At 37.0% G+C, this 72,089-nt stretch overlaps 2 protein-coding genes across 2 annotated transcripts; one reads left to right on the forward strand and one right to left on the reverse strand.

Moving 5' to 3' along the window:
• The first annotated feature begins 9,297 nt into the window (after positions 1-9,297).
• Positions 9,298-45,332, forward strand: LOC127790487 (uncharacterized). Its single transcript, XM_052320026.1, has 5 exons — positions 9,298-9,412; positions 43,706-43,803; positions 43,947-44,146; positions 44,933-44,983; positions 45,109-45,332. Exons 1-4 carry the CDS (start codon positions 9,299-9,301, stop codon positions 44,971-44,973), a joined length of 453 nt encoding a protein of 150 aa, XP_052175986.1. The 5' UTR covers position 9,298; the 3' UTR covers positions 44,974-44,983; positions 45,109-45,332.
• A 6,616-nt stretch (positions 45,333-51,948) lies between these two features.
• Positions 51,949-52,707, reverse strand: LOC127790939 (uncharacterized). Its single transcript, XM_052320672.1, has one exon. The coding sequence runs from the start codon at positions 52,705-52,707 to the stop codon at positions 51,949-51,951; it is 759 nt and encodes a 252-aa protein (XP_052176632.1).
• Positions 52,708-72,089: the final 19,382 nt, after the last annotated feature.

Here is a 72,089-nt window from a genome sequence, read left to right on the forward strand (position 1 = left end):
GTTAATGAAATTGAGTGTTTAGACCAACTAATAGTCCACATTGTTTATTGAAGGCTACAAGTATAAATTGAGAAAAATTTTGAGGATAAAATTTCTTTAAGAAGGGTTGGCTGTAATACACCCTAATTTACTTTAGAATATTTGGAGACTTAAGAAAATAAATTCGAGTTCAATTTAGAGAAAAAAATTATTTAGCCATGTGAAAGGGTCAAATGACTTAAATATATATATATATATATACATAAGGCATATATATAATTAATTTATATATATAGTTAGACCCTACTAGGAAACTTCAGGACTAAGCACTTTCCACCATGGCAAAAGCTTAAACTATTAGCAGAAACGCAACTCTTTATCCCTATCCACACTATGGGTACAACCTTCTCTCCAGGCCTCACAAACTGGCAGTCCCAAGAAGCAATTGTTGGGGAATGGGCTATGGACTAATAATCCCCCCTTCCAGAAGGGCATTGGGTCATGGGTTATAGATCACCAAAACCCCTCATTCCCTCAGAGCTGCCCCGAATGAGACTCGAACCTATGACTTACTCTGATATCAGTTGGACCCCACCAGGAAACTTCAGGACTGAGCACTTACCACCGTTCCAAAAGCTTAAGCTGTTAGTAGAGGTGCAACTCTTTATCCTTATCCACACTATGGGTGCAATCTTCCCAGGCCTCACAAACAGGCAACCCTATGAAGCAGTTATTGGGGCATGGGCTATGAACCAACATATATAAGGTGCCCAATGGGTTGGCCTGTGCCAGCCCACCAGGCCACCTTGAGGGGGTCAAGTCCCCCATGGCCCCAAGCAACAAGCATTTGGCCCCTAGCAACCCCCTTTGCACCCTTAGGGATGGCTTGGAAGCTATCTCCCATGGATCCCATTGACCCTTTTCCTCTTTTTCCATTCTTACATCTGCATATAGGTGTATTTCACAATAAATGTAGCTTTAAAAAATAGAAATAAAAGATAAATATTTCACATTAATTGGCTCCTTTATGAGGAAAATTAGAGATCTTATAAATTGAGGGATGGTCTCCCATTTGAGGGAGCTAAAAAAAAATGTGAGAGAGGAGAAAACAATAGAAAAGAATACAAATGGAAGGAAGGAAGAGAGAAAACTAGTGAAGGAAAGAAGAAGTTTGTTATCAAGGTAACAATGAGAGGTTGGGAAACTAGGAAGAGTGAACTAGATCTTCCCCAAAGAAACACTGCAAGGTGAATTTTCCTGACCCACAAGCTCTTACTTCATGGCCTTTTCATGTTGTATGAGAAATTTGTTATGAAAACGTATTGTGTTTGGCTTTTCATTTGCATCCATGATCATATATGGCCAAGGAGAAGGAAGTCCTTGAAAGCTTTACTATATTTTTATGGCATGGCATGTCTTGTAGATGCTATACATGTTTTTATGTGACGCCCTAGAAGCATATATAGGCTTTATTTTGATGATATCAAGCGTATTAAACATGACAAGCTCGTTGTATAAACTTAGCTCTCATTTAAAGTATGTTATTTTATTTTAGTGAAATATAGACAAACTTTAACATTCATATCTTTAGTTGTAGTGACTTCGATATTTATTCTAAGGATTTTTAAGGATTTCGGGTTAGGACACCTGAAAAGTGTTTCTTTTTTTTTAAAAAAAACTCAGTATTACAAAATGATTTAAAAATTTGGACTCCTTAATGTGAGTTATGAATTAAACTCAATTCAATTAATGAAAATGAACGCACACATGAAAACCATGCCTTGATAAACTAAACTAAGCGCAATAATTTAAGTGGAAAGACAAAGCCATTAGAGATAAGAGAATAATCTCTAATGAATTTAGAGAAAACATATAATAAAAATGAAAGGTTAAGCGAATGAAGGTTTTGAAAGCAAGATGTAAATCATAAGGGTTAGTGAAAGGCCTTTATGAAAAATGTTTTCAAAAAAGATAATAAAAATCCAAATTATGACATGGAAATACACTCTAAAGAGGAGGATTTAGGGAAAATGCCATTTGTTTTCAAAAATCAACAATGTATTGATCTTGTATTGTGGCTTTCTCAATGCCACACTCAAGTCTTTTATCAAATCGCCAAAAGGGGCAATACTTGCCAATTACCATTAGCACTTGATTAAAGTCTGACATTCAACTTTATCTAGGTAACATGATTTCCTAGATATCATGCTCAACCATCATAATCATCAATCTCATCTGGCCCCAGAGCAAGGTGACATAATCATTATCGTTGCTTTTTAAGCACTTGATGATGTCTTATCACTCCTACAATGTAAAACATTAATAACTCATCTTTGCTCACTCCATCAATGCTAGAGGCAACCACTCATATGAGTGAGTTAATCAAAACCTAGTAGCATGTGTATATGCTTTAGTGTCATAGTGTTCATACATGCATTCATAATCACAAGATTTAAAAGAAATGACATATGCTTATCATTGAGAAAATGGTAAAACCCTACTACGTTATTTTAGAAGATAAAACAAATAATAAAAGATAATCATATACTAAAATGAAAACACATTAAGTAATCCTACACACGCCCAGTCTAGCAATATGGGTCCTGAAGGTGTCAAAAGGAATGGCTTTGGTTAACGAATCAACTATCATGTTTTCTATAAGAATATGAGTTAGAACAATTTCTTTATTTGTGACTACCTCTCATATGTAATTTTGCTTGATGTCTATATGTTTTCTCTTGTTACAATATTTGAGATCTTTTAACATATCCTAGGACGGCTTTGCTATCATAATAAACTATGATAGGTGCCTTAACAATAGTAGAGATATCCAAGCTCTTGAAGAATCTCTTCAACCAAATGACCTCTTGAGCAACTACAGGTCATGCTACAAACTCTACCTCCATGGTGGATAATGTAACACATGATTGCTTCTTGCTACTTCATGTAATGGCACCACCCCCTAGCAAGAAGACATATCATGAGGTAGACTTCTATTGGATTCAAGTCACCTTCCTAGTCTGTATCACTATAACCAGTTAACCACAAGTCTAAACCTTCAAAGGTGATCATGTAGTCTGTGGTCCCACAAAGATAGCTAAATTTTTTTTTTACTGCCTTCTAGTGTTCCAAACTAGGGATACTTTTAAACCTGTTGACTAACCCAATTGCAAAGCTAATGTCTAGTCGAGTACACAACATAATGTACATCAAACGCCCAATAACACTCGCATAAGGTACCCAATCCATGTCCTCTTGTTCATTTGGAGTCTTCAAGCTTAGATTGGTGCTCAAGATATGATCCTTTGTTATTGGAGTGTCCATGGGTTTACTATTGTGCATCCAAAATCATTCTAAAATCTTTTTAATCTATGTTTCTTCGAATAAACGAAGGAGATTGCTAGAACAATCTCTTAGGATGTTCACATCGAGCACAAAATTGGCTTCACCCATGTCTTTCATTTCAAACATTAAAGAAAGTCATTTCTAACAGCAACAAACATCTTCAAATTATTACTAGCTAATAATATGTTATCTACATTAATGACAATATTACAAAATTCCCACTACACCTCTTGGCTTATACACAATGATCTTCTTTAATCATCTTAAGCCTATTCGAGGGAATGGCTTGGTGAAATTGAAGATATCATTATCTAGATGATTGTTTCAAGTCATAAATAGACCTTTTGAGCTTACATACTTTACAATCTTGGCATTTGGCTATGAAACTTTAAATTTATCCATATAGATTTTTTCATCTAATTCTCCATTGAGAAACTCCATCTTAACATATCCATCTAATGGAGTTCCAAGTTTAGTTAAGCTACAATGGCTAATATTAAGCGATCTCCATTGAGAAACTCCATCTTAACATATCCACCTAATGGAGTTCCAAGTTTAGTTAAGCTACAATGGCTAATATTAAGCGAATTGAGGCAAACCTAACAACAAGTGAAAAAGTTTCCTTGTAATGTATACCCTTAACTTGAAGTCTTATATTTATCTATGGATTCATATGCTTTTCTTTTAATCTCGAGAACCCATTTGTTTCCAATGTTTTTTTCTATTTAGTAAGACGTCTACCAAATCCCAAACTTGGTTTCTCCTCATAGACTCCATTTCATCTTCTATGCCAATCACCCATTTGTTGGTAAAGATTGATAAAGTAGTAATTTGTTAGTTCTTATGCCCTTCATCATCCAATAGAGTGCATATTAGTGTTTCCCCCCTTAATCATAAAACAATAACGAGGTACTCGATATCTTGCACTTCTGTACAAAGTAGGACCATCTGAACCCTCTGTGTTTCCTCAGTCTGCTATGCTCCCATACTATAACACATTCTCACTTTGAGTGAGGTTGCTCCCATTATCCAATGTAGGTAGATCAAGATTAAGGAATTTTCCATCTTCTCTCCCAAGTGGATTTAGTGCGCTCATTAGAGGTTCATCTATCTCATAGCATTCAAATTAACCTTGATTTATTTCACCTTTTCCAGGGAAATCGTCCTCAATGAAATCCATATATTTGGATTTTATCTCAATCAGTTTACCATCAACGTATTCAACAATAAACACATAACCATTTGATGTTTAAAAATAGTGAACAAAGATACATTTATTCGCTCTAGGGCCTAATTTTCCATGTTAATAGGAAGAATTATGGACATAGTGTTGTCGAACACTTATTCCTAGTCCATAATTCAAAATGAGGGGCAGTGATCGATTTTGTAGACACTCAGTTAAGTATGTAGCTTGTAATTATTAGCCATCACCCCAATAACATATTTAGAGATTTTCTTACGCCACCATTAACCTACCCCTTTCAAGTAAAGTCCTATTCCTTCTCTCTTCTACACTATTTTGTTACGAAGTTCTCAACATAGCTAGTTTCCTTACTTATTCCTTTTCATCACAAAAATTTTTCAACTTATGTGATAAGTATTCTTGCTCATGATTAGTTTGGAGAGCCTTTACTCTCAAGTTCAACTGATTCTCAATCGAAGTTAAAAATCATCTAAAGCAATCTACTGCTTTGAACTTTTGGGAGATCAAGTAAACTATTCCATAGCATGTATAATCATCAATAAAAGTGATGAAATATGAACTACTATTATGTGCCTTAACATTCATGGGTCCAAAAATGTCATAATGGATTAGCCTTAAAGGTGTGGATGCTCTTTGTGCTCTTCCAATTAGCTTCCTAATTGACTTACCCATTAGGCAATGTTCATAAATGGACAATTCCACTTTAACGTGTAGGCCCAATAGAGCTTTTCTAGCTAACCTTTTCATGAGATCTAGCATGCCATTTGATATTTTAACTCACAATATCATCATGTGAAGTCAAACAAAAAAACATTGTAATTAGTATTAAAATGAGGATTCGCAACATCCAACATAATCAAACCATTAGAAATCAAACAACACCTATAAAAAGACGTCTTGTGAAAAATTTTAATGGAATCTCAAGATAAGATAAATCTATAGCCTAATTTAAGAAAAAATGACTATTGAGAACAAATTTCACCTAATTCTTGGAGAATAAAGAATGTCATGAAGAACTAATGTGCGACTATCTCGCAACTTTAGCTGGTCGGTACTAGTTCCTAGCACCTCTTTATTGGTGTTATTCCCCATGTATATTCTTTGTCCTCTCAAAAGCCAGTGATACACCACATACCTCAACGATCTGTCACTATGTGGCTTGTTGCTCCTATATCTACAATCTAACCATGGAGAGAATGGTTGACAAATACATTTGTACGAACAAAATTAGATGTATGAGAGATCGGGTCAAGGAGTACCTTTTCTTTCTTTAGCTCATGCAGTCACTAGTAAATTGCCCTAGCTTACCACAATTACAAGTGTTCCTTGCTTTCCTTTCACCTCAACCACACTTCCCCCCACAGTGCTTAGTTGTCTTATGCTTCTTGGACCAAGTCATTTTCCTTATCCTTTAGGGCCTTTCTTCCCAAATTGCTTTCTCTTTGGCCTAGATGTCTTATATGATTTTGAGTATGCAAGAAAAGCGTGATTGTCTTTTGCTTCTAGGCGCTTATCTTCAAGCTCAAGGTGTCGAGACACACCTTTAAAAGTTTTAATGTTCTTTTCATGCATTAACATGAGCTTTATTTGATCTCAAGAGTATAAAAGAGATCAAATGACAACTAAGACCTGTTGCTCATCAGTGAGATTATTTCTAGTAGTCTTTAGATCACAAATCATATTTGACATCGTTCTTAAATGCTCACGCATGGTCACATCTACAAGCAATTTTTATGTGACAAATTTAAGGGGAAACCTTGCTCGCAATCTCATGGTTTTTGTACCACCAAAGTTTGCTTTCAAAGTAATCCACATGTCTTTTGTTATTTTATATTCTTTGTACTCTCCAATTAGATCATTATGCATGCTGCTTAACATCGTAAAGTGCATGCAACTATCATTCTTATACCAAGCTTGATAAGTTAAGAGTTTTGTCTGATATATTAGAGATTTTTAGTCTGGCTTAGCCATATTGTTAGTCAAAGTTTCTAGAACACCTTATTCTTCTAACAAGTATGGGATTTCAATGTCATATATTATAATTGTTTTCATCTAATTTCTCTCTCTTGTCAATTCAATGTATAATTATGCTCAACAATTAAAATTTATTACACCCTAGTATGTTTCTTTAAATTCGACACTTTTATTTCAAATTTTTATAACATTTATAATAAATATCAAAATTATTCTGAATACATATACCTTATAACATACTAAGATAGCACTATAATTTTTAGAATTAATTATGTTATCTATTTATTTTATTTATTTTCTTCACCCCTAAAAATTATGTCCTTATCTTTTATTTTATTTTATTTAATGTGCTTTGTCCAATGAATTAATTAAAGCCCAAGCCAGCTAAAAAAATCCTTGGTCTAAATCCTTTAAACAAAAATTAGCCCAAAAGGCCTTGGCCCAAAAATAAAACCCAAAATGGATTTGGTTTTAACCTAACCTAGGAAACCTAGCCCAACAGAGAAGAAAGAAAGAAAAGAAAAGTGCCCAGCCAAGAAGAGAACCCGTTCATCTTCTTCTTCTTCCATCTATAACAGAAGTGGCTGCTCCTCCACCCACTGTTTTTGATTTCGACATTCGAGGGCGACCTTATCGTCGTCAATCCGTCGCTAGATCTGGCGGTCGACTCTGCTTCTGCCTATTCCTGTTGCCGTCGAGCGCTAGGAACGTAGAAGACAAAGTGTCTTTTGCCTCCATTGCCGCCTTATCCCATCACTGTCAAGCGCTAGGAACGGAGAAGACGACTAGTCTTCTGCCTTCATTATCGCCTCCACCTTCACCTTATCCCACCACTGTTAATTAAGCTCCAAGAACGAAGATTCACGGTAAAGATGGCGATTTGATGTTGTGCACCGGAGAATAGGAAGACAAAGGGTTGGGGTTGCAGCGGCTATCTGTCACGCAAGCCACTCGAGTTTAGCCGTCGTCGTCGTTGGATCTGCAAGTCACCGTGGCTAAAACACTGCCTGCCTCGAGAAAGATAAAGGATCACCAGATCTACAACTCACTACCACCGCAGTCGGTGTTTTTGGCGAACGACTCAAACTATTTGTAGAAGAAGATATTTGTATATTTATATATAGAAAAATGTTACTTTTCCCGAGGATAACCGAAGGTGTCAAATAACAAAAATATCCTCATCTAATTTGTAGATTTACCATCCCTGTCATTGGCCGCCTCTTCTCTCCTTTGCCATGGTCGCCTCATACAAGCTCTCCCTTGCCTCGTCACACCTCATCACACCCCATGTTGCCGCTGATTGTCAAGAGCCGAAGCATCCTTTACTCGCCCCGCTGTAGCGCCTCGCGTGATCGCCGCTACATCCTGACATCATCATGCGTTGACGACCGCTACACCATCTTATCACCTCGTTGTTGTTGCCTTTGGATGAAGCCCAAGCTTCTCCCATTCGTGACAACTTGATAATCGATGCTGAAGTGCGATCAGACTTCATCATTGATGAAGTTTGATTCGGTCTTCGGGCCTGTCATCATGTCGGTACAAGTAGCATTGTCCTTATATATATACACGTATTTTTCTATTTAACACCATAGATGAGGTTTTTATGAAGAATAAAAAATTAAAAAAAATCATAAAGACACTTCCGCTGACAAATTATGGTTGAAAAATAATAAAAAAATCAACTATAAAATTGCCTCCAACATCAAGACACAAGCAAGAGACTCTGATAGAAATGTAAATAATATTAGACATGTATAATAGAAAAATATATTATTTACATATCTTAGTAGTTTCAAGATCAGACTTGTAGTATGACCTTCTAAGCGTTTTATAATAGTAAATATTCAATGCTCACAGTACATGGCTATTATCATAACAATCACAAACAAACATAGTATAAATTGCATAGAACTCGATTCCCAAGTAACTATAAAGAGAGAGAAACTTGCATTTTCAATCGTGTCTAAACTTGTGGGAGGAAATACCTATTTAAAAGTAAATGGTGATAAAGAATAAGATAAATTATATCTCTAATATAATAAGATAACTCACATCTCTCAATTATCTTAGACAAGAGAGATGACTAGATGATTTATCTATTATTTATTTATCTTATATAAAAATAAGATAACCATCATCTATAAATAATTAAGTCTAAACGCAATTATATTTCTAACATTCATATAGGAGAGTAAACCATTAATTATATGCGAGTAAAGATGGTGGATGTTTCCTTTTTGTTAATTAGAAAGGCTTGCTCAAGGACCATCATCTTTTACCTAGTGCACAAGGCTCCTACTTAAATTAAGGTATGGTGGACGTTTCCCTTTTGTTAATTAGAAAGGCTTGCTCAAGGACCATCATCTTTTACCTAGTGCACAAGGCTCCTACTTAAATTAAGGTTCAGGACTCCATGAAAGGTACATCATACACACTTGTGTGTGTTCTTATATGTATTCCATGTAATTAATAGGAAACCTGTAATGTATTAGCTAATACTTCAGTCCTATCATATTGAGGATTACTTGTTTTTATTTTTATTTTAATGAATTTTACCAATAACTTGACAATCATTTGATCATGAACGCACAAATATGGAATCAATAATAGTCAACAAATTTTCATACCATTGAATGGCTACATATATATATAATTTTCACTAGGGTTAACTAAATGAGACACCATTGCAATTTTGGTGGAGCAAAATGTACTTAAATTACTATAATCCTATCCTTTATTACCACATATCCTTTTACTTATTGTCTTTTTTTTTTTTTATAAGTCACAGGCTTGATGTGTTTTGTAGATGATTCAGAAATATCTGATATTCCCACAGTGTCAAATGTTCAACAAGATCTTACACCATGGCAAGAGAGACATGCCAAACTTGTTCTCTCCAATGTCAAGGTATCTCTCTTTATTACTAGATCTAGCATTGATAACAATTAAAAAAGGATTAGATAGCTACTTATGGTTAGACCATTATTTTAGTTTTGGTGAGACTTAAAAACTTAATTAATCGGTTTTAGTCCATTTATATAAATGAAGCTTTTTGTAGTCTTCCACTCTCTCTCTCTCTTTCTCTCTCTCTCTCACACACACACACACGAGTGCATGTGTGTGCGCAATGCATAAAGATATTATCTTTTTTTTTTTTACATAATTGTTTATTCTTGATTGGATATTAAGAACATACTAGTAATATGTTTATAGTTTTGAATATGAAATTTTGAATAGCAAAAATCGAATAGCAAAAATCATGTTATGCATGGGTTAAAATTGGTTTCTCTAAATAGAGGTGAAATTAATGACTTTGTCCTATTGCCATAGCTTTTTGCCATCTTTCTAAAGTTGATGAGTAGTCAATGCCTAGTATTGGTCAAAGCCCATTGTTGCCATTGTTCATCATCCTCTTCCTTCCTATCTCTTAAGAGTAGGATACTTCACCATCTCCATGGTTGTTCCTTTCTCCAACTGTCTCTCCTCTATAGTTGTCTTCCTTCTTTCTTCTTTAGCCACCATAAATCCTTTCTTGATCATACATGACCCTTTCACCCCTTATCGTCTCTCTTTTTAACACCAAGTCTCTTCCTTGATTGAATTGGATTTGGGATCTAGCTTCCATTATCATCTCTTTTTTACATCTTGTAGTCTTTCATCGTCTCTCGTTTACCTGTTGTTGTCCCCCTTCACCACTATTTCCCCTTCCTCATCCAGCATCATCTCTTTCTTACCCTTCACCATCTTTCCTCTACCTTTAGCCGCTATCTCCACCCATGTTTTCTCTGTGTGGCCACCTCTATTTCATGTTGCCTATTTTTTTACCTTTACCCCTCATTCGATCTTTATCCTTATCACTCAATTTTATTCAATATTCTATTACTCTATTTTGTCCAAGTTAAGAATGGTTTGGTTTTATGACCATGGGATGTTGGGATTAGTTTGGTGCCTTAGCCTCAATTCTCATGCCTCATCCTAGTAGGTATTACCTTTCACACCTTTCCTTGTCCAAACTCTATTGTCCTTAGTGTTAATCAAATAAAAAACTTAGCCTTTCATTGAGAGTGACTTTCATTGGTCATTTTCATCCCTTTTTAAGGACCCTTGAGCTAGCATCATGACTCTATTTCATGGGCTTTCATCTAGGCCTCTCGAATTACAAATGAAACTGATAAATAATAATGTTGGTTTTCTTTAGTTAGATCATTATTGCCTTCATCTTTGGTTATTATATTGATATCCATTTGTTCTTATTATACTAATGAATGGTGATGTTTTTTCTCCTTATTGTTATACTTTGAGAACTGTTTGTATTGTTATTTTTTTTCTATATTGTTTTAATCCTTTGGTTTGTAGCACATAAGATCCTTTGATTGTAAAGTTATGTAGAATATATACATGTCACTCATTGTCATTCTCTTGTTCATATCAACTTCCATCCAATCTCAAATGTTATTGAAAAGTAATGAGAATAAGGATACTCATCACTTAGAAGAGTCAACCAAGAAATACAAGGCTTTGGCATCTTTGCAAGTAGCTGTGTTAGAAGCTATTTTCGACAGGATAATAGCATGTGAGACACCTAAAGAAGTAGGGGACAAACTAAATGAGGAGTTACAAAGTAGTGAAAAAACAAGACAGATGCAAGTCTTGAATCTTAGAAGAGAATTTGAACTGCTTAGAATGAAAGATTCTAAGACAGTTGAAGAATATGCTAGCAGACTCTTATGGGTGGTGAACAATATCATGTTGTTGGGGAAACAACTGTCAAAGAAAAGAGTTATGGAGAAAGTGTTGGTTAGCTTACCAGAAAGGTTTGAGACAAAGATCTTTTCTCTTGAAGATTCAAGAGACCTTAATCAGATCACCTTGCCAAAATTGGTGAATGCCTTACGAGCACAAGAGCAGAAGAGGTCGATCAGGCAAGAAGAAGTTGTGGAATGAGCTTTCTTGGCTCAGCTGAAGGGAAAAGCTCCATACACCAATAAAGGAAATAAGTTGAATGGTGGCAGAAAAGACAAAGAAAAGAAAGAAACACAAGAGGGTAAAGAAAGAGGCAAGAAAGGAAGGTACAAGCCATGTCCCTATTGCAATAAGAAGGGTCATTCACCAAACTAGTGTTGGTTTAGACCTGGAGTCCAATGCAGATCCTGCATGTAATACCCAAGAAATTTGGATTATTTGAAAATAAGCGTTTTATTAGAAAAACTAAATTTTGGGGAAGATTGGCATCTAAATAGCCCAAAAAATTGACCGAATAAACTGTAGGGAGTGCCCTGGAGCCATGATTCCAAAGGAAAATGATATGACCGTGATAAGTATTTCGAGGCATGATTTTTATGGCATCGAAAGAAATGAGATCGTGAATAGTTTTTGGTACAGCTAAAATACAACTACCAATTAGGCTGTAATACCGAATTATAATAAACAAATTTTGGGAAGTCAATGAAAGCTTGAGGGGGCTTCAGTTTTTCATAAAGAACAACCCTTTAGTGGTTTCAGGAAGAAACGAAAAGGTTTAGGGCCAAAACGAAGATTCAGACCTAAGTGCAGTTTTCTGAAATTGCCAGAGGGAGGTCAAAACAATAACTTATTGGAATCTTCAAGGGTCAAAATGATGTTTTAGGACTTGAGGGTCTTGAATGCAATAATCAAAAGTTAACAGGTTAAGTAAAAAGGGCCAAATTGAGAAAGGCCAAAACTAGAGGGCCAAAATGCAAGAAACTCAAAGATGGCAACAATGGGAAACCAACCAAGCCACGAGGGTCACCAAAAGCCATTGGGTTTACATGAGGGATGGTCGGGGAACAGTTTTGGTAAAGGGATGGGTCGACAACAGCCATCGTGGTGGCCGAAAATCGAGAAAAATTGACCGAAAGTTTGGTTGATTGGTCGTACGCTTGCAACTTGGTTTACTGGTTGGATGAGGGTGCTTCAAGGCTGATCTAGGGAAGGTAGGAACTCCTAAGAGGTCGGGTAAGGCGCCCAAGGGCATTTGGGTGCCCAATTTTGCCTATAAATAGGCATTAGAGAAAGCCAAAAATGGGAGATATGGTAGCTTCAAATCGACGTCGATAATGAACAAATTGGCATCCCAAAATAAGGGGCTTTTGAAGCCCATGAGATGTAGATGCTATCTGGAGAGTTAGAGCCATTTTGGTGAAGGTTTGGTGGGGGTTTCGAAGCCTCGTCAGAAAAGGAGGCGGAGGGCCAAGACGAAGCTTTGGCCGCCCGGTTGAGTGTCTTCTGAATGCTCTTTCAGGCCAAGGAGGGTGCCATTCAGATCGACTAAGCAAGAGGAAGAAGCTGGTAGAGTCAGACCAGATCACTGGCACGGCCGTCGCCGAAGAAGACGACCGGCGCGTGCCGGTCACACACTGCCTTCCATGCACCGCCAGTCGCCCTAGCGCGTATGGGCGTGAGTGGGTGCACGGGGCTTGGGAAAATTCTGAAAAAATATTGGAAAAATCTGGAAAATTATTTTATCAAGGTCCGTGCAAAAAGATTTGGGTTTGGGCTTCCCGACGTCTCGTTTTTGCACCAAGGAGCCTCGTTTTGCTTGAAAATGAAACATTCGAGTAAGTTCAGTATTTTTCCTTTGAAGTACATAGCATATGATGAATTGTTGTGAAATTAGATTTGAGAAAATAGTCTCGATAGTATTTATTGCGATTTTTAGAAGAAACAAATGGAAGAAAATGAAGGAAAAATGAAATAAATGGAATATGGAGATATTTAGTGATAAATTATCATTTTTATGGTTGAGATGATCGAGATGATGTGATTGGTGTAACTTTTGAGAGTTGGCACGAGAATCGTGGTCGGGTACGCATATCGAGGTGATGCACGCTTTTCCAGGTGTCCTGGTCTTTAGGCAAAGGTGAGTGATTTTCTCACAAGAACTTATATTTATGATATGATTGTTATATATGCATGCTACTTATGAATGCAATATTCATTTTGTCATATTACATGGAAAGTCGTGATAATTGCATGGCATGATATTATTGTCACATTGATACTTATGCATGGGAATGGGATGTCACCCCCAGAGTGTAGCCGTAATTCCCCTAGGGTAATGATGGAATAACGTTAGGCTTATCTTGCAGAGGTTTAGGATTTACCTAGGATTCCATGCCAGGCTGGTGGGCCTGGGAAGTTACATTAAGGGAAAATGTTGATCATGTTATTGCATCATGCATTTATATATATATATATATATGTTTTTGGACTCTCACTAGAAGTTTTATCTTCTAATGGGTTATGCCCCTGGAACGTTCAACGCTCTAGTTGAGACTTGTAGTTTAGGCAAGGAGTAGGTTGAGATATGATGGCACGTGATGACATGACCGATGGATTAAGTAGGAGGTCCCAAAAATTTTGTCTATCCGAATACATTTTATCTTATGCTTTAATGAGTTGAGATATAGAAATGTATTTATGTATTTCAGTATTGAAGATATGATGTTAATATATGGTACGAATTCTTATGATGTTATAAAATGAATTGACTATGTACCATATCAGGTTTTGATTATTGATTTCGCATATTGTGAATGATTTGCTTGGGGTTTTGTTTGGAATTCGATACTTAAGATTTAAGTTAAGTACCGAGAAAGAAAGAGAAAAATAATTTATGTATATTTTGGGCCCCAGCATAGTGACACGCTCGGTAAAAGAAAAGCGGGGTGTTACAATTGGTATCAGAAAGGAATTGTTGAAGACATAGCAAATGTGCGAATCTTTGATGTGATTGAGAGAATCAAGTAATGGCAAATGTCCCAAAATAACAGGTCGAGTAAGGGAAGCTGCAGACCTAGATCGATTGAAGATCCGAGATTTTCAATTTTGGAGAATGAAACTCATGTATGGCTAGACGGTTAGTCTGGATAGCCTGGTAGGCAAATTGGGAGATGTATAGCTAGACAATCATTAAAATGATGTCAACAAGTTATGAAAATAAAGGAGCCTACTGATATGAGGTACAGGTACTTGCGGTCAGTGAAAAATCGTAAGAAAGATGGAAAATACCAGGATATAGTCTCGAAAGAATTAATGGGATTATTTCTTAGTGATGAAATTGCCAATGATAGCTTGAGGTTATGGGATGCTTAGCTATGTGTGACTTGATTAAGGATGTGAATTATCAGGTGATAATTAAGAGCCGATGTTTTTTATCTCGATTTGATGAATTATTAAAACAACTGCAAGAGGCTGAGACATTTTATGATCAATATGCAATCGAGGGTAAAACAAGGGAATGAAACGTTAAAAGTGTTAAAAACATAATATTCATTCCATATGTTCAAACAGTTACAGCAGATCAATCCATACAATTATTCAAAGGAAAAGGGGCAAACCATAAAACTGATAACGTGGTTGATGCTCAAGGACGACGATGGTTGTCAAACACGATAGGTCTCAGCTCATCGATGTCATCAGGGAGTGGCATCTGGCTACTACTAGTTTTGTCAGGGTAAGGTGGAAGAGTAGTGTAACACCCCGTCTTGCCAGGCGTGTCACTATAAGGGTATTCTCGGGATATTTTTTTTTTCTTTAAATTCAACATGCGCGGTATTTCAAGAACAATCTTCACATGCAGAAACAAAACCCCGCGAACCCCAGTCTTGCCCGTTTAACTATCAAGATCAATAATCTTAAACTAAACGAGTCTTAATACAACGCAGCGGATACACTAATACCAAAACACCATAGTTCTTACATTGTATTTCCATAGCAAAATACGTAATACAGATCAAATGATAAAATTGCTATATATAACTGTTCATTTACAACCTGAAATGCATATTAAATCCTCCAAACGTTACAACGACTTAACAAACTAAGCACCATTGGCCCTCAACCGACCACATCCTTGCCCTTGCAGCAGTTCCTGGCTGGAACATTAAACGTTCCAGGGGCATAGCCCAAGTTAGATGATAAACATCTAAGTGACGGCATAAAACAGTTCATACAATGCATGAGAGACATACGAGCATGGCATACTCAGACAAACGTAAATATGCAAGACACTTCTAACTCGAGATATCACCTTGACATATTTAATCCCTCGAATGCCCCACTGTGGCACACGTTCACCTGGTCCAACGTTAATCCCTCGAGTGCACCGTCGTGACACCCGTTCACCTGGTTTAACATTATTCCCTTGAGTGCCCCAGTGTGACACCCGTTCACCTAGATCAACATTGTCCCAATCTCAAGTAGACCCCATCCTGCCCCATACGAACCCAACGATGCAATTAAACTTGACCTCAAATGATATGAAAATTTACACGCCATGCACCAACATTTTAAAATAAAACAGTTAATGCAATGTAGCAAATATCGACACAATGATCATAAGTAAAAGCCTTGTAAAACAATCTATGTCTAGGAGGGTATAACCGCTCACTAGAACCCATCACAAGCACCCAAAAACACTTCCAAGACAAGGAAAAGCTGGAATCAAACCACTCACCTCGAACGTATTCGAATTCGCCTCGATCCTCGTGCAACGCCTTGATTTGCGTGACAAATCCCAAATATTTGAACTTACATGCAACCTCGAGCCACAACACTTCCTAAACACCATATTTAATTAAGGAAGTGTTAAAATCCATTTTCTTCAATTTTTCATATTTTTCTCTATTTTTCTCCCATTTTTCACCTCGATAATTCAAAAATAATTATTTCCTTAGCTATTTTCCAAAATATTTCAACACAATAATTCCTAAAATAAATTAACAAAAATACGGGAAGAAAAATACCAAAATGCCCCTATCACACTCGCCCTCACGTGCCTGGCGCGTGTCTGCGCGTGGAAGCTGGCGCGTGCAGCCACGCGCGTCGTCTTCTTCCTCAAGACCAGTCACCGGCGGTTGCTCCGATGGCTGCAAAACCGGTACCCCCTTGAAGCTCTTGAAGAATCGATCCCAATGGCACCAAAATCAGGCCGAAAACTCGCCGGAAAAAGCCCGAAAATGGCAGTTGCAGGCGGCTCGTGGCGGTCCGCCACCAACCCTCGGCCGAGCTTCAATCAGCCTCTATACTTGACGAAAATGCTTCTAAAGCCTCCCAAAATCTTCCTTGATGCCTCGCGACCAAAAGCCCCTTATTCACTCTCCCGAAACCATTCAAAAACTCGATCGATTTGAAGCTCAAAAATCAAAACCCGCGGCCTCATTTTATACTCGAAATCCGGCCAATCACCGGCCACAACTTGGCCTACAAGCAACCCACCGCCGTATACGACCTCCCCCAGCTCCTCCCCGGCCGTCCCATCGCCGGATTCGGCCGCCACGTGCGAAGATTTGCGACGGCCGTTTTGCTGCGTTCTCACTATGCCATTTTCCATTTTTTTGCATTTTGACCCCTGTTTTTTTCAAATGACAATTCTGCCCTTTTTACAACTCCCCTGATAAATCCAAATATACCTCTAAGTCCCACAAGTTTAGTACATCTCATTTGACCCTCAAGACTCCTGAAAGATTACCGTTTTGACCTCCCTCGGGCAAAATTAGAAAACTGCACTTAGGCCCGATTGGTCAAATTGACCTTAAATCCATTTGATTCAACCCGAAATCGCTTAAGGGTTGTTCTACACATTAAATACTAGTCCTTGACGCGCTCCGTTGATCTTCTGGACGTTTCCTACGTCGATTCGATTTTCTCAACCCGGTCGACAGCTGTACCGAAAACTGTTCCCGATCCCACTTCTTTCATCACTAAAAATCATAATTCGAATCACTTGTCGATATTGTACAATTTTCTTTAGCTATCTAAGGTTCAGGTTACTTCCTCCGACTGATTTAATCATCTAAGACTGCGTTAGTGTCTCATATAGCCTTATTCTTTCGATAATTCCAGTTATACCCTTCATTAAATATCATTTATTCTCTTAATAATTTCCCGGGTATTACATTCTCCCCCTCTTTAATAAATTTCGTCCTCGAAATTTGGTCTGTGACAATTGTATCACCACCGGTGTTAATGACTCCCAAGTGTAATGCCCTATATACCATTTCTAGTTCCTAGTAATTATTCATAACTTTTATTTTCATAGGGTTGGGTTTACCAGACTCATTTCTGATCTTCCAGAATATCCCGTTGTAGTTCCATGTCGGCGGCTACTCAATTCCCAAAATGATTTATAAAACCCAGTACCATTCCCAATCGTGTTCCCAAAATATATTTTATCTGGCTCCTAAATCTCCCAACCCAATGATCACACCAAGGTTGAACTAACTCGGCGGCCATGATGGCACATAAATTGATAACATTGAACTTATTCAGCGTATTTTTCTCTCAATTATCTCGATCGCATATTATCTTTAGGGGTAATTTCTCAGCCTCTTACGGCTGGTCATGCAAATTATCCATTTAAGTCTCTCAATTAGGGGTAATTTCTCTTACAACAGCCTAACATCCTAACATGTTACTATTTCTCTTCCAAACACTATCCATCAATCAGATCAATTTATCTCAGCTCAGAACTCCGGTGTCGTTTCAATTTTTCGACAATCTTCCATAATTATACACGTCCTTTATTTGTGGCTCCTCAACTTAACACCGCTAAGTGTTCCATTTCAATCCAACGGTGCTTCCCATATTTCTCCATATGAGAATAATCTCTCTATTGAGTCAAACAAGATTCCTGTTATCCCCAATTCTAGGAGTAGACCTAATCTCGTCCTTCTTAGGCGATCTAGTTTTCACACAACTCTTTAAGAGAAACCTTTCTGGTTAGCTTTTGATTCTCACTGGGTCTTTAGCAATACCTAACATAATTATAATAGCTTAACCTACTGTCTTGCATCTCAAATAAATTTTCGTAGTGGAACTAAAAACTCTCGTCTTTCATTATAACAACTTATTCATATGTTTTCTCAAATCACAGCATGTCTCTCGAGAAAAACACTTTCAATTACCCATCAACACATAACTTACCATATCCCTATGTTGATTTTGTCTCTTTCAATCCATCAACTCATGTTCTCAAGGGTACCTAAGTATACTAAACTAAGAGCCAAGTCGATAACAATAATTAAATTCCTCCCAAAACTATATCTAGAAAACAATCGTCCCACCTCTTGCTTAATCAGGAAACATATATATATATATATTTTTTTTCCTAAGAAATTTCACGGCACATGTTTATTCCAAGGATTACTCCATTCCTAGTTAGGAGCTACCTCGACCTAGGAGCAATATTACTTTTTCACCACAACTCCTGAATTTCCCGAGTGTATTCATCACTTCTTAGTAACCTTACTTTACGAATTTCTGTCATGAACGTAATTATCCTAGAAGAATTCTTTACAAATCTCTGTTAACAGCTTGCCAAACATTGTTTCGTCACTCGAGATTACTTTCCTTCTTTCGATTCTTTTTTTTTTATTATTATTGACTACCATAATCCATATAGCAATTAACCTGCTTAGGTCATCTTCCAATCCTTCAACCTTTCCATAATGATTTAGGGATCCTGCCACGATGCTCTGGTCCCTTGGAACTTAGACTCTAAACCATACATAACATCCTCAGTGTCGCCCAAACTTTGGCACCTGACCGTCTCCACAGTTCACTGTGTTGCTCCGACTCGTAGGTATCACACCCTAAACCGCGAGCCAACCACCAGTCCTCTGCCTTGGTCCCTAGGCTCAGACCCATTGTTACAGACCAACACCAATGGTGTTATCATTATGCTAGAATTCCTCATTCCATCTCTGAGAGCTACAGTGGTTCTATTGGTACTAATCCAATTCCCTGATCTTTTGGATTCCTAATGTTCTTTTCTAGAGTAACACTCAATCGTATCGAGCACCCTTATCCTAACCATTCCTAAGACTTCGGATTCCTTTCTCACAATTTAATCTCTTTTACTTTCCAAATTTGTTACGCATGTGACGGAACCTTGTGCTCCTGTTGCTGCTCTTGCAGACATTCATAATTTATCAAACACTCCAACATCAATTGTATTTCCAATTTATTATTTTCTAAACTTATACTAGATCGTTCAACCATACTCTCATCACTGCCGTATGCTTAATCTATCACAAGATTGGCTTAGAAATTTCATTCTCCTTATATGTTTATTCCACGATTGACTTTCAACTACCACTCACTATATAGGTCATTATGTCAATCATTCCTATTTCTTTGAATCTATTCGGACCAACTTCAATTTTGCTAAGACCTAATCAAATCCCAAGATATCTTTACGACCTTAATCAAGCTTTAGCAAGCCTATCTCATTGCTTGGTGCCTTAAAACTCATGCAAAGACTTATATGACTACCCCTCGATCCTTGACAATCATTGTTATGCTAACTATCTTCTTTTGTATTTGAATCTTCTTAAATCGACTAGGGTCATTTCAAGATTAAAATAGCATCATCTTCATAAGTTAAAATATCTTTTTATCTCCAAGTGTATACAGTACGCATAAATTTAACATCAAATCAAACTCAAAATTCTCTTATCAAAATTTTTCTAGTCTCCAAGATTCGTCCTAAATTACCGATCTTTATTTTATCAGTGATCCTTATATCGTTTGCAAACCCCATATATTCACATAAGGTTTTATTCTGCAAATTCCCTATAAGTCAAAGATTCTTTCAACTTCCAAGGAAAAATTCTAGTCCTCGAAGCATGCAAAACTTTACGTTTTACATCCTAATAACTTTCGGTCGTAACTTGATCCTAACTATAGCTGATTTACAATCAATCCCTCTTTGTCTCGTAGTCACTATTTGAAATTCCAAAATCCTAAATCATCAAAATTTCACTCAAAAGGAAAATTCCCACTATAACCTAGAGCATTTTATTCAAGCCAATTACTACCGAGAAAAACTTCTAAACACTTCAAACAAGAATTCGATCCTCAATTAGTTCCGATTTATTTTCCTCGTCTGATCTTAAACTAATATCCTCGATATAGTTTCTTTTTTTTTTTTTCTATCATCTCCCAAAACTTCCATAAAACTTAAATCTACGCCTTAACTCTCTTTGTCTTTGAATAACATATGAAACCATACGACTCGTCCCTATGAGTTGTTTTCTTAAGGTATTATTTCCTTATTTCCACTGTCATCAATTCCGGTTTCTCTATCTCAATATCCCCATCAACAATTTCGGATTCCTAAAATCCTCAAATTCTATTTTCAAAAGCTTTTATCGAATCATCCTAGGTTTCTTATCGGATCGTTCCTTAGGATTCTTGATCTATACCAAGTCATTCTTTCCTTTGAATCCTTATACCATTCGATCAAAACCTGACTTACAATTAGGTTATGTTATATCAAACTAATCGTCCGCAACTTGTTTCTTCTTAATAACCACCAGTTATCCCAACATTTAGTGAGATTGATTTTAACTAATGATCTCCAACCTACGGTTTCCAAATCTTACGAATCCTCAGTTATGGTTTATCGAACCAATCTTACATTCGACCCATATTGTTGGATGCTAACTCCCAATCCAACGTTTCATCACTCAGCAAAATCTAGTATTCTCCAATTAATAATTTCAAAGACTTCAACCGACAAACCCCCCAAATCTCCAAGCAGGGATTTTGTTTTTATGAACTACCAGTTCCTTTCCCCTAAGTCTCTAGTTAGGATTTTCACTAGTTAGCCCTAACTGAATCCGTTCTTCTTGAGTCCTCAATTCGGATATCTAACTTAATCTTAAGATCTTCAAGTCGTTCTTCTTTCCCACGCCCTTGACAGGTTCTCCTAACAGTCTCCGTTGTTTCACTTATCTTTGTCAGGGCATGACATCACCATTATTTAACATGTCCCAAACGGGAGGGTACTAAGACGATTCACTAAGATTCTTCCGAAAGAGATTTTATACTATACTTCAAGTTGTACCGGAATTACCAAAGTATTTATTCCTCAAAGGTTTTGGATCATATATCTCTTTCATTTCGACGACCTTCTTCACTAGCTTCCTAATTTCCAAAAGATGTGAATAGAACTTGTTCGTCTCCCCTTGACGCTGAAAGTATATTCAAATTGAAAACCTCAAATTTCACCTTTCTAGAGTCTCCATACCATTTTTTACTATGTTCCGAATGTCTCCTAGAATCCATAATCCCGTTCTAAGTTCTCATTCAATAGTTCTAATCATGCTAAGTTCAACAACCTAGCCAAATAGTCCTAGGGTTTTAACCTAGGGCTCTGATACCAATTGTAACACCCCGTCTTGCCAGGCGTGTCACTATAAGGGTATTCTCGGGATATTTTTTTTTCTTTAAATTCAACACGCGCGGTATTTCAAGAACAATCTTCACATGCAGAAACAAAACCCCGCGAACCCCAGTCTTGCCCGTTTAACTATCAAGATCAATAATCTTAAACTAAACGAGTCTTAATACAATGCAGCGGATACACTAATACCAAAACACCATAGTTCTTACATTGTATTTCCATAGCAAAATACGTAATACAGATCAAATGATAAAATTGCTATATAGAACTGTTCATTTACAACCTGAAATGCATATTAAATCCTCCAAACGTTACAACGACTTAACAAACTAAGCACCATTGGCCCTCAATCGACCACATCCTTGCCCTCGCAGCAGTTCCTGGCTGGAACATTAAACGTTCCAGGGGCATAGCCCAAGTTAGATGATAAACATCTAAGTGACGGCATAAAACAGTTCATACAATGCATGAGAGACATACGAGCATGGCATACTCAGACAAACGTAAATATGCAAGACACGTCTAACTCGAGATATCACCTTGACATATTTAATCCCTCGAATGCCCCACTGTGGCACACGTTCACCTGGTCCAACGTTAATCCCTCGAGTGCACCGTCGTGACACCCGTTCACCTGGTTTAACATTATTCCCTCGAGTGCCCCAGTGTGACACCCGTTCACCTGGATCAACATTGTCCCAATCTCAAGTAGACCCCATCCCGCCCCATACGGACCCAACGATGCAATTAAACTTGACCCCAAATGATATGAAAATTTACACGCCATGCACCAACATTTTAAAATAAAACAGTTAATGCAATGTAGCAAATATCAACACAATGATCATAAGTAAAAGCCTTGTAAAACAATCTATGTCTAGGAGGGTATAACCGCTCACTAGAACCCATCACAAGCACCCAAAAAAACTTCCAAGACAAGGAAAAGCTGGAATCAAACCACTCACCTCGAACGTATTCGAATTCGCCTCGATCCTCGTGCAATGCCTTGATTTGCGTGACAAATCCCAAATATTTGAACTTATATGCAACCTCGAGCCACAACACTTCCTAAACACCATATTTAATTAAGGAAGTGTTAAAATCCATTTTCCTCAATTTTTCATATTTTTCTCTATTTTTCTCCCATTTTTCACCTTGATAATTCAAAAATAATTATTTCCTTAGCTATTTTCCAAAATATTTCAACACAATAATTCCTAAAATAAATTAACAAAAATACTGGAAGAAAAATACCAAAATGCCCCTATCACACGCGCCCTCACGCGCCTGGCGCGTGCAGCCACGCGCGTCGTCTTCTTCCTCAAGACCGGTCACCGGCGGTTGCTCCGATGGCTGCAAAACCGGTACCCCCTTGAAGCTCTTGAAGAATCAATCCCAATGGCACCAAAATCAGGCCGAAAACTCGCCGGAAAAAGCCCGAAAATGGCAGTTGCAGGTGGCTCATGGCGGTCCGCCACCAACCCTCGGCCGAGCTTCAATCGGCCTCTACACTTGACGAAAATGCTTCTAAAGCCTCCCAAAATCTTCCTTGATGCCTCGCGACCAAAAGCCCCTTATTCACTCTCCCGAAACCATTCAAAAACTCGATCGATTTGAAGCTCAAAAATCAAAACCCGCGGCCTCCTTTTATACTCGAAATCCGGCCAAAATCCGGCCAATCACCGGCCACAACTTGGCCTACAAGCAACCCACCGCCGTATACGACCTCCCCCAGCTCCTCCCCGGCCGTCCCATCGCCGGATTCGGCCTCCACGTGCGAAGATTTGCGGCGGCCGTTTTGCTGCGTTCTCACTATGCCATTTTCCATTTTTTTGCATTTTGACCCCTGTTTTCTTCAAATGATAATTCTGCCCTTTTTACAACTCCCCTGATAAATCCAAATATACCTCTAAGTCCCACAAGTTTAGTACATCTCATTTGACCCTCAAGACTCCTGAAAGATTATCGTTTTGACCTCCCTCGGGCAAAATTAGAAAACTGCACTTAGGCCCGATTAGTCAAATTGACCTTAAATCCATTTGATTCAACCCGAAATCGCTTAAGGGTTGTTCTACACATTAAATACTAGTCCTTAACGCGCTCCGTTGATCTTCTGGACGTTTCCTACGTCGATTCGATTTTCTCAGCCCGGTCGACAGCTGTACCAAAAACTGTTCCCGATCCCACTTCTTTCATCACTAAAAATCATAATTCGAATCACTTGTCGATACTGTACAATTTTCTTTATCTATCTAAGGTCCGGGTTACTTCCTCCGACTGATTTAATCATCTAAGACTGCGTTAGTGTGTCATATAGCCTTATTCTTTCGATAATTCCAGTTATACCCTTCATTAAATATCATTTATTCTCTTAATAATTTCCCGGGTATTACAAGTAGCCTCCGAGAAACTAGGATAAGGGAGGTCTTCTGGGATGATGGGGAGATCGGAATTCCAGCTTGGGTATTGATTAGGTTGAGGAACATGTTGGGGATGTGAAGAATAATATGCTAATAGTAAATCCTGGAAATGAGCTCGATACGCTTGTAGATCACTAACCTGCTGTTGAAGGGCGAGAATGTGGGATACACAACCATAGACAGAATCCTGAAGTCGGGCTTGAGCTTCAAAGAGGAGTGTATCGGAAGCCCAAAATCGGTCACTAACCAGAAACGGAGCTAGGAGGCTGACGACATTTCTGATAGTAAAAATATCACGGATGAAGACAAAACTATTAATACCATCCTTACAACGGAACTAAGGAGCAAAAAGGCACTGTGGATTTCATCCTCTATTTAAGACTACGCAGACACCGCATCGAGACCAGGGTCTTGGTATGTTGTGCCTTGGTATGATAGATCTGGATTTAGCTAAATCTAAACAAATCAGATACAAGTCGGATCTAAATGGATGGGTCAGATCTAATTAGATGGGTCAAATCAGATATGGGTCATTGGATAAGTCGAACCTAAATCGGGTCGAGTCGGATCGGGTCAAACTTGGTCCGGTCGGAACAACCCAGATCCGGCAGTAGCGTTAATGGCTAGTGGAATCGATGATGGTCGCGATGGCGGTCAAGGAAGCCTGGCGGTGGCCGAATCTGGCCGACGGAGGGTCGTTTGGGCCGTCGGAGATGGTGATTGGCGATCGGGGGCGCGGGAAAGCCACGTCGTGGCTCGCGGCCGATGGCAGAGCAGGGGATGGAAGCGGTTGCAGAGGAGGCGGCGGTAGCCATCGGAGGTGGTGGCGACGCTGGAAGGCAACGGCAATCGGTGGCTGTTTGTGAGCAGGGTCGGTAGAGGAAGGAAGGAAGGAAGAAGAAATAAGGAAGAAAAAGAAAAAGAAAAAAAAAAGAAAAAGGAAGAGAAAAGAAAAGAAAAAAAGAAGAATTTTCTCTTCTTTATGGGAAAAACGTGTTTTATTATTTCGGAGATTTTGGCAAAAAGAAAAAAATTATCCGGACACGCGAAAATTGAGTTCGGGGCTTTTTAGGTATTTATAGTCCCGGCCCTACGTTTCGAAACATGGAGCAACGTAGGGTTAGAAATGAAATTTTTGGGAATCAAGTTTCGAAATAGAATACTAAGATACTTCGAAATAAGATGTTTCGGTAAGCTGTTGTCAGAAGGTAGTGATGGGACACTCTAGAATAGTTATGTCCATAATATGACTTGTAAGAAGAGTCTAATAAGAATGATCTGCCAAATGTAGTGAGAGTTTGTGATAGCTCAAAAGGATCGGGTTGCATGTTAGTGCAACATGAACTAATGATTACGTGTGGATTACACCAAGGCACAAAGAAAACAAACCAATGTATGATTTGGAGCTGGTAGCTAGGGTATGTGCTCTTGAGGTTATGGAGGCACTACTGAAATGGTGGGACACTTGATGTGTGCAAGAACCACGAGGAGCCTAAAGTATGGGTTCTCGCAAAAAAGGCTAAACGAGAGGTAGCGACGGTGGATGGAGTTCCTTGAGGACTACAACTACACTACTTCGTATCACCTGAGGCATGGCAAAGAGGTGCCTGACGCACGACCTTGGTGGATAGCTGTGAGTGTCAGATGTTAGAGGCTTGTTGGCCTGCTGAGTATAGTGCCAAATGGATCGTCTGTTTTTATCGCTAGCCTGGTTATTTAGCTAGATCTGGTAAACGAGATACGAAAGGCATGTGTGATTGACGAGTGTTATTGTCTATGATTTATGATTGGGGTCAACCCAAGGGTTATGATTTTCGAGATGCAAGAGGGCATTCTTAAAAGTTTCGGGGTAAGACGTGCGTGCCTAAGATGTGGAAGATGTGTGGTCGTCTGACACAATAGGAAATTATGTAAGTGACATGACATGCTTGTAAGCATTGGACGTATAAGGAATGCAAACCAAAGTGTTTATCAAGGACCAAATGGATATTTGATTTGAAGTATTCGAGTAATAAGCCGTGTATTGTCTTAGTTACCTGAACGGTCTGATGAAAATTTTGAGGACAAAATTTCTTTAAGGAGGGGTGAATGTAATACCCAAGAAATTTGGATTATTTGAAAATAAGCATTTTATTAGAAAAACGAAATTTCGAGGAAGATTGGTATCTAAATAACCTGAAAAATTGACCGAATCAACTGCAGGGAATGCCCTGGAGTAGAGATACCAAAGAAAAATGATATGGCCATGATGAGTATTTAGAGGTATTATTTATGGCATCGAAAGAAATGAGATCAAGAATAGTTTTCGATACAGCTAAAATGCAGCTGCCAATTAGGCTGCAATACCGAATTGTTATAAACGAGTTCTGGGAAGTCAATGAAAACTTGAGGGGGTTCGGTTTTTCATAAGAAACAACCCTTCAGTGGTTTCAAGAATAAACGAAAAGGTTTAGGGCCAAAGCGAAGATTCGGGCCTAAGTGTAATTTTTTGAAATTGCCAGAAGGAGGTCAAAACAATAATTTCTTGGAATCTTCGAGGATCAAAATGATGTTTTACAACTTGAGGGTCCTAAATGCAATAATGGAAAGTTTAGAGGTTAAGTAAAAAGGGCTAAATTGAGAAAGGCCAAAACTGAAGGGGCCAAAATGCAAAAAACTCAAAGATGGCAACAATGGGAAACCGACCAGGCCACGAGGGTCGCCGAAAGCCACTGGGTTTGCACGAGGGATGGTCGGGGAACACTTTTGGTAAAGGGATGGGTTGACAACAGCCATCGTGGTGGCCGAAAATCGAAAAAAATCAACCAAAAGTTCGGTCGGTTGGTCGCGCGCTTGCAACTTGGTTTGGTGGTTGGATGAGGGTGTTTCAAGGCCTATCTAGGGGAGGTAGGAACTCCTAAGGGGTCGGGTAAGGCGCCCAAGGGCATTTGGGTGCCCGATTTTGCCTATAAATAGGCGTTAGTGAAGGCCAAAAATGGGAGAGATGGTAGCTTCAAATCGATGGCGATAATGAACGAATTGGCGTCCCAAAATCAGGGGGTTTTGAAGCCCATGAGATGTAGATGCTATCTGGAGAGTTAGAGCCATTTTAGTGAAGGTTTGGTGGGGTTTCGAAACCTCGCTGAAAAAAAAGGCGGACGGCCAAGCCGAAGCTTTTGCTACCCGATTGAGGGTCTTCCGGTTGCTTTTTCAGGCTAATGAGGGTGCCATTCGGATCGACTAAGCAAGAGGAAGAAGCTGGTGGAGTCAGACCAGATCGCCGGCACGACCGTCGCTGGAGAAGACGATCGACGCGTGCCGGTCACGCGCTGCCTTCCACGTGTCGCCATTCACCCTAGCGCGTGTGGGCGCGAGCGGGCGCATGGGGCTTGGGAAAATTATGGAAAAATTTGCAAAATTATTTTATCGAGGTCCGTGCAAAAAGATTTGGGTTTGGGCTTCCCGATGTCTCAGTTTTTGCACCAAAGAGCCTCGTTTTGCGTGAAAATGCAACGTCTAGGTAAGTTCAGTATTTTTCCTTTGAAGTTCATAGCATATGATAAATTGTTATGGGATTAGATTTGAGAAAATAGTCTCGATAGTATTTATTGGGATTTTTAGAAGAAAAAAATGGAAGAAAGGGAAGGAAAAATAAAATAAATGGAATATGGAGATATTTAGTGATAAATTATCATTTTTATGATTGAGGTGATCGAGATGATGTGATTGGTGCAACTTTTGAGAGTTGACACGGGAATCGATGTCGGGCACGCATATCGAGGTGATGCACGCTTTTCGAGGTGTCCTGGTCTTTGGGCAAAAGTGAGTGGTTTTCTCACAAGAACTTATATTTATGATATGATTGTTATATATGCATGCTACTTATGAATGCAATATTCATTTTGTCATATTGCATGAAAAGTCGTGAAAATTGCATGGCATGATATTATTATCGCATTCATATTTATGCATGGGAATGAGATGTCGCCCCCAGAGTGTAGCCATAATTCCCCTAGGGTAATGATGGAATAACGTTAGGCTTATCCTGCAGAGGTTCGGGATTTGCCTAGGATTTCGTGCCAGGCTGGTGGGCCTGGGAAGTTACATTAAGGAAAAATGTTAATCATGTTATTGCACATGCATTCATATATATATGTTTTTGGACTATCACTAGAAGTTTCATCTTCTAATGGGTTATGCCTCTGGAACGTTCAATGTTCCAGTTGAGACTTGCAGTTTAGGCAAAGAGTAGGTTGAGATATGACAGCACGCGATGGGGTGGCCGATGGTTTCAGCAGGACCGGATACGTTTTATCTTATGCTTTAATGAGTTGAGATATAGCAATGTATTTATGTATTTCAGTATTGAAGATATGATGTTAATATATGGTACAAATTCTTATGATGTTATAAAATGAATTAACTATGTACCATATCAGGTTTCGATTATCGCTTTCGCATATTGTGAATGATTTGCTGGGAGTTTTGTTTGGAATTCACTACTTAAAGTTTAAGTTATGTATCGAGAAAGAAAGAGAAAAATAATTTATGTATATTTTGGGCCCCAGCATAGTGACACGCTCAGTAAGAGAAAAGCGGGGTGTTACACTGCAAGCAATATGGACATGTGGAAAAAATATATAAGAATAAGGGAGAGCAATAAGAATAATAGGCTTAAGTCTTTGAAGGAGGTTTACAACAACAACAATAAGATGAGAACTTGTTTGTTCTAACCTGTTATGCAGTAAGCAGCAGCTATGGAGCATGGCTCGTTGATTCAGGATCCTCAAATCATATGACACCTAATAAGAGCATCTTTATTGACTTGAACAAAGACTTTGACTTTTCTAGAGTGAAAATGGGAAATTGAGAATTTGTGGAAGTTAAAGGTAGGGGCACGATTGTCCTATATGTTCCTAACATTATTCAAAATCTTCTTAGTGTACCTCAAATGCTAGAAAAGCATTACACTTTGCACTTTAAAGACAATGCATGCACAATCACTGATCCAACTAGTGTTGAATTACTTATTGTTTTGATAAAGAACAAATGTTTTCCAATAAATTTAAAGCAAACTAATATGAATGCTCTAGTTGGTTCAGTTGATGAGTCATGTCTTTGGCATAAGAGGTTATGGCATTTTAACTATGGTTCTTTAAAGTATATGGATGATAAAGAGCTTGAACAAGATTTGCCTATTGTTCATGATAACAAGAGTGTATGCAGTGTATGTCAGTTTGGACAGCAACAAAGGTTGCCATTTACTAAAAATCAAGCTTGGAGACACCCTCTCTCAATGGTAGCAAATACTTCCTATTATTCATACTGATGTATGTGGACCCATGAAGACACCCTCTCTTAATGGTAGCAGATACTTCTTATTGTTCATTGATGATAACACCAGAATGTGATGTGTATTTTTTTCTCAAATAGAAGTCTAAAGTGTTTGGAGAATTTTAGAAGTTCAAAGTACTTGCTAAAAACCAATGTGAAAGAAAACTTAAGATGCTAAGGTCTGACAATAGAACTGAGTTTACCTCCATGCAATTGAAAAAATATCTTAGTGAGGCTGGAATTCATCATCAGTTAACAGTCACCTATTCTCCACAACAAAATGGAGTAAGTGAAAGAAAAAAAAAGGTCTATATGGAGATGGCTAGATATTTATTGTTTGAGAAAAATCTTTCTAAAAGCTTCTAGGCTAAGGCAGTAAAAACTTCAGTGTATCTCCTCAATAGGCTACAAACCAAGGCCTTAATAGGAAAGACTCCATTTGTAGCATGGTTTGGTGTCAAACCTTCAGTAGCACATCTCAAGGTTTTTGGGAGTGTATGCTACATTTATGTGCCAAAAACAAAAAGAGATAAGCTAGAGCAAAGAGCTGTAACAAGGGTGTTCTTAGGGTAAAATAGCAATAGAAAAGCATATAGTGTGTTTGATTTGCAAGAAAAAAAGGTGGTAATTGCAACAGATGTTAAGTTCGATGAAGTTAGCACTTAGAATTGGACTAGAGAAAGGGTTGAGTTTAACAAGGAAAGTGTAATTGAGGGGAATATTTCCCATGACCAAGATGCAGCTGAAGCAACAATTAGACTCTGAGACTACAATCAAAGGGATAAGATATTTGACGGAGATATACAAAAGATGCAATCCAACCTCTCTAATGGAACTTAACACTTATGAAGAAGTAGCAAGCTTACATGGTTAGGTAAAGGAAATGAAGGAGGAGCTATAAATGATCAATAAGAATGAATCTTGGAGGCTGGTTGACAAACCAAATGACAAGAAGGTAATTGGTTTGATGTGGGTTTATAGAACCAAATTGAATCCAAATGGTTCCATAAACAAGCTAAAGGCTGGGTTGGTTGTGAAGGAATATTCACCGCAAGCAAGAATTGATTTCTCAGATATTGTTGCTTGAATAGCAAGGTATAATACTATCAGACTTCTCTTGACACTTGCAGCACAACAATCCTAGAAAGTATTCTAGCTTGATGTGAAGTCTGCATTTAATAATGGTTATTTGAATGAGAAAATTTATGTTGAATAGCCTAAAGGGTTCATTGTAAAGGGCCAAAATGACAAAGTTTATTCACTCATGAAGGCTCTTTATGGCCTGAAACAGGCACTAAGAGCCTGGTATAGCAGATGAGCACTTGAGCAATTTGGGATTTGATTGGAGCAAGACTAAGCATGCTCTTTATGTGAAGCTGAATGAAAGAAATGTTTTAATAGTGTTAATTTATGTTGATGACTTGCTGATAACTGGAAGGAGTGACAAAATGATAAAGGAATTCAAGACTAAAATGAAGATGGAGTTTGAAATGACTAATTTAGGTGAGATGTCTTATTTTCTTGGCATGGATATTTCACAAACAGATCAAGGAATTTTCATTTGCCAAAGAAAGTATGCACAGAAGATTTTGAAAAAGTTCAAGATGGAGAATAACAGAGAGAGACAAGAATGTAAAGGCTTCACCAACCCACTTCATTCATAGAGATCTCTTCTGTAAATATATAGAAAAACTAAAACACAAATTACAGAAATGTCCTTGAGATAAAAATATAGAAATGCCCTTCTACAGAACATAAAAAATACAACCATGCCAATGTTAACATGTAAGCTATTACAATACAAAACAAAATATAACAAAATTACAACTCTATTACTCCCCCTCAAGATAAGCCATGAATATTGATGATGGCCATCTTGGACAATAGTGAAAAAAGTTGAGAACCTAGGAGACCTTTAGTAAAAACATCTGCCAACTGGTGTTGTGATCGAATAGGTAAGAGCTTGATGTGTCCAGCAATAATTTTGTCACAAACAAAATGGCAATCTAGCTCAATATGTTTGGTACACTCATGAAAAATCAGATTAGTTGCAATATGAATAGCAACTTGATTATCACAAAAAAGTAAGGCAGGAGGGGAAACAAGGACCTGAAAATCCGATAAAAGTTGAGTAATCCATGTAAGTTCACTGGCAATAGAAGCCAAAGCGTTATACTCAGCTTTAGTGGAGGAACGAGAAACAATAGCTTGCTTCTTAGAACGCCAAGAAATCAGCAATGCTCCAAGAAAAACACAATATCCAATTACAGACCGACGAGTATCTAAACACGAGCCCTAGTCAGCATCAGAAAAGGCCTGAAGTTGTAAAGAAGAATTGGCAGAAAAAAATAATCCCTAACCAGGAGCAGCCTTTAGATACTGCAATAGGTGATAAACAGCATCCAAGTGAGGTTTCCGAGGATTAGAAATAAATTGGCTGAGTTTATGGACTGTATAAGTGGCATCCGGATGAGAGACGGTAAGATATAGTAAGCGATCAATAAGCCGACGATAGAGGAAAGCATCCTCAACTAAATCCCCTTCATTAGCACTAAGCTTCAGATTAGGAATCATTGGGACAGAAGCAAGTTTGCTAGCTAAGAGACCAGAATCTTCCAAAAGTTGCAAGGTGTAGTGCCTTTGAGAGAAGAAAATCCCCTTTGCAGATTGTGCAATCTCAAGACCAAGAAAAAAACGCAAACGACCAAGATCCTTAAGCTTGAAATGACTATGTAGAAAAGATTTCAAATCACTGATGACTGAAAGAATGGGACCCGTAAGGATGATGTCATCTACATAGACCAAAAGAGCTACAAATGAAGAACCACTACCCTTGGTGAAGAAAGAATAATCCGATTTGGACTGTGTAAAACCAAATTGAAGAATAGCTTGAGAAAATTTTGAGAACCACTACCTTGAAGCTTGTTTTAGCCCATATATAGACTTATGTAACCAACAAAGTATTTTCTCCCCCTTATTACCAATCGAGTAGGAAGGCTTGTAATCGAGTGGTAAGTCCATATAGACTTCCTCAAAAAGATCCCCATTAAGAAAAGCATTGTTCACATCCAATCGAGTAAGAACCCATTTATGGCTAGCTGCTAGGGCAAGTAAAACTTTAACAGTGACCAATTTCGCTATAGGAGAAAATGTATCAAGAAAATCCAACCCCTCTTGTTGTGTATATCCCTTAGCTACTAAGCGAGCCTTGTACCTTTTTATAGACCCATTAGATTTGTGTTTAAGTTTATAAACCCATTTACACCCAATTCCATGCTTGTGAGAAGGCAAGGAGGTAACACTCCAAGTGTTATTAAGGTGCATGGCATCTAATTCAGCTTTCATTGCATCTCTCCAATGAGCATGCTTTACGGCTTGATGATAGTATTGAGGTTCAAAATCAGTGGAAACTTGAAGAAGAAAAGAACTATGAGTAGGAGAAAGTTTAGAATAAGAGACATAATGATGTAAAGGATAGCAAGTGTTGGTCAAAAGAGGTAGGTGATGAGGTAAAAGACTGCAATTAAAGTCTTGTAGATAAGTAGGTGGCCGAGTAGCCCGAGAAGACCTACGGATGAGAATAGGGGAAATGGACGAAGATGAAGATGAATCAACAGCAAGTTCAAGGAGATGGTTAGAAGATGAAAGAAATGGTTCAACAACAGGTTCATGTACAGGAAGTGGTAAAACCAGATCAGGAAATGGGTTCAATATCTCATCAGAAGAGGTTATAGAATAAAAGGGAAATATGTGCTCATGAAATTGAACATCCCGAGAGATGAAAATAGATTTTTCTATGAGATCATACAGTTTGTAGCCTTTGATGTTTGGTGGGTAGCCAATAAAAATACAAGCCTTGGCCCTAAGATGAAATTTGGATCTATGTGAGGGCAAGGTAGAGGCAAAACAAAGACTACCAAAAACTTTGAATGAAAAATAGTCTATACGAGTTTGATACAACAATTGATAGGGGGTTTGGGAGTGTAAAAGAAGGGTAGATGATCTGTTAATCAAGTATGTAGCCATAAGGACACAGTCACCCCAAAATTTTATAAGAACCCGAGACTAAAAATAGAGTGTCCTAACCACATTTAAAAGATGTTGATGTTTCCTTTCAATCACAGAATTTTGTTCAGGTCTCTCTACACATGAGATTTGATGTATGACTCCCTTAGAGGCAAAAAGCATTATCAGACCAAAATTTCTTGATCACCTTGTTAAATTGAGTCTAAACCAAGGAAAAAAACTTAGGAACAATAGTCTTGGCCTTAGATTTATGTTTCATAAGGAAAACCCAAGTAAACCTCGTATAATCATCAACTAATGTGAGAAAATATGTATATCCAGTATAAGTAGGTGTATGATACGACCCCCAAGTATCACAATGAATTAAATCAAAAGCACACTTTGACAATTGATTATTGGACACAGAAGATAATCGTCATTGCTTAGCCAATGGATACATAGAACAAATATCATTGTTAGCATCATGAAAATGTAAAAGATCCTTTATTAATTCCATCCACTTAAAAGAAAGGTGTCCTAGTCTCTTGTGCCATGTAGTTTTATTAACAACATTAGCTACCATGGCATGATGAGCAAATTTTACAGTTGTACTAGCTGACATATCAGTTCTAGCTTTAAGGACATATAAGCCTCCAACCAAGTCACCCTTGCCAATCATCTTCAAAGTCTGTATATGTTGAATAACACATGCATGAGGAGTAAAATTGATGTATTCCTTTTAACTAATGCACTTACAGATATGAGATTGAACTTAAAGTGAGGCACATAGAGGACATTGTCTAATACCAAATCTGAGGTAAGTTGAACAGGCACATAGAGGACATTGTCTAATACCAAATCTGAGGTAAGTTGAACACAACCCATATATAATACTGAGATCCGTGTATGGTCAGAAACGATAACATAAGTGTTCTGAATAGCTTTTACCTCAACAAAAGACGATAGGCTAAAACATATATGACTAGTAGCTCCCGAATCCAAAACTCAATATCGAGGGTCACTAAGTATAGAACCAACAGAGACAGAAAAATAGATACTTGATGCCTGATCAGAAGTGGAGGCATCATGAACAGGTTCCGTACTGGTAGTCTTAGCAATGGTGAGATGTGAACTTAACATACTCAACAAATTTTGATATTGCTGATAGGGGTGTTCATGGTTCGGTTTGGCCGGTTTTAAACCGGTTTAAAACACCAAACCGTAAAGTCGGTTTTGCACCAAATCAAACCGATCGGTTTGATTTGGTGCGGAAAACCGAACCAAACCAAACCGCAGTTTGCGGTTTAGTTCAGTTCGGTTTTCGCGGGTTCAGATTTATCCATTTGGCTCGGTCCAGGTCGGTTTGGTCCAATTCGGTTCGGTTCGGTTCAAATCGAATCGGTACTAATTTCCCTATTTTTGCTGCATTCCCTGTTTACACTGATCTAACTTAATTTAATCCATATGGTCAACATGAGTACCTTATAATGCAGTTAAAAATAGAATTTAACAGCTAATTTAATCCCTGTTTACCAGCAACAAATTCCTAATTTACAAACACCACTATTCAATATTCATACCAGGCTATAGGGCGAAGAAAGAGATGCAAAATTCATGATTAGTTTTCCTGTTATCAGATTTCGTATAACAATATCGTTCTTCCAATATTGCAGGCAGCAAGTAGGGGTAAGGATACAAAATCTTAAGCGACACCTGAAATTGGGAGTTTCCAATTGTAACTAAAATAAATCAATAAGCTAGAAAGAAATATTTTCCACTTACAATTGAAGGCAATATGTTAACGTAGTGAAGATTTTGTGTAGCTAGCTTTAGCTTTTCATCTATTGGACCACCATTTACCAGTAGGAATTTCTTTGCATTTTCCCACTGCTTCACATAGTTCACAATATTCTTGGTCTTATGTGTAGGAACCTCCAAATCCTCAAAAACCATAAGCTGTATGTTGAAAGAAATTTTCTTCAGTTTATTCAATATCACATACAATGCTTGAAACGTAGTTACTAAGATATGGGAAGAGAACCCAGAAAAGATCATTTTATTATCTCAAAAATCACATTTATATTTACCAAACAGCCTCCAGCCTAGTACTAATACCATGAGGATTGGGTTAGATCCATGAAAATGTAAACTATGGATACCAAATTATACACCATATGGGGTCTCAAACTCAAAGAAATTATGATATCCTTTGACAATATGTCAAAGAGGCAATGGAAACTTTTGAAAGGTTTGAAGCTTGAAAATATGACAAATAAAAATTGAAACTTTCCCTCTCCAACTATCTGAATAATTAAAAAGACCCTAAAAAACACACCCCTAACCCTTCCAAAGAAAATCAAGATAGAATCCTATAGTCAATTCCTCCAAGGAGTTTTATTATCAACAATAAAATCTAGATGACTAACAACAATAATAAACCATATATCAATACCTGCTCCAAAGTCTTCAACTTCATCACTAATCAAGGCTGAGAAAATTTTTTGTCATAACGAACTTATCTGCAATATTAAGGAGAACAATAAAATTAGAAAATTAAAATGTTAAAGTTAATAGTTAATACAAATAAAATAATAAACATGTTTGATGAGTAGATAAAAAATTACCAGATTCAGTAGATTCATAAGTAGCATGCTCTTCTAATACTGGGCTCATATCCAATGGTAAAGATGTAGCTCTCAACCAATTCTGACAACAAATCAACGCTTCTACCATAGATGAACTCAACGAACTTCGAAAGCAATCAAGCACCCTACCTCCAGTGCTAAAAGCTGACTCAGAAGCTACTGTTGACACTTGAATGGCAAGAACATCTCTAGCAATCAGTGATAGGACATGGAACTTTGTCGAAGATACCTTCCACCATGCCAATATATCAAAAGTTTTCTTTCTTATATCCTCATTTGGCTCAGCTAGGTACCTTTCAAGCTCATTTTTCATTTCAGTAGCATTATCTTGAAAACATTCTTTCTCAAAACCGGATTTAAACATGTTAACAGTATCATCCTCATCAGGATCCACAACTGGAAACCTAGGTCTAGAAGTTGTCCCACCTTGTTCATCTGATTCAATTGATGCATAAAAATTCACTAACTTCCCTAGAGTGCTCTTGATAGAATCCATAATGGTTTGAACTTCATCTTCAGAATAAAGTTTGTGCAAACAAAATGCCACATATTTAATTTTGTACCTAGGATCAAGTACAACTGCCACATAAAGAATCATATTTTGATTTTCAATGTTGCCCTAATACTTATCAAATTTTCTCTTCATGCTAGAAGCCATATCTTTCAAGATTGATTCATAACACAAACTCCATTTGTTTAGTCTACCAAGCACATTACAAATTTCATGGAAATAATTATTTGCAGTAACATTCAAGGAAGCACTAAACGTGAGGGTAGCATCATAAAAAGTCTTCAAAAACTTACAAAATATTACACAATTCTCCCAATCTGTAGAATTTGGTGGCCCAATATATTTTTTTCCATTTTTATCCTCTTCACAAAAATATTGAGAATAAAGCAAATCTTCTTCTTCCAACAAGTTAAATGCATCAACATATTTTAGTGCATGATCCAACATTAAATAGGTGGAGTTCCACCTTGTTGGCACATCCAAACACACAAGAGCCTTCTCTTCTTTACATGTATTCTTCACACAAGTTTTGAATCTTTCCAATCTTGAAGGAGAAGCTCTAACATACCTAACTGCATTACGTACAGCCATAATAGAGTAATCCAATTCCTTTAAGCCATCACCCACTATCAAATTCAAAATATGAGCCGAACACCTCACGTGTAAAAATTCCCCATCACAAATAGCACTCTTCCAAATCTGTAATCTTTTCTCATGTGCCCAATAGCCCCATTGTTAGAAGCAGCATTGTCAACTGTGATTGTAAAAACCTTCTCAATCCCCCATTCTTTCAAACATGCCTCAATTGTTTTACCAATTGTCTCTCCCTTATGATTTGAAATTTGACAAAAATTCAATATTCTTTTTTGCATTTTCCATTCAGAATCTATAAAATGAGCTGTAAGCACCATATAATTAACATTTTGAATGGAAGTCCATGTATCAGTGGTAAGAGAGACTCTTTGTGAATTCTTAACAAAAAATTACTTCAATTTTTTCTTCTCTTCATTGTAGAGACTAATTATATCCCTAGCAATTGTAATGCGTGAAGGAGGATCAAACTTAGGGCATGCAGTACTACAAAATGATCTAAACCATTCCTGCTCCACAAATCGAAATGGCAATTCATCAATGACAATCATTTTGGCACATGCCATCCTACAAGCTGCCTAACTAAATCCTATAGCTACAAGATTACTACCTGATCCACTTCCATCCTCACTGTCACTGTTCTTTAGAAAATGTAAAATCTTTTGCTTCTTATCTTCTAATTTGTAAGGATTCTTCTTACACTGATTGTTTATATGGTTCCAAAGAGTACTTGTCCCATTTCTTCTAGTATCACTTGCATAATCTTTGCCACAATAGTTGCACACAGCTCTAGGCTCAGAATAATCATCCTCATTTTTAGTAAAATGTTCCCATATTTCAAATTGTTGCCTAGGTTTCCTTTTTACAGCTTTATCCTTAGAATCCTTAGGTGGCAACGGAGGTTTAGAGCCACTACTTGATTCAATCTTCGTATTAGTCATTTGATTTTCATTGATGTTTCTTACACATTCAGGATCGGTATTACTAGCTGATTCCATCTGCCATTGAAGCAATCAAAAATTTGAGATATTTTCTTGAAAATTAATTATTTGGAATTCACATTATCTAAACCCTAGCTAGGTACAAGTCAACTAAGCAACTTGGATTCATTAATCGACTAAGCAACTCTTCAAACTCAACTATTAGAGACAAAGGAACAATTGAGATAAGTAGATAAGTCTATGTTGATCTCATGAGAGTAGAGACTTCTTCTTACTAGAGTATGCATGTATTCAAAAATCAAGAACTTAAGAGAATATTAGTTACGCTGGAAATTGAATTTAAACAAGGCACTAGACATTCAACACAGCAACATGCAGCTTCATAAAGGATTTGCAAGGATTATTTATATAGGGAAATGATAAGTTTACAGAATACCTATAGAAAAAAAAGTGATGTTATTGAATAATGGAATGGAGACATTCTATAATTATGGAACATTCTGATCATAAGTGCGAATTTTTTTTTTTTTAATGTAAAGTGATGTTCTACAAACAGAAAATTCAACCAAATTAAAGTTTATATTAGAATAAGATTATCTATTTGGATGCTATTAATTAATCTGAAACAAATTTGGCTAAATATATACATTCTACACAATCTCATTTCACATTATTTTGATGATATATATATTATTTGAAAAATTATAAATCAGATGAAAATTAGTTCTATTAATGCAAATATAGGCTATAATAATAATAATAATAATAATAATACAAATATAGGCATGTGTCAACATGACCATATTATTGCAGACTGTACACCAAATTAAGGATAAGAATTCTGTAATCTATAGATTAAAGCTACTAATTAATTATGGAACTCCCTCATACTGCAAAACATCCATTTAAGTCGAGTAATTAACGTTTTCTCCTGCGCCTTCAGGTCAGGTCCTCAATCTAGCTCTATTAATATAATTACAGTCAAGAAATGTAATTAAGAAGTCGAAATTGGCTGTGTAATATACACAAGTGTTGGACAAATATGGTTTCTATTCTGTTCAACCCAACTTATTCTGCCGGCCCAAGACTTATGAACAATCCTCTAGCAACCTGAATACTAATCATTTAATCTATCTAAAACATTCAATATAATGTGGAGAGAGTCTACCTCAATCGGCAAATCGGCGATCGAAAAGGGGGAAGAAGGCGATGGGACTGTTGCAAGCCAACGACGGTGTCAAGAGGTGATACCAGCAACCGGCGAATCAGCTATCTGAAACAATGGGGAAAGAAGAAGATGGGATGCTCGGAGTTGAACTGCTGCGAGGCAATGGGGAGACAGATGGGATGCTCGGAGTCGAACTGTTGCAAGGCTAACGGAAACGATGGGGGTCGCCACTCGCTAGTAGGTTGGCGCCGATCGCCGGCGATCCGAAGGTCCAAAGGGAGAGAGACTGCGGCAGTGCGGTGGGTGGGTGGGCTCGGGTTAGGGTTTGGGGGAAATGGGGAGAGAAAGATGAGAGGAAGGAAGGAGGCCGACGACTATTGACGCTCAGCCTTAGCAATTTATTTTTTTATTTTTTATTTTTTTTAATTATATTTTATATATACTCGGGCGGTTCGGTTTAAAACCGAACCGCCGGTCTGCCAAACCGCAAACCGCGCGGTTTGGCAGATTTCCAAACCGAACCGAACCACACATTCAAAAAACCAGCCGGTTCGGTTCGATTCGGCCGAAAACCGCGGTCCAGCGGATTTTTTGAACACTCCTAATTGCTAAGGATTTAGCAACTGCATAAAACCTTCAACACCTTGACTCTGAGAGGAGTTAGAATTTGATTCAGAAACCTGACTCATAATATGATTTTTCAGCTAGTTAAGGGATATCTGATTAGATGTAACATTTCTCTGCCTAGGCTTATACTCGGGAGGATATCCATGAAGCTTATAGCATTTGTCAGTTGTGTGTCCAGTAAAACCACAATGACTACATATGGACCTCTCCCTTTTTTAAGATCTACCTTGATTTGACCTATTACTATCATGTTTGATAGAGAACGTGACTGGATCATTAACAACAGTATGAATGTTCCTTTGATTTTCCTCTTGAGTAACTAGGGAAAACACCTTATTAATTGGAGGAATTGGATCCATTAGCAACAGTTGTCCCCGAACTTGTGCATAGGAATCATTTAGGCCCATTAGAAATGACATTACATATTTAGTGTGATAGTGTTTTGCTAAGGCCTTTATACCACCACAAGAACATCTTCCATAAGAGCAGTTTGGCCTATAATTGCTAAGTTCATCCCAAATGGTCTTAAGTTTTGTGAAATAAGCACTAATAGATAACTGGCCTTGTGTTAGATTCATCAAATCTCTCCTAAGCTGAAATATCCAAGGACCATTAAACTATTGATATCTTTCCTTAAGATCATTCCAAATATCATAGGTAGATTCAGAAAATATCACACTTGCAGATATTTCTTTAGAAACAGAATTTAAAATCCAGGAAATCACAATATTGTTGTTTTTGGTCCAAGAATTGAAAAGATGATCATCACCTGGTGGCCAAGAAATCAAGCCATTAACAAAACCTAATTTGTTCTGATCCAATAAGCATGACGCGGCTCCATGACGCGTAGTTGTCTCCAGTGAGCGGTTGAGATACCAACAACAATCCAAGATTACCAGAATGATGTAGGAAATAAGGACTCGAGGCTTTGTCAACAGAAGAGATGCTCATTGATGGAGAAGAAATTTTTGGACATGAAGTTGCCATAGAACAAGTATGAGTGATCAATCAGATATCAAAAGAAATGAAGACAGTGACGGAATCAGATCTCAAGGTTTGCAATCTAAAAAAAAGAAGAAGAAAAAGAAGAACGAAGACTATAATACTGACTTGCAGGACTCCGAATAATGGAGATCCACAGCAACACCAGGAAAAACAACACACAACGTCGTCAATTAAAGAAGAAAAGGAAGTGTACCCAGAACTCACGGCGTTGGAGACTAATGAAGAACGGGAATCGATGGAGGCAAAGTCTAGGGTTTTGCTTTGATACCATAACAAAGAGACACAAGAATGTAAAGGCTTCACCGACCCACTTCATTCATAGAGATCTCTGCCTTAAATATGCCCAAAAACTAATACACAAATTACAAAGATGTCCTTAAGACAAAAATATAGAAATGCCCTTCTACAGAACATAAAAAATACAACCATGCCAATGTTAACATGTAAGCTATTACAATACAAAACAGAATATAACAAAATTAAAACTCTATTCGAGAACATGCAACAAGTGTGTTAACACACCTGTAGCTTAGAATGAAAAATAGAGGAAAGCCAATGGTGCTCAAATGATAGATGGAAAAGTTTTTTGAAGTCTAGTCCGTTGTTTGTTGTACTTGATAGCAAAAAAACCCAATCTCATGTTTGCAACAGGTCTTCTTTCAAGATTTATGCTGAGTCCAAGTGAGTTGCATTATAAGGATGCTAAAAGAGTGTAGAGATATATCAAAGGGTCCAAGGATTTGGGAATTTGGTTCAAGAAGGGTCAGAATTCAAGGTTGATCGATTACACTGACAGTGATTGGGTTAGTTCTGAAGATGACATGAGAAGCACATATCAAGCTATTTGTTTACAATTGGTTTAGGTGTGTTTAGTTGGAATTCTAAGAAGCACGATATTGTGGTTCAATTAACTGCAAAAACTAAATATGTGGTTGCATCAGTTGTTGTTACTCAAGCCATTTGGTTGAGAAAGATCAAGTCTGATCACTCACAACTGTAGGAAGATCTAATGGAAATCCTATGTGACAACCAATCAGCAATTGCAATTGCTAAGAACCATGTCTTCCGTGGAAAGAAAAAGCATATGAAGATCAAGTATCACTTTGTGAGAGATGCCAAAAAGGAAGAAGTCAAGCTGATTTACTGCAGCTCTAAAAATCAATTGGCTAACATTCTAACTAAGGCTTTGCCTAAGGCAAAGTTTGAAACATTAAGGAGTCTACTTGGTGTTTCCAAGCAAAAGTCTCAAGGAGGAGTGTTGAATGTTGAAACTTTTGATGTTCAAATGTAATGATGATTTTTGGTATGAAGTTCAGCTGAAATTGTGAAATATTGTTGATAATTTTAGATTGATGTGCAGTTTGTGGAGGAGCAGAAAATCAAGAAATATTAGGTGGTTAGGTTGTAGATTTTAAGGAAGCATGTTTTGTGCTTTATGACTATATATATGTAATTGTTCTTGATGAATGAAACAAGAGTTTTTGCCTCATTTTCTGCCTGCTTTCTTCTTCCTCAATGTAAACCAACATAATCGACGGCACGAGTGGATGGACTATGTGGAGGCCATTTTACTGGAGAAGAATGGGAAGGGATTAATAGTAGAATGAAGTTTTGCTGAGACTAAAAGAGTTTGTGTGCATAGGGTGCCAATTGGAAGGATCGCATTAACTTTATATAGGAAGCCAAAATGGGGACACGTGCAGTTGTGATGAGCCATTTGAGATAACCTTAAAAGTGGCGACTCTAGACAACGCCTATGAAATTTTGTGCTTTCCTAAAAGCACATGTTATCCCAATCGTTACTCTAGCAAGAAAGGTTCACAAAGTGGTTCAGGAGGGTTTTTAGGTATTCACTGACCTATCGATCCATAAGTAGGGAAAATACACTTTGGAGAAGGGGACTTTCCAAGGACTTTAACATTCCATACATCATCAGAATGTTTCTTTTACTTAGCATTATATACATACACGCGCATATATAGGCTATTGATGAGAACCGTTCTTGGTTCAATGGTCGAACTGGATATCTGTTTTGTTAGGAATTCTTACATCAACTTTCAGGGAATCAAATTAGTTTGTCAGAGTAGTATATCGTCCAAATAGAACTGTACAATCTAACCCATTTTAGTTTTTACAATCATATTCTGTTCTAAAAGTAAAAATTGTGAAAGAGGTTATACCACAAAGTATTTTTATTGTCAGCATGCACACACGTACATCTTTACTACTTATAACCACCACACCAGCATCTCAAAATTCAAGGATTGTGACATTTACGTCTTTGTATAAAAAAATGCTGCCACTTTAGCAAGATTTCTCTTATTCATCATGATGCTGAGATGCGACGTTAATTTCTACGGCTTTCGGGAGCTTTTGGGTAGTTGAGCAATTGGGTTCTCAACATTTAGCCAAAGCAAACAAGTTTTAAGCTCGCATTCTCTAGTTGAATAGCAGATATGACATACATACATATATATATAGTCGTCTTTATGGCACCAAAGGAGAGAACTTTTAAGATAACATTCAATGTTGTTTTTTATCAGGCTTAACAGGGCGGGCTAACCTTACATTGATTAATTAGCTTCAATTTTTACAGCTATATATTGTTTGTTAAGTTTATTGGTTATGCATTATGAATGATCAGTATGAATCTCAAGCTTGGCCATGCATTTTAAATATATATGTATGTATATTTGTGCAACTTGGTAATTGGTAGGCATTAATTTCATGTTTTATCGTGTTATGTTTCTTCTTATGCTGTAGGAAATCTCAAAATTAAGGTACGAATTATGCCCACGTTCGATGAAAGAAAGGAAATTCTGGAGGATATACTTCATTCTAGTTAGCAGTCATGTGGCTCCGTAAGTGTAACTTGTCCTGGATTAATGATTAATGAATGAATGATCTGGCATTAAGCATTCTGTAGAGTTGCAATTAATTAAGCACGGTTTCCTGATTGTGAGCCCTCTGGCTGTATCTAATGTGGTGCTTCTAATTTAATTAGGTTTGAAAAGCGATTCATGGAGGAGGCTAAGATAAAACCTCACGAACAAGGGAGAGAGACCAAACTGAGCCGAACTTCAACAGCTCGTACGTCTTTTAATACAGATGTGGGAATAATGAGCGAAAGAAGTAACACCTCTTCAACCGCTGACCTCGATGTATTTCTTCTGGGAGATCTGGGCGAAACAGATGATGAACTAGGTAGGTATACTGTTAACCCATCTTGAATTCTCTTCAATTGACCTAAAAGCTTACGGCTTTGCTGATTTTATCTTTTATATTGTTATTATTTTTAATCTCAATTAAGATTGTAATCCAGCCCAGCCGAGCTTGCTAAGATTTTGGCAAGCTCAAGCTCTACTCGAGTTCAAAAATATGTTCAAACTCGATTCGTTAGAACCTTGTTCATCATAAACGAGCTCAAACTCAAGCTGGAACTAGCTCGTTTATCATAAAAAAAATGAGATTTTGGCTAGTTAATTAGAATTTTTTTTAATTAAAGCTATTAAAATATATTTTTACATAACAAAAAATATAATAAATATAAACATTAATTTTCAAAACTAATACAATAACATTTTTTAAACAAATATTTATCACAAATGTAAGGATAAATATAAATAATAAAATATTAAAATAATAATAAAAATATTTATTTTACAAGCCTATTCACAAATTTATTTGCAACCCTGTTCATGAGCTTTATTCATCAGTCGAATCGAGCTGAGTTTTGTCATTTATGAGTCGAGCTTCAAATTGGAGTCCAAATTTAACTCGTTTATAACACGAGCAAAACACGAACAAACTCTCACCAAACCCCTCGCTCATTTACAACCCTAATCTCAAGATACATACCACTTGTATTGGATTAACGTACCAACTGGGCTTGCTATTTCCTGTTCATCTAATTGTTTTCTTTTCCAAAATACTTTATTTTCCCTTGGGCTCTATATTTTCTAAGTTATCAACACTGTTATGGCGTTTCAGATAATGGAGATGGAGACTTTGATCACGATGATTTTTTATGAGATTTATTTGGTAAGCACTGTTTATAGTTTTGTTTAATCTTTTGTTAATTAATTTCATTAATTCTTTACACCCCACTATACATGTTGCATTGTTTGTTGTTGACATTTTACTTAGAAAGTCGCATTTATCTGCAGGAAGGCGCAAAAGGATAACAGATGAAGATGGGATCGATGGTTCAACATAACATAAGGTTTTCCATATTTGGATCTTGAAGATATAAGCATTCCCAACAATAATCTACCTATCTACCCTTGTTATTTTTCATCTATATTCATATCCTTGTTGACTCCATCTTAGTCTAATTTCTCTCTCGCTCGCGATTTATCCGAAGAGATGTCTTTAGTGTACGAGTCCCTCAATGTCCTACATGTATCATGAAAGAGTCATTAAGATATATTGATCTGATTATCGATACAAAATATTATCCATATTTAATTGCCTTTTTTTTTTTGTTAAGTTACGTCATGTATTTTAAGCAACTAAAATATCGCTAATGTAATAAATTGCGTAAGTATGTGACATAAAAGTGGGATTAGGTTACTTGAGATGATGATAAACTAAGGAAATGACCTCAAATAGAAATTAAGTAGGTGATAGATTGTCACAGCCCATACTTGAGATTACATCTCAGGTGAGCATAAAGAGAGAATGAGTTCCATATCTTCGAGATAAGACTAAGGCAATCAAGATTAAATGAGACTCTAGTAGGGTCTCAAGGTCAAACTCACCTAGTTGAGGTGAGTTAGCGACCAATGAGCCAATGAGCATTGAACCGGTTTGAGGGAGTACCTTGGGCTTTGGATGCCCATAATAGAAGTAAAGGTGTCGAAGTATATATTGTTAGACCGAGAAGTGCTATGGCACACACCAAGAGGGGGGTGAATTCTGTATTTTTAAAAACTTGATAGAAAAACTTGAAATCTTTTCCAAAACAAATAAGAATATATTGAAAGATTGATAGAAACTTGAAAGCCTTTTGATAGAAATGCTAGCAATGATAAACAAACTAAATAGCACAAGCATAAGAGAAGAACACAAAGGATTTATAGTAGTTCGGTTTAACCCAAGCTTAATCCACTACCTTAGCTCCTCACTAAGGATTTTTCAAACCATCCACTAAAACTCCCTACTTAAACCAAGTAAGTCCTCTAGTCCGAGACTAAGAATTACAACCTCCCACTCAAATGAGCCATCTAGCTACACAAGCTATGAAATATAAGAAATATAGAATTGGAGAGAATCTAAGAGATGAGTCTCTTAGTTACAATGTCTCTAAAAAATGATACAAAACTTAAATGAATATATACAGATTAAGATCACAACCTTGAAGAGAAAAAATAGAAGCACGGTGAATGTAAATAGAACGAGTATAAAATGTAAGCTCAATTAAATTCGTTCCCGTCTATTAGCCATCTCTTGATCCTCTTTGAGTTGTATATATAGGCTTCCTAAAAGATTGAAGAGAAATATATCCGTTTGTGACCGTTGGGTTTTGAAAAACTAGTTGTTGGAAACTTTCTTCAAAAGAGATAGTCGACAGAATATAATGTATAGTCGACTATATTTTCAAATAAAATAAGGCATAGTCGACAGACAAGAAAGCATAGTCGACTATCTTCTAACACAAAATACTCATAGTCGACAGACACATACATATAGTCGACAGATACAAAATTGTAAAGAAGATTTTGAAAATCATGAACAAACATAGTTGACAGAAGAAAAGCCATAGTCGACTATCTTTACATGATAGTTGATAGAGTGAAAAATAGTCGACAGAAGCCTTAAATAGTTGACAGATCAAATCAGCATAGTCGACTATCCTTATGCATAGTTGACAGCACAAAATCACATAGTCAACTATCCATTATGAAAAATTGAAAACTCAACTAATAACATGTAGAAACACACTTGATTGATACAAAACATCATAACATATTTACATTTCTTTAGTTTAAGTAAATGTATATCTAAAAAATCAAAATCCATAAGAATAAGAAAGTAGAATTTGGGTTTTAGTACAAACTTAGGATTTTGTAATTTTACCACCTCCAAGATATACACTTTATATTTCTTGAAAAATTCGTTAAAAATCATTTTATCACTAATGAATATTAGCTATTGAATTACCGGGAGTTAGTTTTCTAAAAAGAAAACATTTTCATATGTGTCTCCTTATAAAGTGCTAACCTTCCAGACTTAGAAAAATATGACCTTGAAATCTCGATACTTGAAATTCATTTGGTTTTCATTCTCACAAAGTAATATTTGATATTGAAATTGATTTATGTTGAAAATCACAATCTTGATTCATGACTTAGGGATTAAATAAAATATTATTTTTCATCATCAAAACTAAGTATACAAAAGAAAAACAACATATATAGCCTAACAAAAGTCTAATAAAAATACAAGCGTGTGGAATGAGGATTCTGACTGGATAACCAATGATACTAACTCTGAGAATTGGTTTTCGTAAAAGGACGTTAGGAAACCTAACTAAGACTAAGGGAGGTTAGACTCAGAGTGAAAGACAACCTCGTGGTGATTGAGATCAAAATAAAAGTCCCAATGAGTTAGTGAAACATGACCTAATTATTAACAGATATAGTTAATAATATCTCAAGTAGACTCAAGCATTCCCTTGGGAGTAGATCTCAAGGTCGAGTTTAGTGATTCAAGAATTAAGCAAGTAAAGTGTGGCACAAGAAAGAATGTTAAAAAAACTTGAAGGGCATAAATAAAATTAATGAAGTAAATTCTGTTATTTTAGAAAATTAAGTATATAAGGATAATTAAAATAACATGGTAGGCCCTTATGCAATTGTGAAAACTTATTTACATATAAATAATGAAGAAGAGGACCCATATGATTTATATAGTTATATTACATTTATATATATATATATCCACCTACTTGCTCAACAAAAGCCAAGAAAAAAGTGAGCATGTGAGAGAAAGAAATTGTGAAGGACGGAGAAAGAAATGAGAAGGGAGAAATCAGGAGAAAAAAGAGAAATACGAGGAGCTTGATATAGTCAGTCACAAGTCACATTGGAGATCGAGAAGAAGAAGAAGAAGAAGGAAAAAGAAGACATATTAAATGGCTGCTGCTAGGTAGTTTTGGTTGAGATAAATTGAGTTTCTCTTCAATTTTTCTCTAGTTTTTCTTTGATTTGAAGCTATAATCTGACTCCTCAATCTCTAGATCCCGATTAATGTCTTACATGTGTCATAAGTTGTAGGATCTAAGTAAGAACAAAGTTTATAGAGAAGTGACTACTCGCTTTTTTTTTTTTATCAAAGGTAAATATGTGCATTGATCAAGTGAAACTATATAAATACACTGGGCATATCCAGGCCAAAAGAACACAAGCCAAATCTAATGCCCCATAGCTAGGGCCTCATAATGGGATAAAATATTAGGATATAACGAGAAAATCACCCTGTATACATGTGTTTTAACCCTTTTGATTATATTCTCCACCAAAGGGCTTTGACTTTCAAAAGGATGATAGTTTCTCATTGTCCAAATATAATAGACAGCACAAGAAAAAGCAATTTTCTTGGCTTTAGATTGCCATGAAGTCCCTCGATCCTCATTTTTGAACCATTTAACACACTAGCAATTGATGACATAGATCTTCGAATACCAATCCAAGCCCTTATGTGCCCCCAAATCTCAAAACTTACTAGACATTGAAAGAAAACATGTTGGTGGGTTTCTTCACAAAATCCGCAAAGGCCACAGCTTCTATCAATTTCCATGAAGTGCAGCCTATCTTTCGTAAGAAGCTTTGTCTTAACAAAAAGCCATAAAATAAAGGCATGCTTAGGAGCGATGTCAGCGTTCCAGACTTCTCCAGCCCACAACTTCCGAACACCTTTTGGACGATAATAATCATACGCTTTTGAAACACAAATGGCATCACCTTTCTCCCAGCGAGAAAGCAATCTGATCGCAGCATCCATCGAACCTTCCAAGCAGCAAAGAGAATCTTTAATAAACAGAATTTTCTCAACAGCGGAGAATCGTCCCCAAGAGCTGATCTGGCCCATATAGATCTGTTACCAAGATAAACTTGGTTTACCCATCTAATCCATAGAGAGTCTTTTTTCTTATGAATATTCCATAATGTTTTGGCTAAAAGCGCCACATTCCAACATCTTGAATCCTTAAACCCCAGACCGCCTTCCTACTTAGACAAAACAACTTCTTTCCAGGCAACAGGTGGATGTTTAGAATTCCATAAGAATGCACAGCAAAGACTATAGATTTTATCAATAACACCTGCAAGGATAGGCAAAACAGCAAGCCAAAAACATTCAACACCCTGCAAAATAGATCTAATCAGCTCAACTTTATCCACATACGACATGGGCGAGCTCCTCTAGCCATTAATATAACCTACTAATTTATCGGTTAAAGCAGCATAATGGCTAATTCTCAACTTCTCTATAGCTAAAGGGATTCCCAAATACCGGAAAGGCATGGATCTAAAAGAAAAACCCGACAGCCTCTGAATAATAGCAAAATCAGAACCGAAAATACTTGCTGAGAAAAAATTGGACTTAAGCTGATTAATGCTTAGACCCGATTTAGCTCCAAAATCAGTCAAGCATTTCATAATGATACTAACGAACATAACATCTCCTCTAGCCATTAGCATCAAGTCATCAGCAAAGGCCAAGTGGGAAATTCTCAAGCTACCACATTTGGGATGGAAATTAAAGTCCGAGTAATCTATGGCAATCTTTAACAATCTTGACAAATAATCAAGGCATAAAACAAATTAAAAGGAATAGAGACAGGGGATCTCCTTGCCTCAACCCTTTTTTACCTTTAAAGAATCCACACATACCACCATTAATAAGAATAGAGAAGGACACTGAAGAAACAGCTTCCAGAATCCAGCCAATAAAGATGGAGGGGAACCAAAGACCTTCCAAAATACATCGAAGAAATTCTCAATTAACCAAATCATATGCTTTCCTAATATCAATCCTGGCAAGCCATCGAGGAGAACTCACTACAAGAAAAATCGTATTTAGCGACGGAATTCTTCAGTCGCTAATTAGTGACGGATAGCAACGGAATTTCCGTCGCTAATTTTTTTAAATATTTTTTTAATTTAGCGACGGAATACTTGTCGCTAAATTTTAATTTTTTTATTTAAATTTGTTATATTTTTTAGCGAATTTGAATTTTTTTTATTTTTTAGCGACGGAGTTAACCCCGTCACTAAATTTTTTTTATTTTTTAGCTACGAGATTGACCCGTTGCTAAATTTTAATTTTTTTATTTAATTTTTTCTTTTAGCAACGGGAGTGACCCCATCACTAATTTTTTTTATTTTCACTAAAAAATAAAAAACTTAAATTAAAAAATTAAAATTTAGCGATAGTCAAATTCATCGCTAAAAATAAAAAAATTAAATAAAAAATTAAAATTTAGCAAAGTAAAAAAAATTAAATAAAAAATTAAAATTTAGTGACAGGTCATTCCAGTCGCTAAAAATTAAAAAATAAATAAATAAAAAATTAAAATTTAGCGACGGGGTCACTCCTGTGGCAAAAAAGTAAAAAAAAATTAAATAAAAAGTTAAAATTTAGCGATGGGGTCTCTCCTGTAGCTAAAAAGTAAAAATAAATAAATAAAAAATTAAAATTTAGTGACAGGTATTTTCCGTCCCTAAAAATTAAATAAAAAAAATCTTAATTTAGCAACGGGGACAACCCTGTCGCTTAAAATATAAAAAAAAACTAAATAAAAAAATTAAAATTTAGCGACAGGTCAACCAAGTTGCTAAAAAATAAAAATAAATAAATAAAGAATTAAAATTTAGCGACGGGGCCAACCCGTCGCTAAAAAATAAAAATAAATAAATAAAGAATTAAAATTTAGCGACGGGTCAACCCGTCACTAAAAAATAAAAAAATTAAATAAAAATTAAAAATTTTACATTTAAACATATAGTAAAAATTAAACTAATAATTTTTTAAGTATATTAAAATTAAAATCAAAATAAAAATATAATTTTTCATTGCTAATATAATAGATATAATAATTAATAAATTTTTATTTAAATTAATAACGAAATAAAATTAAAATTAATATTCATTTCTCTCTATTAACATTAAATATTAAAATTAATATTATTAAATAAGTTTGAGAAATTTTGGTGTGTAAATATAATTCTGAAATATTTGAAAGAGAATAGTATAAATATATTTTATATACATCAATGAACAAGGAAGCTTCTAGATCAGCTAACTTACGCTCGAAACTTGGTCATGAAAAGTTGGGGGTTCGAATCTGGTTGAGAGCATGAGATAATAACTAAGAGTATTATCCCAGCACTGCCACGTGGTGAGTAGAGGAATGGCCATGTGGCACACATGAGGGGTGGTTGGGGCCTAATGTATGTTAAATTTTGAATTTTGGGGTTAAATTTAGCGATGGGGTCAATCCCGTCGCTAAAAAATATATAATTAATTAATTAATTAAATAAAAAATTCAAATTTAGCGACAGAGTCAACCCCGTCGCTAAAAATAAAAAATTTTAATTTAGCGACGAGATCAACCCTGTCGCTAAAAAATAAAAAATAAATAAAATTTAGCGACGGAATTCACCCTATCGCTAATTCCGTCGCTGATTAGCGACAGGTACGACCCCCATCGCTAATTTCGTCGCTAAAATAATCCCGTCGTTAAATTTTAGCGACGCCCTTTTTAGCGACAGAAAGGTACCTGTCAATAAATCTGTCGCTAAATTTTAAATTTAACGACGAAATTTTCCGTCGCTAAAACGTTGATTTGTTGTAGTGATTCCTCTTCCTGTTGTATTTTCTCAAAAGCACTTGGTCCAAATGAACATTGTCAACCATGCTCCTACCTTGAATGAAAGTCGATTGGGCTAGATCCACCAAAGATGGCAAAATAGGGGCCAAACGAGCCACAAGAATTTTAGCAATCACTTATAGGTGACGTTACAACATGAAATGAGCCGATAATCTTGCACCGTGGAGACATGCGAAGATTTAGGAATGAGAGCAATGGCAGAGTGATTAACTTGCTTCAACAAGGATGATAATCGAAAAAATTCTTCCACTGCCTCACAAAAGTCATTACCAATAATGTGCCGAGCCTTTTTGAAAAAGCACGAAGTGTAACCGTCCAGACCAGGGGCTTTGTCCTCTCCAATACCATCTAACGCCACCTTGATCTCCTGCCTAGACACCATTTTAATAAGATTTTGAGCTTGTTGAACAGAAACCTTCGGACAAGAATCAAGCACCATTGGGTCAATGTCATCAAAAAGAGAATCCCTGCCCAACAACCCTTTAAAATATCCCATAAATTCATCTTCAACCTGGGACTGAGACGTGGTTAGAGACCCATCCGCTTTATGGACAGTAGCAATGAACCTCCGTTTAGCGTTCCGCTTCGCAATGGCATGAAACAGTTCGGTACCCTTATCACAGTTCATCAAATACGTAGATTTGGTAATTTGAACATAAAATTGCCTCTCCGCCTCAGATAGGAATCTGGACTCCTTTGTGAGCTTATCCACTTTGCTTCTCAATTCAAGATTTCTAGGGTTGTCATGAAGATCCAACTGAACCTGCTTCAAGGCTGCAACAGCTTGTTGTGCCCTATCCGAGATATGAGAGAATCGCTGCCTGTTAAGTGCTTTAAAGGAACATTTGAGCTCTTTCAATTTCTGACACATCACAAATTGCTTAGACCCAACAAAATTCTATTGCCAAACTGATCCCACCATCTCATGAAACCCATCAAACTCAGCCTGCATATTCAAGAAATATAATGGTTTTTGCGGCACATGGACCTGGTTAAGGAGGGAAACAATAAGGGGAGGGTGATCTGAAAGACAACCGGATGGAAGGAAATTTGCCATAGCATGAAGCCCCGAAATGACTACTCAGTTAGACTATAATGGGTTTAAAGGTTCGGGTAAGTTGTAGTTTGGGTGATTTGAAGTTATAATCCTACTCTATAAAATTCATAAAGAAATAACCCATCCATATATATGCAAGATTTGCGAAAGCATAAAGTAAAATTCGAGCCCCAAAGCTCCTATGGTCAGCTAACCAATTTTAGTGGAGTATGGTAATATTTCAAGTAAGCTCCTTCTGGTGTTGCTTTGACAATTGAAGGTTGTGATTTGATTATGTGTTTTCATGTGTAGTTGGTGTGGGATCTTGGACAAAATTTAAGCTTAAGGGTGTTATGTATGTGGTAAATCAGATTTATTTCCAAGAGTATTGGTTCGTGAACTTACCTTGCATGTGCATTTAAGTGACATAACAAGTTTATCGGTAAGTTCATGAGCATGTATATTCCTTTGCATATGTATCACGAGGATCAAACCAACACTAGAGAGGGTATCCAAAGAAGCCTTGGTTAAGCTACTAGAGAAACATATGTTTGGGTAAGCTTAAATCCTTTTTTTTGCGATGAATTTATTTTGGCTATATGTGATGTTTTGATGTCAAATATGTACTCGCATGTATAAGTTTAAGGCACATACGTGATTTTTTGGAAGTTCTAGGACTTTATACAATTTCCATAAAGTTTAGGGACATTAATGTGATAGTAAAAAGTATTAAGGGTCATTACGGTAAAATTGCATTATTTAATGCCTAAATGAAATTACCTTAAATTACTATGCCATTATTGGATTTGGTGAAGTTTTATCGTATAAGGGCAATTAATGGATGATATATGGTTTTTGTAGGAATTGAGGTTCAAGTTGAAGGAAGTAGTCATCCTAACACACAAGTATTGGGTTTTATTAGACACCCAAAGTTAAGCACACTTAATCAACAGTAGTGCTATAAATGAGAAGGCCTCGAGTTGAGAATATCTTCTCCTAGTATGATCCACCTATATTAATGGCATTGGCAAAGCTAAGATTGGTGATTGCATGGCAAATACTTGAAAAGTCGAGATGATTAGCCCAGATACAACAACCATTAGCATTGTCAGCAACTGAGGGATAGCTAAACAAATGGGGTTTCTACTAGATTTCTTTTATAAGCATAATAAATGCACATGGCTTCCAATATGCCAAAAACACAACACACCACTATAGGTACAACTGTAGGACACCCACACACATACTTCTTACAACCTTGAGTATCCTAGCTGCTATTCACAATGCATCATTCAAAAACTTTCTAAATCCAACAAAAAACTCTTACCATGTTCATAGTACATAGTAACCCCGACTTACACCCTCAACAACATATAAGGTAAATCTAAGCCTTACATAACCCCTGTTTATACAATTGTGATACACAAGTCTCAAATAAATCCAAAGGTTGTATAAGATTCATAGAACATGAATAACATGAAGTTAAATTAAACATCAGCATCCTCGTAGTCTTTTCTCCTGCTTGTCTCCGGGGTACCAGGCATGCTAATATACCTAGGACATTGAATGTCCCAGAGACATCAACCCAAGTTAGATATTGACATCTAAGTGAGTGCATCAAAGAAGGAAAGCGTGCATGTAACTGAGTTATGCAAATGACATGAAACCGCCCGTGTGGTAGTGACGCTGAGGTGTTGCAATCACCCCCACTGATCTATCATGTTCTCACATCTCCATGACTTTTCATCAGTCTAAAATGAGATCCTGACTTCAGCTAGACACACACACCAAGGGATGCATGACAAAGAAAGAGAAAATATTCGATATAAAGGAAACTCATGCTTATGCAAGTAATCACCTTTACCCGTGTAAAGACAAAATGTTCAGTATGTAACATAAAGATGTAATAAGCACTCACCTTGCTGGTTTGGATGCGTTATGGTACTGTTCACAGGATTCGGGAATGGTTATCTCACTGTTTTGATGTTGTTTCACTCCTTTTACGGTGGCGGTCCAAATTTTCCAGCGAAGTGTTTTTCCACCTCTTTTTTTGGCAAAGTTTCTCCTCTCAAACTAACCTTCTTTTTCCTCTTGTTAATGGTGAGAATGTCCCATCTAAAGGCTTAATATTTATAGGCATCCTTGGTCAATCTAGGTGTGCCATGTGTCGCTTGGATAAGTTAGAAAATCATTACTTTCATAGGATCGCGCCACGTGTCCCTAGAAATTTGTGTCATTTCATACGACAAGTGTCCATTGAGATATGTGCCACCACATGTTTAATTAGATTTTCAAGATTCCCCATCATTACATCCCACATGGTAAATTACATTTTCTACATTTCCCATCATTACACCTTTAATTAATAACCACATCCCACATGGTTAATTTCATTTTTCACATTTCCCATCATAAGACTTCAAATCCTATCTCTAAGTGGCCAATGAATGCTTGCCACATGTCCTTAAGGATAAGGTTTGGAGACTTTAGCAAACTTGGAGGCTAAGTAAGCCTTTCTTGGCAAATCACGTGATGCCACCTCAGGGGGTCATTATGAGCCATCATGTGACCTTATCTTATCTTCCAAGTGACCAATGGTTGATCCAACAATGGATTAAATGTCATTTGAGATCAGCAATCATGACTTAACTATATTGGAACAAGTTTGGAATCCGTAATCATTACTCTCAAATGGTTTAGTTGGCCCAGTTCATTATTCTAATAATCAAGCTACAGGTTTCAAGAACTACACTTTGCCCCGAACCTTTCGGGTAATTTGCACTTAGGCCCTTAAAACTTGGTCCCCGGGCCATTTTTAATTGTACTTTTTGGTCCCCCAAAAAATAGATAAATTACGCTAATACCCCAAGGTTTTTACATAAATTACATTTTTACCCGAACTTCAGTATTTACGATTTTGCCACTAGCTCAAAGACTGAACTTTTGTCTCAAGGCTTCTATAAGCCCTTGAAATGACCTATTTCCTTCAGCATTAGAACCTAATAACCTCAGGTATTACATCATATTTGAGTTTGAAAATCTAGGATATTACATCCTCCCCCCTTAAAAATAAATTTCGTCCTCGAAATTCCACATCATTCCTCAAGATTATGGTATCCCCAAAATACCTTCCTTAAGATATATCATCTCACTCCTCAAGACTCACATCAAGATGGACAATGTACCCGATTTGGTGTCTCTTATCTAACATAATTACCCTAACTTCCAGCCTTAGGCTCCTGAATTCAACTTAGAAATCAAAGTATTTCATCAAAAAACGACGTAAGGGTTTTTGACCCACTCCCAATTGACTCCCTTCACGAGTCTTATCATAGACACAACTATTTCGGAGAATCCCTTCCTAAATCTCTAACAATAGATTACCAATCTCAAAAAGCTTTCAACCATTTACAAACAGTCAAGGATCCTATCATAGTACTTCGGTCCCTTGGGACTTGGATTCTAGTCCAAACATAACAGCCACGGTGCTACCCAAACTTTGGCATCTGACCGTCTCCGCAATCCACTAAGTAACTCTGACTCGTGGGTCTTACACCCTTACCACAAGCTAGCCTACAAGCTTCTCCAGTAATTAGTCACAAGCCTATCACTAGTCCTCTGTCTTGGTCCTTAGGCTCAAATCCGCTGTTACAGGCCACACACCCATGGTGCTATTGTTAGGCTAGAGCCTCCTACCCCATCTCCAAAAGTTGTAATTGACCCGACTCCTATCACTTCTGATACTTCTTTTAGTACCAGCCTAAATCTCCAAATCATAGGTGATATAATGTTACCCACAACTTCCCCTCTATTGTAACCCATGCTCTTAAATGTACCAAAGTGTACATATTACCACATCATCCAATATTCCAACAGGGCAAGATTCAAGATAATCAAACCAAAGTCAACTACTCATAACTATTGGGATGTACAACTGCCTGCATTCAAGATCGAAGGTCAAGTCAATAACCAGAATAAATTTCTCCCCCAAAGGCCCAAATCTGGGGATCACTCATCCCCATGCTTACTATTCTGGGAATTACCCTTCCCTAAGCAAGCCCATACCACAACACATGCCTTTATCAGGGAAACATACCATTCACAGTTATGACCTACCCTACCCACGTATGCAACCACAGCTTCATCACCCTCCTCATGCACAAACTTTCGAATCTTGAAGCCCACACAACATACCGTGCAATAGTCACTCTCCTGGTACCGAAGTCTTTTCCCTCAGATCAATGACTTAACCCCATGTTCCCAAGATTTCTTCCATTTTCTCTCACAAAGGAAAATACTTAACTTTTAAATGTTCTTTAAATTGTACCTACTGTAATAGCCCACCTTCTCAGGCGTGTTATGCCTTAGGAAATTTGGTCTATATATTTTTTTTTTTTTTTGTTATTTATTTACTTATCCCAAGATTCCCTAAGACCATATCTAGTGTTAGATGAGATATCTATACTAGAAAATAAATACAAAGCGGAAGCTGAATCGAACCTGCTCATGGCAATGCATATAATAATAACTAGACATGGCGTTTATTACAAGTTAATACATAAGCATCTGATGATAAATACAATGTATAGAATTCTTAAACTATCCATATTACAACATATCATCGTACATATACTCGCATCTCGTCGTCTCATGTCCCTATTCATCACCAATCTCGGAATCATCTCTGCAAGTCCCGACTAGAACGTTGAATGTTCCAGGGGCAAACCCATGTTAGATGATGAACCATCTAAGTAAGGGGACCAAATGCAATGTCATGAGTGTATGCAATGTCTTTCATCGTAGGTGTCAACTGCACCCCTCATGCTGCCTATCATTTTAGCGGCCACCTCTTTCGAAGCCAGGGTGTATGGGTGCACCCTTGATAAGGCAGCGGTGCCAGTTCGTACTCCCTACGGCCTCATATGCGTGTGATCAACAATGTCAATGTGTATTTATGCACTTCATGATCATGTCATTGATGCAGTCTACGTGTTGATTTCACATCATAGCATGCCAATATGATAAAAGCATTTTTGAAATTAAACATTTATAACTGTACTAGGTTCAAAACAATACACTTACAGATACGTCGCCTCGAAAGACGTGTTAGTCTCAAAATTCGTTTCGAGCGGCTACTTCTCACCCTCAAAAGATTGCTAGACATTAAATTTATTTTTTAGAATATTATTCTACTATTTTCCATAATTTCTCTTTATTTCTAAATCTTATTTCTTCAAACATTGCATAAAAATTATCTAGCATTTCAAAAATCTAATTTATCTTTACCAATATTCCTTATATAATATTTCTATTATTATGAAATTTTCATGAAATTTTCCAACTTAAATTCCTATTTTTCCTTATTTCCTAATAGCCAAATATATAATTTTTACATAATAATTATCTAGTCTTTTATTTTATTCAATTTCTCTTCACTAATATTTCTTAAATAATACTTCTAACATCCTAAAATTTTCTTGGAATTTTTCTGAATAAAAATCTCATTTTTCTTTATTTCTATAATAGAAAATCTACTTAAATAATTAATAAATTTAGCATTTTCCAGAAAATTCTTCACAAAATAAATCATAAATAGCATTCTAGATCTAATAAAATTTTTGCAATATTTATTTCTTTTATTTTTTTATTTCTTTTCTTTTCTTTTATTTTCTTTTATTTTCTTGCGGGCACGTGGAAGGCACGCGCCTTCTTCCCACTCGCAGGCGCGTGCAACCACGCGCCCGATTGCAGCCGTCTTCTCCGACGGCCATTTCGTCGCCGACGACACCTCGGCTGCTTCAAGCTTCGAAAGAAGCTTCCCTTCCCCTAGATTTCGACCTCCCGAACCCAAATATAGCATTAAATCTTTGAAAAAATGGCCTGACATACCTCGAACTTGCGATTGAAGGCTCGGCTCCGGCGAAGTCACGATTTTCCGGCGACGCTTGGTTCTTCCTTCTCCACTGCTCCGTTGGCCACTAAAATGATCAGAAACGATGCCCACGACTCAAAGACCACGAGCCTGTTCACAAATCTCTCAAACACCCACCCAAACACTCGTTCTAAGCTTTGGATTTTCGGATGAGTGGGCTTGCGCGAACTCGGCTATTTATAGCCAAAAACCCCGCCGCGAACGTCAAATCGAAACCCCACGTGGCTGGGAAAGCCATACCACCGGTCATTTTGGCCATTAATGGCCCCCCCTCTCCCTGAACGCCGCTTGTAGGCGCGGCCATGCTCTGGCCGCGCACTGCTTCTGCAAAATTTGGATTTTTCGGATTTATATATATATATACATGCATATATTACATACATACATACAAATCTATCTATATACGAATTTATTTTCATATATACTTATATACTTATACTTACATGTTTGCATACTTATAAATTAATTTCTAGCATAAATTAATTACCTATCATATATATATCATACTTTATTAAAACATAGCTTAATTAAATTAATTTTATTCATAAAACTTAGGGTATTACACCTACTATGTATTCAGTGTACCTTGCCTTTTGAGATCCGGCAAAATTCTTATCATAGCTTCCCACCAATAGCCCGCTTCGTCCAAAGCATAAAGTGGAATAGATGTTTTTTTTCTTTTTTGATCGGTCGCCGCTTTCATCTTGTATTACCTCTATTCTTGAAAGACTTACAACCAACCTGTTCTCTTGAAAAAATTACCTGCAGTGTCTTTAAGATAATCATCAAGTATTGCTTGACTTCCCTGCAGGCTAAGTAAACCAAAAATACTCAACCAATACAATCATAAACCAATCCTACTATGGTTTTCAACATCCAAGGTATCAAATCCATAAAGGCCACTGGTTATCCCAATTGCTATCATCAGATACCCATAATAATCTGTAACAAGATCTAAGACAACCTTACTATATCTTCCTTTTTAATTCTCAATGGGTTGTATCTTATCCCAAGACAACTTTCAAGAGTATCCTTAATTGAATTCCTCAATAAATTGCTTCCACATCAATTTAACACATGTGGGTCAACAACATTCCTCGATCCATAGTTGCCTACCATTTACGAGTTTCCTACTAATAAATCATAGATAACTATCCCAATCCTCCAAACATTTGTAATCTCTAAATACAATAAGTTATCTCAACCACTATGAATCCGCAAAATCATCCTGAATGGAAATACCACATATCTTTGTAGTCCCACAACAACCACAAGTTACCTAATCCACTATTGGATATTCCACTTCTTATCAAACTATAAGTTGACACATCATATCATCATTTTCCAATAAGACTCATTAGCTTTAAGAAACTATCTTACCGGATTACTAAGACATTTTCCACATTCAAAAACGTAGTAATTTTAAATTTCCTTTGGCTTCCTCAAACAACTAAATCCTTAAAGTTTGTTGACCATCCATACCTCAAATACAAAATTGCATAAATTTACTGACCATCCTTTGCTCATCTCGTTTTGATTGATCCCTTCCCCCTTGCGGGCAATTCCTAGAGAGATCGCCAATCTGCTGGCAATTAAAGCATATGGGCCCGTCCGGATAATATCGGGACAAATGGTGTAACACCCCACTCTCGAGAGCATTAACGTAACGTAAGATTCCGGGGATATATTTTTTTTTCCCAACAATCAACAACAGAAAACCCAACACAAACCGTACCCCGAAGATCCCGTTACACCTTCTCAGTATATCAACTATGATCAATAAACTAAGACAGGTTCACCAACACAAATGCGAAAGCTAGATCGAAACCTTAACAGGTCATAACCAAAATCACTTTACTTATATATAAAGTTAAACCAACGTTTACATGATATTTTCAAAAGTAAACAACATTATTAAAAGGACATAATGTAAACTATCCACTAATCGCCGTCACCTCTCGACAATTCCCTTTCCTTTCACACCGTTGCCTTCACCTGGAACGTTTGAATATTCCAGGGACATAGTCCAAATTAGATGATGAATCATCTAAGTGAGAGTTCAAAATAACATTTTTCATGAATGAATGCAAGATATGAAATAAACTCATACACCTGATAAGCCCTAGCCCAAGAGAATCCACAGCGCTTAACCCTACCATGGGAAAAGAACAAGCTCTCTAAAAGCTATGCCACCATACTGACTCAACGACACGACGTGATTCTAGCTTAAATGGGGCTGCCAACGCATCTCACCGGATTACGTTCCCACCTTAAGCATCCAGGAACCACCATACAATCTCAACCCCAAAATTTCACATAGACCACCTAGTCATCCTAGTGCAACTTCCCTAGCCAAATGGCCTGGCACGAAAATCAAGGCGGCTATCCTGACATGCTCACCAGCATCAGATACCTCTATTATTCTGTTGCGCCCTTGGAGAAATACGGCTACACTATCCAGACAACATCCTAGGCTAACATCCCACATGAACAACACTGTATGGACCACCTAGTCATCCTAGTGCGACTTCCCTGAACAAATGGTCTGGAAAGGAAACCAAGGCGGCTATCCTGACATGCACACCAGCATCAGATATCCCTATTATTCCATCACGCCCTTGGAGAATTATAGCTACACTAACCAGACAACATCCGAGGCTGACATTCCATACGTACACACTAAACTCAAGACAATGCCACGTTTCACAATTCAAAGCATCATATAAACAATATTTTATAAAATGTAATGCACAACTTCAAAACGTTTAGGGACGAACCTCCCTCATAAAAACCAACCGTCACCAGTTACCATTTCAATGCACAAAACCATTTTGCATGAAATCACCACATGTTCAGATAGAACAAGAACAATAAATCAAGTTTTGGGGGTGAACACTCACCTCAACGTATTCAAATCGCTTCGATCCTCGTGCACAACCTTGTTATGCGTGCCTAATCACAGACACCTGAATTTATAGTCAACCTCGAACCACCACACTTCCTAAACACCATAATTAATTTAGGAAGCATTAAAAACCATTTTCCTCAATTTTTCCATAATTTCCTCTATTTTCTCCCATTTTTCATCTCGATAATTCCAAAATAATTATTTCCTCAACTATTTTTCCAAATATTTCAACACCATAAATCCTAAAATAATTAAATAAAAATTTTGGAAGTTGAATTACCAAAAAGCCCCTCATCACGAGCCTTCACGCGTTGGCACGTGGGTGCAAGCAAAGACTGGCGCGTGCAGCTCACGCGCCACCATCTTCAATCTCGAGCCAGTCGTCGGCGGTTGCTCTGATGACTCCGAAATCGGTACCCCCTGAAAGCCCACGAAGAATAGATCTCAACCCCACTAATTTTAGGCCAGAAAGCCACCGGAAAACCCACCAAATGACCGGTTACAGGCGGCGGTAGATGGATTGCCTCTAACTCTCGGCCAACCTTGAATAGCCCTCAAACTCACACCAAAATGCTTTAAAACACTCCCAATCTCTTCTCCTTGATGCAAGGATCAAAAGCCCCTTAATCTCTCTCTCAAAAACATCCAAAAACACGATCGATTTGTGTTCCAAAAGTTGAAACCCTAGGCCCCTATTTATACTAAAAATCCGATCTTCTTCCGACCAATCACCGGCTATGGCTTGGTCACCAAGCATCCTCACGCCGGCTACCACCTCCCCCAGGTCGCCCTTAGCCGTCCCATCGCATGATTCGGCCTCCACGTGCGAAGATTTGAGGTGGCCGATTTCCCTTCACTATGCGTTCACATTGCATTTTCTGTTTTTTACACTTTCACCCCCTATTTTCTTCTAATTCCATTTTAGCCCCTACCAAGACACCCCTAATCTTTCCAACACCATCACTAAAGCCCACAAGACTTGTACTATTCATTTCATCTTTAAAAATTTCAAAAAATTACTGTTTTGACCTCTCTCGAGCAAATTTAGAAAATTACACTTAGGCCCGGCTGGTCGATTTAACCTTAAATCCATTCGATTCAACCCGAAATCACTTAAGGGTTGTTCTATACATAAATTATTAGTCATTGACATGCTCCGTTGACTTTTCGGACATCTCCTACGTCGATTCGGTTTTCTCAGCCCGGTCGACAGTTGTACCGAAAACTGTTCTCGATCCAATTTCTTTCATTACTAAAAATCATAAATTAAATCACTTGTCGATACTATACCATTTTCCTTGATCGTCTAGGGTCCGGGGTACTCCCTCCGACTAATTCAGTCGTCCAAAGCTGCGTTAGTGTGCCCTAAAGTCTCATTTTTCTGCAAATTCCAATTATACCCTTCATTAAATACCATTTACATCTTCATACCATTCCCGGGTATTACAAATGGCCTTTTTCCCCACAGGTGTAGCATTTTTTACTTCTCTTCTCACATGGTTTTCCAATATGAGACTTTCGACACCTGCGACAGTTACCTTTCAGCTTGAAATCTCTTTCTCGTGCTCTCAAACTGTGTCTTTGGTTTCTTTCATTTGGCTGATGGACTTTCCTTTTCTGTGAACAGTCCTTGGAGAAGTGGCCGATTTGATAGCATTTGAAACACCTTGGTTTTTCCAAACAGTCTTGTGCAATGTGGTCACTTACTCCACAGGTGTAACATCTTTGAGTTCCTTCTTCACAGAGTTTTCCAGGTTGAAATTTCTGACATTTAAAACAACCTCTCTTTGGCTTGAAGTTTCTTCCTCGAACCCCCAAGTCATGTTTCTTCCCAAAACTTTGAGAACGTCAGGTATTTCTCATTTGGAATAGCCACACTCAAAATCATAAGGTTAACAAGTAAACCTTAGCAACAAAATAATTCTGAAACATTCATAACCAACTAATAAAAACTCAAAAATCATAAGTTTCCCAACTTCCCCAACCTTTGTGAACCAAGATGATTACTAGTCTAACAAATTCCATTTACCTATATCCTCAAATTTGTATAAGGATTTCACGCACTAGGTTTCCACCAGACCTTTATCAGGTTCATAACCTTGGTTTGGACAATCTCCAAAACCCAAAAAAAAAAATTTAAAACAATTAGACAACAAAATAGTTTCCCAAGACTTTGTTATCCTCCAAAATCCTCGAAACACCTACAAAACATTTGTTAATTCTAACAAATCGTATATCATTATATTCTCAAAAATCCAGTCGGTCTCCAAAATCTCATCTAAAGGCTTCTTCTTCTCGAATACTTACAAATCACGTATCTCCCAAACGACCACTACTCAAAATCCTCGAGATTCCAAAACTCATTAAACTCCTGCAGCATATTTGTTAGTACAAGGCCCTAGTAAACCTTATCTTGAAGTACTAACTAAAAACCCATTCATCTTCCTCTGAAAGAAACATATATGAGATCAACATTTAAACAAAATCTTGAATGTTCATAACCAGTCAACAACTATCCCAACCTTTGATTACCAGTCCACCAAATACCTGTGTGTCTACCTACCATACATAAGTACACCAAATGTCCATTTTCTGCAAACTCAAATAAGAGATATGCTATAAAACCACAACACTGACTCAATTAATTTCTTAAATCCAAAAATTTATTGTAAGCAGTGTCCTTCTAAGATCTTATTATCTTCTTGTGATTCTCAAGACTACAAAACATCGTTTAGGTGCTTATGAATAACCTCAATGAAATAAGGTCCTTACACTCTAGATTCTTAGAATCATTTGGCAACAACATCCATTTCTCATCGCTTGACATCTCCTAAAATCCTCGGGACTCCAAGTTCACCCATCTTTGCAAGACATCTATAAATAAGGATTCTATATTTCTAGAATTTAACTATTCTTACCAGGACCAAAATGCCTGGAAAATCCTCAAGACCTTAAATTCACCAAACACCTGCAAAATAAGCAGTCTCCTAAACAATTACTTAGTATCCTCGAAACTCCAAGTTTATCAAATCCCTACAATTCAAATAAATTTCATATAAAATATCCCCAAGTAATCTTCAAATAAGGAAGATGTCTCCAAAAATCCCGCAAGTCATTCATGATTTTCAAATTCATCAAATTTCGACAAGATAGTTGTGAATAAAAACTTCTAACAACCCACATATGGGAATGTCTCCAAAGATCTCATTTGTCTCAAGACTTCTATAATCCCTTGAAATGACCTATTTTCTTCAGTATTAGGACCTAATAACCTCAGGTATTACATCATATTTGAGTTTGAAAATCCGAAATATTACAACCTGAACAATGGACCAAAATGCACACAAATGCAACCCACATATGAAACTTCACCAAAAATAGAGTAGCGTCATTCCTTTTAGGATTATAGGGTAAACCAAACCCTATGTGAGCTTTTAAAATTAGATTCGACAAAAGGTTTAGGGAAGATAACAAGAACCACAAGGTAGCTCAACCACATCTAAATGGCCAAGAGAAAATAATGGGTCTAACCACAGAAATTCTTAGAGACAACAAGAACAAACCCTTTAAGATGGAGAGGGGAATAAGGAACTTGCCTTAGCTTCTTGATCTTAATAGAAATAGAACTTGAAAGCAAATCAAAGCTCCAATTTACTATCACCCTACACTCACTTATATATAAACATAGCTAAACTTATGGATGGCTAGAAAAAGGAGAAAGAAGATGAAGTAGGAACCTTACCAAGAAGAGAAGAAGAATGGATGCACGGGAGTTCTCGCGGTTATTGTTTTCTTTTCCTCTACTTCTCCTTTGCTTTCTCTCTTAAATGAGCAAGAACTCCCTAAAAGCCTATATATATACTCACTAAATTTATGCTTCTTAATCTAATAATACATGTAATATACATATATATATATATAACAGCGGAAATTGGCAAGCTTGGAAGCGAAGACCCTATTCTCTTTGTTGTTTTCAGACTATTTTTAGTTTTCAGTTTTTCAAAATAGTGAAAATTTGTTTACTTTCATATTTTCAAAAATGCATTTTCGAAAACAATAAAAAAAATTGTAAAGAAAACTCAAAATAACAAAAATTTGTTTTGACTGTTTTCATTACAAACACGCTCAAAATTTTCAAAACACGAAAAATGCTACAGATAAAAGAACGTGTTTTCAGTAATCTCAAAACAGACACTCAAAACAAAACTAAAAATGAATTCAAAACTCAAAATCAAAAATTGAAACACGAAGATAAAAACCCCTAAGCTTCCAGATTTCACCTTTTGCTTCCCAAGTGCAATCATGCCCACTACCATCTCTCTTTCCGATTGTCTCTTCCCCTCTATCACTAGCCACCATTTCTGACTTTCAGGCAAACTATACTTGCATACATATACATATCATTCAACTCCCTTGACTTTGCATAACCAATAGGAGATATACCACATATATACATATACTTACCCAGCTACCTGGTAGCCCCAAGACCTTCATTCCTTTCCAATTTTGACTTCCTTCTCCCTTCCCTTAACTTTGAATTTTCAACCCCAAAGTTAACTTCTTAGATTTTGACTTTTCAACACTTCAACATAGCTTCTCCAATTCCTTAATCCAATTAACATATAAAAATACAACGCACATGACAACATCAATAGGGTGACATAAACCTACTAACGAGTCGTTATAGTCAATCCCAAAGAAAGTTAGTACTAAGGATAAGAGTGGTACTTAATGGGTTGGGTACTCAGCAAGGATAAACCTAGTGAGGTACTCGGGAAATGGTGGACTCAAGCAAATTATATGTGAACCTAGCAATAACAACATTGATATAGTCATGATAAAGGAGAATGTGCTAGTGATCCATTTGTACAACTTATAGTGAGCTAAATATATGGGTAAGACTCGTATGACATTTGAAGAAAATAACTCAAAGAGATGAAAAGTTAGGGATCTTTAGCGAGAAAACTAAATAGCCTATCAGAGGTACTGGTTGAGATTCACAACTAGGTGGAGTAGTGTTACTCTGGGAGCATTCATGAACACTAACAATTGAGACCCTTCAGAAAAAAAGGTGAGTCAAGGTAATACCAATACTTGAAATGAATAACCAAGCTAAGCTAGGTATTTGTCCACGTACAAGGTATGTGAAATCAACTTAAAGTAAAGCACTAACATGGATTACCTCTAAACTAAGCCCAAATTAGGTTTAATAATTAGTGCATATTGTGTACTTAATATCTAGTACACATACAGAGCTTGTGAACTATAAAACAATGACAATGCCTTTTTGCATTGGATTGTACCCCTATCCTCAAGGTAATCCATTTGGGCCTTGATGTCCACAAATCTTCTTAGTTTTCCTTTTCTAATCAGAGCCTCTATTTGATCCATCAACTCGCGGCATTTGTCAATAAGGTGTCAGTAAGGTCTGTGGAATTGGAAAAAGGCTTCTCTTTTTCTTCCTAGAGTTTTGTCAATCTTCTTGGGAAACTTGATGAGGCCCGATCCTTCCGTAGTTGCTAAGATAGAGGATAGTAGTTCTATGAGTGGGGTGGAGTATAGTTTCTAAATTGGAGCCTAGGAGGGTCATCAGTCTTTTTAGATTTTTCATCCCTCCTAGTTGTTCTTTCATCATAATCTCTTTTTTTTCCTCTCTTGTTATCCTTTACTTCATTTCCTCCAACTATTCTATAACGTCCCTGTAATACTCAAAAATTTATTAAGAGTATAAATGGTATTTGATGAAGAGTATAACCGAAATTATCGAAAAAAAGAGACTGTAGGGTACACTATCGCAGTCTTAAGCGACCAAATCAGCCGAAGGGAAAACCCCGGACCCTAGATGATTAAGAAAAATGCAATGGTATTGACGAATAATACGAGATTTGACTTTAGGCATCAAAAGAAGTGAGATAAATAACAGTTTTCGGTACAACTAAAATAAAGCTACGAATCAGGCTCGGAAATCAAATTATTATAGGGGACTTCCGGGAAGTCAATGGAAGGCTGAGGGGGCTTTGATTTTTCATAAGGAACAATCCTTCAGTAGTTTCGAGATGAAACAATAGCCCGGTGAGGACTCTAGGGCGAAATCGTCATCATCGAGTAACTTTGAAGTTTTTAAATTTACGTTTTCGATATCATAATGCAAATTAATTTGAGATTTAAGGATGTAATTTCAATTAGAGATTTACCCAAGTGAAATTAAGATGGAAATTTGGGGGTTAATGTGTAATTTATTTATATTAATAGAGTAATATATAGTTTTATATAGATATATATATATATATTTACATGTGCGGGTGGAAGCTACCGAGAAGCTTCATGGCCGATTTTACTTAGAGTAGTGGCCAAGTTTGGATGTAAGAGTGGTGTCCAAGGCACTTAAGTTGGTGGGTAACCTATAAATAAAGGGAGAATGGTAGCAAAATGAAGGGGAAAAAAAATGAAAATCAAGAATGGAAGCTTGTCGAGAGTTGCAGTGAAGGAGAGAGTGGCTGGGAGCTTGAAGGATCAAGGGAAGAATGCTGGGAACCGAAGCTCGTGGCCAAGGGAAGCTGCAAGGATGACCAGAAGTGGCCAGAATAGGCCACAACAGCAAGCAGCAGCCATGTCCATGAGCTGTTGTGGCTGGACAACAAGCAGCGAGCTGGTTGGTGCGGCCGGCAGCGGCTATGGCGACAACCCAGTAGGGCGGTGGTGGTCTGGTGGCGTTGCGGAGGCCGACGGAAGGCCCAGCGGTGGCAGTCGCATGACCGTGTGCATTGGTTTGAAGCACTAGAGAAATAGGGAGGAAGGAAGAAGAAAGAAAGAAGAAGAAAAGAAACGAAAAGGAAAATAGAGAAAATGGAGAAAAAGGAAAGAAAAATAGGAAAAATTAGGGAAAATTCTCGAAAAAATCCCAGAAAATTTTGATGATTAATTTGAGGCTATAGGAGCATGCCAAAGCCAGGAAATTACTCATACGCACATTTTAAGGCTTAGCACGCATTACAAGGTAAAAATTTAGTTTTCGCATAAAGTGAGTGGTCTAACTCTAGGTTTACCCATGTTTTGGAAATGTCTTGGTATGAGTGTAGTGAGTTCAGGTGAGCGGTCTTACCAGAACTCGGGATGCTATGCTTATGCATTTTATTCATGTATATATGGCATCATTTGCATATTGATCATATGGTATATTGCATCAACTGTTTCTACTTGCAAAAGAGTCGGTGCATGGCGTGTGATTTTTCATAACATCGGGGTGTCGATTTTTGAGTCATTGTTGGGTCCGTATGGGACCGGATGGGGTCTTCTTGAGAATGGGACAAGGTTAATCCAGGTGAACGAGTGACACGGTAGGGCACTTAAGAGATTAAGTATGTCGCAGCAAGGTCAACCCCAACGGTGAGTGGAATGGATTTTCCACGGGAGGTTGAGTATGTCAGGGAGATTTCTCAAGTTAGACGTGTTTGCATGTTGTCGTTTTGTCTGTGTATGCCATGTTCGTATGTTTTTCATGCATTATGTAAACTGTTCATGCCATCACTTAGATGTTTTATCATCTAACCTGTGTTATGCCCCTTGAACATTCAATGTTCCAGCCAGGGACTGCTACGAGGGCAAGGACGTGGCCAGCTGAGGGCCAATGGTGTTTAATTTGATAGTCATGGTATCTTTCTAGAGGCTTTAGTATGTAATTCGGTTATGTATAAACAATTATAAGTTAATGATGTTATCATTTGGTAGTTTGTAGTACGTCGTTCGGTGTGGAAACACCTTGTATGGAACTTGTGGTAGGCCATGGTATTGATGTTAATGTATCCGCTGCCTTATAATATGTCTCGTTTAGTTGTTAAGATTATTTATCTTGTTAGTTAAACGGGCAAGATTGGGGTTCTCGGGATTTGTTTTCTGCATGTAAAGATTGTTCTCGAAATCACCGCGCGTGATGAACTTGGAGGAAAAAAAAAGATTCTTGGGAATACCCTTATGTTAGAATGGGTAGGTGCTATGGCACACACCAAGAGGGGGGGTGAATTGGTTATTTTAAAAATTTAATTGATAGAACTTAAAATAAAAACTTTTTGATACAGATTGAGGTTTTAGAGTTTTAAAACATAAACCATAAAAATGACAAATGAACAAAGATAAATATGAGAACCGAGTGAGGAATAAAGAAATGCTTGGAAAGATAAATATATCAAAGAACACAAGCATAAGAAAACACAAGGATTTATAGTGGTTCGGCTTAACCAAGCCTAATCCACTACCTTAGCTCCTCACTAAGGATTTTTCAAACCATCCACTAAAACCCCCTACTTAAACCAAGTAGGTCATCTAGTCCAAGACTAGGAATTACAACCTCTTGCTTATACAAGCAAACCCTCTAGCACCTAGCTAGGAATTACAGCCACTTGCTTTAACGAGCAAGTCTTCTAGCACAAAGCTAGGAAAATAAGAGTGATACAAATGTAAACAAGAGTCTAAGAGTTGGCACTCTTAGTTACAAGTTCTCTCACAATAAAAACAAGGCCTGAATGAATTAATACAAGTTAAAATCAAAGCCTTGAAGAGAAAAAAAATTGAAGCACAATCACTGTAAATACAAACGAGAGTAACAGTAAGCTCAAATTAATTCATTCCCGTCCATTAGCCTTCTCTTGATCTCCTTGATATGTATATATAAGCTTCCCACAAGATTGAAGAGAAATGAAGCCGTTTGTGACCGTTGGAGAATGAGAAACTAGCCGTTGGAGATTGAAAAACTACCCGTTGTAATTTTTTGTGAAACACATAGTCGACAAATCAAATAGGTTAGTCGACTATTTTATCAAATAAAACTAGCCATAGTTGACAGATAGAAAAGCATAGTCGACTATCTTATAACACAAAAATCTCATAGTCGACAGATCCTTTTACATAGTCGACAGATCAAAAATTACAAAGAAAATTTTGAAATTCATGAACAAACATAGTCGACAGATGAAATAGCATAGTCGACTATCCTTTCACAATAGTCGACAGACGCAAAAATAGTCGACAAATGCAAGATATAGTCGACAGACTGAATAATCATAGTCGACTATCCTTATGCATAGTCGACAGCACTAAACAACATAGTTGACTATCTTCTTGGAAAATCTGGAAACTTAACAGATAACATGAGAAGCACACTTGATTAATACAAAACACCACCACATATTTACATTTCATTTAATTTATATTTTACCTTCCATTTACTTTAATACATAAATGTAAATAAGAAAGTACCCCCCATTTGGATTCAATAAAAATATCAAAAAAATCAAAATCCATAAGAATAAAAAAGTAGAATTTGGATTTTAGTAGGAACTTAGGATTTTGCGATTTTACCACCTCCAATATATACACTTTTTATTTCTTGAAAAATTCGTTAAAAATCATTTTATCACTAATGAATGTTAGTTATTGAATTACCAGGAGTTAGTTTTCTAAAAAGAAAACATTTTCATATATGTCTCCTTATAAGGTGCTAGTTTTCCAGACTTAGAAAAATATTGAAACGATATCAAAATGAGTTTCAAGACATGATGCATGAACTAAAGGATTTTTCATACGATTAAGTTTCAAGCCAAAACCTTTCATGCATGTTTCAAAATATGAAAAACTTATATTGAAAACCTTTCATTTGAATTTCTAGTTAGTCTTTTGCCTTAGAACAATTTTAGCTCTATGTTAACCAACGACTTCAAAGCTAATTCGAAAAACATTTTTGGAGATTTTATCATAATACATGTTTATTCACATCTCCATGTATAAGAATATAAATCATTTGGTTTTCATTTTAACAAAGTATTTGAAATTGATTTTTGTTGAAAACCATAAACTTGACTCATGACTTGGGGATAAAACACGATATTGTTTTTCATCATCAAAACTAAACACAAGGGTAGAACATCAATAGTGGCACGCCTGGCAAGGCGGGGTGTTACAATTGGTATCAGAGCCCTAGATTAAAACCCTGTGATGGTTGAGCTAGGTTGTTAAACTTAGCATGGTTAGAACTGTTGAACGAGAACTTAGAACAGGGTTATGGATTCTAAGAGACATTCAGAACCTAGATGAAATGAGTATGGGAACTCTAGGAAAGTGAGACTTGAGGTGTTTAACTAGAATCTACTTTCAGTGACAAGAAGAGATGGATAAATTCTATTCACATTTTGGACACATCAGTGGGAGGTGAGAGAACCGGTAATAAGAGTTATTGAAAGGACATAGATATATGATCAGCAAAACATTAGAAGAATGAGTACTTTGGTAATTCTGGTACAACTTGAAGCATAGTACAAAATCTCTTTTGGAAGAATTATAGTAAATCGTTTTAGTATCTCCCAATTGGGACGTGTTAACAATAGT

Source organism: Diospyros lotus, chromosome 14 (genome assembly GCF_014633365.1).
Source record: "Diospyros lotus cultivar Yz01 chromosome 14, ASM1463336v1, whole genome shotgun sequence".
NCBI classification, from domain to species: domain Eukaryota; kingdom Viridiplantae; phylum Streptophyta; class Magnoliopsida; order Ericales; family Ebenaceae; genus Diospyros; species Diospyros lotus.

What these genes read in the sequence shown, in the direction of transcription:
- LOC127790487 (XM_052320026.1), top strand. Translation starts at nt 9,299, where the DNA reads ATGTGTTTTGTAGATGATTCAGAAATATCTGATATTCCCACAGTGTCA. An exon ending in GTTAGCAGTCATGTGGCTCC is followed by an intron (nt 43,804 to 43,946) that starts GTAAGTGTAACT and finishes TAATTTAATTAG; the next exon opens with GTTTGAAAAGCGATTCATGG. An exon ending in CGAAACAGATGATGAACTAG is followed by an intron (nt 44,147 to 44,932) that starts GTAGGTATACTG and finishes ATGGCGTTTCAG; the next exon opens with ATAATGGAGATGGAGACTTT.
- LOC127790939 (XM_052320672.1), bottom strand. Translation starts at nt 52,707, where the DNA reads ATGTGTCAGAAATTGAAAGAGCTCAAATGTTCCTTTAAAGCACTTAAC.